At 34.9% G+C, this 72089-nt stretch overlaps 2 protein-coding genes across 7 annotated transcripts; one reads left to right on the top strand and one right to left on the bottom strand.

Annotated features, from left to right (window-relative positions):
* The first annotated feature begins 16477 nt into the window (after positions 1-16477).
* On the top strand, positions 16478-46679 carry LOC101265226 (ubiquitin-like-specific protease 1D). Of its 6 annotated transcripts, none has more exons than XR_011220629.1 (14): positions 16478-16895; positions 23480-23721; positions 29739-29787; positions 32408-32487; positions 32594-32623; positions 32728-32823; positions 34097-34193; positions 35880-35974; positions 39804-39926; positions 44327-44438; positions 45483-45590; positions 45681-45813; positions 45896-46156; positions 46449-46679. XR_011220629.1 is itself a non-coding variant. In XM_026030676.2 (13 exons), the coding sequence occupies exons 1-12, from the start codon at positions 16716-16718 to the stop codon at positions 45780-45782; spliced, it is 1314 nt and encodes a 437-aa protein (XP_025886461.1). In that variant the 5' UTR covers positions 16478-16715; the 3' UTR covers positions 45783-45813; positions 45896-46679. The 6 variants fall into 6 exon arrangements, 4 of the variants coding, with proteins under 4 accessions (XP_025886461.1, XP_069153198.1, XP_004237267.1 ...); XR_011220627.1 differs by having other exon boundaries at positions 16504-16910; XM_026030676.2 differs by having other exon boundaries at positions 45896-46679.
* Positions 46680-47449: 770 nt separating this feature from the next.
* On the bottom strand, positions 47450-48500 carry LOC104646881 (serine/threonine-protein kinase 54-like). The gene is made up of 3 exons (XM_026030675.2): positions 48132-48500; positions 47891-48024; positions 47450-47806 (listed from the first exon to the last, which is right to left on the bottom strand). The coding sequence occupies exons 1-3, from the start codon at positions 48243-48245 to the stop codon at positions 47635-47637; spliced, it is 420 nt and encodes a 139-aa protein (XP_025886460.1). The 5' UTR covers positions 48246-48500; the 3' UTR covers positions 47450-47634.
* Positions 48501-72089: the final 23589 nt, after the last annotated feature.

Raw genomic sequence — 72089 nt, 5'->3', positions numbered from 1 at the left:
ACATTATCTCATAAAATATCTGATATGACCTCACATGAGACAACCAGTGGATCACTCATGACAAACAGTGGAGTGGTTTCTACCCCACTTGGCACAGGAAGGAGGCTTACTACCTCATTGCACCACACTACCTTGTGAATATGCAGGTTAAGCTCTAGAATTATGACCATAGTACTCACCCTTGTTCTTAGGTGTGGGTGCACTAGCAGATGATAGGAAAGACCCTTTTATTTCTGTTGGATGGATCACCGATTGGCATTACCCTTTTGCTACTCGGACTCATTTCCTGTCTTAGTTATCTTGCTTATATACTTTTATATGTCCCACAACTTCTCCTCTTCAACCTTTTACATATAGATCATCAACCTGGATATGTCTATGTCACCTATCAGACTCACAGCCTCGCCCTCTTTGCTCAATGAACGACCCAAGTCAGCAATAAACAAGTTTATCCTGCTCCTCATGTCCTAAACCATTTCAGGAGTATAGAAGGACAACTGGGTGAACTTCAACATACACTCATGCACACTTATAGAATTTACTTCAGTGTATGATACTCTCGTACCTTAGCCTGTTTCAACTCTTAAGAAAAGAAAATCCCTAAGAATGATTTTTCAAAATAGGCCCAACACGGATATGGTGCATCCTCTATTATGCCCTCTTTTCACTGATCGAACAAAGTCCTAGCCACATTTTTCAGTTGATATGCAGCTAGCACATCTCTTTTAGCATTAACAACATGCATCACATCGTAAACCTTTTTCGGTTCCTCAATGATATTCAATGCATCCTCGAGAGTGCTTGAACCGGTGAAACTGGGAAGATTCATTCTCAAGAATTCATAAATCCTCAAAGTGTCCACCTCTTTTTGTCTGGATCCTTCTTGATGCCCAATTTATTTAGTCACAACTTGACTCAACATCCAGATAGCCTCACAGAATTCAACATTTGTAACTTCTACTTGAGGTTGCACTTCATCTGCATTGAGAAACTCTAGTTTACCTACATTCATCCTACTTGGACGACCTCCTTCTGCTCTTTGTGGAGGCATCGTTATCTGAAAATACGCACAAGCACGAAGTAGAGAGAAACTTTGTAGAGATAGCACGAAAAGAAATATGAAAAAAGTGAAGTATTTCCTAAATGTTAGAGTCTCCAAATTATAGATGTGGCACGCTTCACACAAATAACTAGGACTCTACAGATACGACTCCATAGACTCCTTAGGACTCTTGAACTTTGTGCTCTCATACCAAATTTGTCACGCCTTGATCTAACACCCTAGGCGTGACCGACACTTAAAGACCATTATTGGCCTTGAGGAGACCCTTGGCCTGGCTTACATAACTAAGCGGAAGAGAAAAATTAATAGTATAATGATCAAAGAACTAAACTAAACTGAATAAAAAAATAACTGGAATGTTTTATATATTTGAACATCCAACTTGGCCAAAACGGCAACCCAAGTATTTAACATAAGAATGAAAACACAAAGACCAATAAACTACTAACATTTGACTATCTATCTATGAAGCCTTTTAAAATTGAGATGGATGTTAGGACACAACCCACAACATCCTAGTAAAGAAAATACTTGAAAAAAGGAATAAAAGACCTCGGAATGCAAATAGGCTCACAAACTAACTATGGAGCGCTCAACTTGATCAACGGTGCGCGCGATGCTGATCCTCTTTACATATGTCTGCATCATGATATGATGCATGCCAGCTAGCCTCAGTACATTAAATGTACGAGTATGTGATTTCGAATTCTAAAACAACTTAAGCTTGAGAAGAGTATAAAAGGAACACATACCTTGATTCTGCTAAAATCGTGAATAACATAACTCAATAATGTTGACTCGTTTAATTATAAAGCAATTTGAAAGCAAGTGCAATATATAGAAAAGATGTTTGAAACATGCTATAAATTCTGAATTTATAAAAATAACACTGAAATGTATGTAAAAATACAAATAATCTAATGTATATATATAAATACATTTAACTTTTGTGGGAGTATATCTAACCGACAACCATTACTTAAGAGCTACAGTGATGATATAATGATCTACCTCACGTTGCCAATGCATCTTATACCCAGCTAAAGGTATAAGACATGAACTTCCTATTGGATCCACTTGTATACTGTGAAAAAGGTTCATCTAAAAAGTATGACCCTTTTCTACCCATGGTGGTTACATGGTTTATGGGGCCTCTTTGTTGTCTGAACTCTTTCCCATATTGGTGCTCAATACTACTCCCAAATAAATTGACTCTTATGTTCTAAAAATAAATTGATTCTGTGATTTGAAATTAGTGCTAAAAAAATTGGCTCAAATGTTATATAGGAAGTATCAATTCCCTGATTCCTTCATTTAGATAGTTATTTGTAACGACCTGTTTAGTCATTTTGAGCAGCAGACTTTATTTCTGGAAAAACTGGAAGAAGCGACGGACCCCACGACGGACCGTCATGGGCACGACGGACCGTCGCAGGGTCTCGTTTCAAAACACTTAGAAAATCTGAAATTGGGTACTGAAAATCGACTCTCTGAACTTCGTAACGGAGTGGAAGGACGGACCGTCACAGGTGTGACGGACCGTCACAGGCCATTCACACAAAATCCAGTTTCTGAACTATGCGACGGACAGCAGGACGGACCGTCGCAGGCGCGACGGCCCGTCACAGCTTGCGTAATCCCAATTGGAGTCGGATTTCTGGTTAAGTTTTAAGGGACGTTTTTGACTATTCTTGCCTTAATTATAAAGTTCGTGGGTTTATATTAATAACTCAAATTCTTGGGGGTTAAAAGAGGTAACCCTAAGTTAATTAGTGGGGTATTATTGCCATCTTTTATTCTTAATTATATACTAATTAGGGTAAAAGAAAGAGGGTTTGAATAAGAAAATAGAAAGAACAAGAAGGGAGAGAGAGAAATGATCGAGAAGAAGAGGAAAACCCCAAACTTTGAGGATTAACTTGCTTGATTTCAATTCTTCGGTGGAGGTAGGTTATGGTTTTCATGCTATTCGTAGTAAACTCTTAATAGCGAATGATATGTGTTAGTAGTATTGTAAACCTTCTATATGCTTAATTGTATGCTTGCATGAATGATGTGATTATGTAATTGTGAATAAATAAGCATGATGAAGCTATTGAATCCCAAATCTTGAAAAGAAACCCTAATCTACTTTGTTAATGATGATGCCTTGGTATAAAAGAAGGCTTGATGAACGAAAGTGGTGAGATTAGGGGATCGGGTGCCACGTTCCAGTACCAGGATAGAATATGGATCGGGTGTCACGTTCCGACACCAAGATAGAATATGGATCGGGTGTCACGTTCCGACACCAGGATAGAATATGGATCGGGTGCCACGTTCCGGCACCAGGATAGAATATGAGGATCGGAGTGTCACGTTCCGACACCAGGATAGAATATGGATCGGGTGCCACGTTGCGGTACCAGGATAGAATATGAGGATCGGAGTGTCACGTTCCGACACCAGGATAGAATATGGATCGGGTGCCACGTTCCGGTACCAGGATAGAATGAGGATCGGAGTGTCACGTTCCGACACCAGGATAGTATATTGAGGAGCGGAGTGTCACGTACCGACACGAGGGGAATAAAGATAACGAATCTTGAAATATGTTAATATATCCAATCTAATGAACTAAATTCCCAAATGAGTATGATGAGGAGGTGTGAGTCCTCATTGATGTGCTTGGTGTTGTAACCAAGGGTTATGGTAACTGTAAATGCTGCATGCTAAGGATATTAGTTGATTTTATGATATTGCTTAATACATACTGTTTTCTATTTTGAGTTGGCCGATGATATCTACTCAGTACCCGTGTCTTGTACTGACCCCTACTTTTATTGTTTTCTTCTTGTTTATTTGTGGAGTGCAGCAAACGTGCCGTCATCTTCGACTCAACAGTAACTCAAGCCAGTCTTACTACATCGGAAATTCAGGGTGAGCTAATGCTTCTAGCTTGGGCTGGATCTTCTTCTTCAAGTCTTGATGCCTTGAACTTCCGGCATGGACTAGCTTCTTATGTATTTTTAGCTTCTTAGAATACTCTTAGTTTAGTAATTTGATTATAGATGTTCTTGTGATGATGACTTCCAGATTTTGGGAATAATAATAGTTATTGATTTTATTAATGAGTTTAAGTCTTCCGCATTACTTTATGTTGATATTACCTTGAAATGTTAAGGTTTAGATTGGTTGGTTCGCTCATATAGGAGGGTAAGTGTGGGTGCCAGTCGCGGCCCGGATTTGGGTTGTGACAAACTTGGTATCAGAGCATTAGGTTCGTTGGTCTCGTCACACAAGAACAGGTCTAGTAGAGTCATAAGGAACGGTAGGGGGACGCCTTTACTTTTCCTTGAGAGGCTATAAGACTTTAGGAAAATTTCACTCTTTCATTCTTTCTTTCGTGCTACTACTTGAGTCCAATTGGTATCTAGGCGATACAAATTGGTATCTGACCATCTTCACTCTCTTTCGCAGATGGTTAGAACTAGAGCAACGACTACGCCAACACCAACACCGGCCAGACAAGAAACAACTGAGCCAGCCACTGGGGCTGTGGCTCGAGGAAGAACAGCGGCAAGGGGCCGTGGTAGAGGTCATGGGAGGACGTCCTCTAGGGGAAGAGGACGAGTGCCTAGCCCATCTGATACTAGGGCAGTGACTCCTCCACCGACTGAGGAAGTAATAAGAGAAGGGGAGGATGGGGAAACTGAACAAGTGCAGAATGAGGGATTGCCACCCCAACCTACCCCAGAGATGATCAATCAGGTTCTGGCTTATCTTAGCGGGTTATCTGATCAGGGCCAGACACCCCCAGTGTTTTTTGCACCAGCACATCAGGCTCCGGAGGTACAACATGCGGCTACTATGGCTCCCCGCATGGATGTTCCATTGGAAATAAGCACATTTCCTCGTCTGACTACAGGGCCTGTAATGACAAATGATCAGCATGAACTTTTCAGTAAGTTCTTGAAATTGAAACCTCCAGTCTTCAAGGGTGCGGAATCTGAGGATGCTTACGATTTTCTAGTTGACTGTCATGAGCTACTACACAAGATGGGTATAGTAGAACGGTTTGGTGTTGAGTTCGTGAGTTATCAGTTTCAAGGGAACGCCAAAATGTGGTAGCGGTCACATATTGAGTGTCAACCAACAGAGGCACCACCTATGACTTGGGCCTCATTCTCTAGCTTGTTTATGGAGAAGTATATCCCCCGAACTTTGAGGGATAGGAAAAGGGATGAGTTCTTGAGCCTAGAGCAAGGTAGGATGTCGATCAATGCATATGAGGCTAAGTTTCGTGCATTATCCCGGTATGCCACCCAACTGTGTTTCAGTCCACAAGAGCGAATTCGCCGGTTTGTGAAGGGGTTGAGGTCAGAATTGCGGATTTCGGCCTTACAGATAGCGGCAACGGCAAAATCCTTCCAAGAGGTGGTAGACTTTGTGATAGAAGTGGAAGGAGTGAAGCCAGAAGACTTCACCCCGGCATCGACATCAAAAAGGTTTCGAAAAGGAGGTGAGTTTAATGGTGCTTACACTAGAGGACAGGGTTCGGGAAGTTATACAGTTCGACCCATTCAGTATTCACTACAGACTGTTGTTGGGGGTCCACCTCCGACCGGTCAACACTTCTCTGAGAGACCTATGCATGAACCCAGAGAGTGCTATGGATGTGGGGAGATTGGACATATTAAGAGATATTGTCCAAAACAGAGTTACAGACCTCCAAATGTTAGAGGTAGAGGTGGTCATGGCAGAGGCCGTTATTCTGGAGGACGTGGTGGTCGAGGAAATGGTGGTCACCAAAACGGCCGAGGTGATGGGCAAACTGGAGCCACTACATCACAACAAGGTAGAGGCAACGGACAGACGAACGATAGGGCCCATTGTTACGCTTTCCCTGGGCGGTCTGAAGCAGAGGCATCTGATGCTGTCATCACAGGTAATCTTTTGGTTTGTGATTGCATGGCTTCTGTATTGTTTGATCTTGGATCTACATTTTCTTATGTATCTTCCTCATTTGCTAATGGTCTAACTTTACATTGTGAATTACTTGATATGCCTATTCGTGTTTCTACTCCGGTGGGTGAGTTTGTGGTAGTTGAAAAGGTGTATAGGTCTTGTTTGGTGAACTTTGTGGGGAGCAACACTTATGTAGATTTGGTTATCTTAGGAATGGATGATTTTGATGTAATTCTGGGTATGACTTGGCTTTCTCCGCAATTTGCGATCTTGGATTGTAATGCTAAAACGGTGACGTTAGCCAAGCCTGGGACAGATCCGTTAGTTTGGGAGGGTGACTACACTTCCAATCCGTGTGCTACATCTTCATAATGGTCGAGATCGGTAGTGGTGTTAGTGGTTGTAAATTATGAATATATTGATGTTAGTAGTTGATGGTAGGGATTGAAAAATGTGTAGAGGTTGATAATGTGATTGTTTTAGTTGGATGTGGTACTAATTGTGATGATAGAAGTTGTTGGTAGTGGCGATTGACCATAGTGGTTGTAGTAGTTGATGTTGATGGTGGCGATGGTGGCAGGGATAGTGGTGACTGAAGATGCATGGTGATAGCAGATGGTGGTTCTAGTTGTGATGACGGAGTTTGTCAGTAGTAGGAATTGACTTTAGTTGTCATAGTGGTGGTAGAGGTGGCATTGTCTATACAGATGGTGCTGGTGGTGGCAACTTATAGTAATAGCTAGTAATGATGGTGGTTGTGATGATAGATGTGAATAGTGGTAAACGACGATAATAGTGGTGAAATTTTTTATCTCTTGTATTCATATTAGCAAAATAGAAACAATAAAGAGAAATAGAAAGACAAAAAAGAAAAACTACTAGAGTCCACAGAACTGACTATGTGCCCGCCTATAAGAAATTTAATCCCCTCAAGTACTTGTGGTTGTAGATTAATTCTTCCCAACATAAAATGGATTAAACATTAAAAAAGTAGAGGTACCTCAAATTTTTATAATTTCAACAAACTAAAATAGAAAACAACGAGATCACACACATACACGATTAATTAGTTTTGTTTTATAAGAAATGTATGCAGGAGAAAGGAAGAGTTCAAATTTCAAAATTGAGAGAATAGCCAACAAATGGTAGTATGAAGAGGTGCTAATTGTGCATTATAAAAAAGGTCACCACTCTTTAGAAAAGGCCACAACCTTTCAAATAATCACAATCCTTTAGAAAAGATTCGTAAAGGTCAGAACTCTTTGGAAAAGTCACAACCCTTGATCCTCCATAATACCATCTGATGTGGTAGTCATAGGCATCTCAAACAGGTCGGAACATGTGCACTTGGGACATCAGGAATCTCTTTCGACTCAAATAATGAAGTGAAATATGTGGACTTCAAATGGTCCACATCCTTCCTTAGCTAAGAAACATTGGCATTCAAAGCCATAAACTTAGTGGTAACCCCTTGTCCTCTCTCGTAAATCTTTGCTCTTGTGTTGAGAGCATCAATGGAAGCCCAGAGAGGTGTCAACACAGTTGTAAAGTCTCTCTCAATCATCCAAGGCACCTCACTCTCTAGCCGAGCCTACACATTGATAAAATGGGCAAGGTTCCCATATTAAAAAGCATCGCCTAAGTGATAGGAGTCCTCGAAGTAGTGGTACTAAAGGTTGCCAATGCAGGTAAAGACTCAATATCAACCTCCAAGGATGTATCCACCAAAGCTGCTCTTATTCTGTCAGCCTTAACTCATGTGTACTTGTCCTCTATGCGTTAAATGCCAATGGACGATGTAGTTCTAACCTCAACATCCCCCATCTCATCATGAGGAACTCCAGCCCAACGACATAACTCTGTAATGAGTGTAGAGAATGGGAGGGATGTCTAGTGTTCTTTGGCCCTACTAGTCATCTCTTACTCTAAATCAACCCCAAAATTAGCCTCTTCCTAGCTATGATAGATCCTAGGCAAGCTGCCTTTGGGTGACGCAAAATGGACTTATTTTGTGATGATATGATAGAGGTTCTAAAAAACTCAAACAAATACCAAGCTGCTATGTTCGGGTCCTTCTTCTCGATAGGTGCTCCAACCTCAATCCACCTCGGGGTGGTGTCAGAAATAAGGGGAGATAGCCATCCTTTTAGATCATCTAGAGTTTATGAGGTGATCATGCTCTGTTACTCGTGCTCAAATCCTGCAGCTCTGTCAAGTGCATTGTTGATATCATTGATGTTGCATCTTAAATGTCCTATTTGGGACCATTATAGACTCCCCCGGTCTGAAGCCACTAGCCTTTTTCTTGCCTTGGGTTACCAAATCACTATAATCAGTGTAGAATTCCCGGACCCATGTGGAAATGTATGGGCTATGAGGCCTGGTGAAGAACTCAAACCCGTGGAACCGAATAGTGTACCATACAATTGGGTATTTGTCTGCTACACCGTGCGTGGACAATCGCTTCTACTCTAGATTGGTCCTCAATCCCCCGGCCTTTAATCGGTAGAGTAACGGGGAAGTAGGTTCTTGAACTAGTGGTTATGGAACCATCTTATGTGCGGGAGCAGGCACTGAATCTTCACCATAAGGGGTCAACTCTGGAATCCTAGACGGATCATAGCGAGCTTTGGCACAAATATCTGGTCATTGAGCCTATATTAACTAATTGTCCTTGGGACTTGAGAGTGAAGACTCAGATCAACTGATTCTCCCTCACTGCTGAAGTTATTCTATGGTGTCTCAGCTGCGGGAGACATGCCTTTGCCTTACTTAAGAGGTAGCTTCTTGCTCATGTATTGCAAAAAATTGCTTTCTCTTTAATCACAATACCCCGTGCCCTTTTTCGAGGCGGAGCCACTTTCATCCAAATTGTTTCTAGCCATATCTACAAAACTGATCAAAACGTGTTAGAAATCATTCAAGAAAATTTGATAAATCAATTTGCAGAAAGACTTGTCAAACTAGTCAGCGAGTCACTTAGGCGAGCCAAATCAGGCTCGCCAAAAGGACCAGTTAAAAATCTCTAGAATGAAGGAACACCGGCGAGGTTTAGGAACTTTCAGAAAATCTCCAACACCAATCAACGATCTTAGACTAGTCTATCGAATATTATAGTGTATTTTAAGGGTTAGGGGCGCAAAAAAGGCGATCTAAGGAATCTTTCGGTGGATCGCCGAGTGAACTCGGTGAGCTAGGGATTCGCTCCAAAAGTTATAGAATAAACTTAGCCAAAACACAAAATTAAGGGCGATCAAGGGGTACTTTGGCGAACCACTGAACCATTCAATGAGCTCGTTGCAGCTCGTCAAGCGACCCAACTTGCCAATTTTCAACCCCATTTCCCAAAATCAAGCCTGTAGCCCCTAAATTCAAAAATGAAACACACACACCATGAAATTAGTACCAGAACCATATGATTTATGCTTTCGGGGTACTCAAACTCCCCCCCCCCCATTTGGCTAAAATGGGCCATTTCACAACTTTTGTGCTTACGAATGGTGTCAAACGCTCCACCATTGGGCAAAGTACATAATTTCATACAATTTGGGGTTATTGAGACTTCACCCAACTATACCCTATAATAATTAGCGCAACATAACAATTTAGGACCAAATTTAATGCATAAAACATGAAAAATATTCAATTAAAGCATTTACGTGCAAGTTCAAACAAATTACAGGAAATCAAACACATGAAACAAAATTAAAACAATTACCTAAAGTAATAAACTTAATTTCATAGTAGAGCGAGGGATACATGTAATAAAAGTAGAAGACTAAGTAATCTTCCTATATGAAGGGTCTATGTATACTCGATATATATAACTATTACCTGTATATAGAGGTCTATGTAAACCTCCATATAATAGTAGTAAAAGTTTTATAATTTCTGCTAAATTTGACATGTGAATGTAATGATGTAAACTAAGAGTCCAGTCTTAGTCCTCGAAGAGGACAACACGCCAGTTATGTCTAGGGGATAAACCCGAATGTGACAAGGACAACCTTTCCGAAAGGTTATTAACCTTTGAAAAAATCACAACATTATAAACGGTCACTCCCTTTTAGAAAAGACACAACATTTTGTAAAAGGTCATAACCCTTTGACAAAGTCATAATCCTTCAGAGAGTTACAACCCTTCAATTGCTATTCACACCTTTCAAACTCAACAAAAATAGTGGTGCGTGTGTGATGGAAAAAGTGGTTAGTGGTGGTGACTACTGATTGTGGATAGAATGATGGTGAATATTATCCACATAAAAGTACCTCTTAATTGTATTAAGACCGTGTTTTAGATCTTAATGATAAATCCATAATCAAACCAATTAAGTGTTGCAGATTTTAATGAAAACAAATGAGCTAAATAATATAATGTCATCATTCATATTCAAACCTCCATTAAGTAAAAACAAATGAGGTCTTAGACTCTTCCTCTCATGATTTTGCCAATTGAATGCATAAATCCAGTGAAACTCAATCTTTTATATTCTTGCCGCATCGGATAATTGTATGACTAACACAAATGACTACACATGCTAAAAAATAATTACAGAACAATTAAGTCAATTATCCTCCTCCTCATCCTTCTTTAGAACTCTCCTTCTCTTCTTTTAGAACATATTCCTCCATTCTTTCTTTATTCTTCATCACAATTCTCCAAATGAGTTTTTTCTTCTCCTTCTCCTTCTCCTTCCAAAGTACAAGAAAATCTGATGAAACGGCGAAAAAATATAAAATTTTATAAAGTAATAAAAGAATAAAAAATAATTAAAATTTTAATTAGCTAGATAATTAAAAAGCAAATAACTTTTTTATAGTAATTCTTCTGCATGTAGAATTCTTCGTTGATAGAAGGAGGGGTTGATTGTTTGTGTGTGTTTCTTATTTTATTTTTTTGATTTATTTTGGCTTTTAGATATTCTCATTTGATATTAATAATGTATGACAATAATGGATTGTGTTGAAATTTACGATTTTGTATGAACTGAATTTACTAAAGAATAGAAATGAGATTTTGTTTTTGCAGACAAAATGACCTGGGAGATTTTTATGCTTAGCTCGAATTGAGATTTTGTTTTTGGAGACAAAATGACATGGGAGATATTTATGCTTAGCTCGAATTGTCACCTAAATCCATATACTTCACAAAGTTTCATCCAGACACTTGTAATTGTTAAACCATACTATTTTAAACTATTTGATTGTTGTCCATCTTAATTGGAAACTTGATATTTGAGTTTACATAATTGGTAATTCTATGCATATAATATGCAAATACATATAATTTTGAAAAAATGTATCTATACTACCTTAATAATTCGAACTTCCTTAATCAAATTTTAAATTACATAAGTACACCTAACTAAAAAACCCTAACTAATTGTGCTACAATCTTCTATTTGAACAGCCGTCACTATCAACTCTCACAGGCCAAGACATCCATCTAAGACCCCCCCCCCCCTCCACACACAATTTCAACTGATCGTTATTCTCTCATTAAAACTACAACCTTAATTGGAGTTCTCATCAAACATCCAACTACTAGAGAGAAAAAATAGATCTTTGAGAAATGTACAGGTATTCCTGATGACCAAGGGCAATTTTGTCATTTCACAAATGTTCTAGAATGTTTGTTTTTATGTTATTACACCAAAAAACAAGTGGTAACAGATTTATAATAACAATACAACCAAATATTTTTTTCTTAAATGACATGTGTATCCTAAATGATATATATATATATATATATATATATATATATATATATATATATATGTATATGTGTGTGTGTGTGTGTGCGCGCGCGCGTGTGTGTGTTTGAAATTTTCATTAAACCAAAAAATCTATTAAACAATGAATTTTAGTAATTTTAATATTATTTAAGGGTGAAATAATAATTGTATCATTAATGACCAAAATGAAAATCTAGAAGAATCCATACATGTCTTTATTTTTAAAATTGACCCATAACATTTTTATAATTGTGTTAAAATGAAGAGTTTCTATTAATTAACTTTTTACAAACAATATAAATGCTAAGCTTGTTTTGACATGTTTGTGAAAGAAAATTTTGAACAAATTTAAAATAAAATATGTTTGAATAGTTAATATTTTTGTTCCTAAAAAATACATTAAAGAATTATTGCGTAAATATATTTTTAATAATTGTTACAAAATATGATCACTAAATTTGTATCTTGATTATTAAAATAATCTTTAAAATGATGAATCAATATTTTTTAATTAAGTTGAAGATATATAAAATTATATTTACGTGACTGGAATAATGAACAATTTTAACTATTTAATAAGGAAAATTTATATAGAATATTTTCTTATATCAAATATGATAAACTATTTGACACGGAAAATTTTACAATAAAAAAAATTAATATTCAAATTTCTAAGAAATATTAAAATACAAAAAATATATATATATTGTTATTTTGTGGGGGTAATATTCAAAGCTTCTTTTACGATATGATATTAAGAGTGTAGTATCAAAAAAAATTATTAATGTAATTTATAATATAACATTATGTCAATTGTTATCGTATATAGAAATAAAATTGATTTCATGATTGTTTTTATTTTTATGGAGTTAGAAATCAATATAATAATAAATATTTTCAATATTATAATATAACATTATGATAATTGTCATTGTATATAGAAATAAATTTGATTTCATGATTGTTTTTATTTGTGGAAGTTAGAAATCAAGTTTTTAATAAATACTTTCAATATTAATACCAAAATAAATAGCAGTATTTCTATTATCGGAGACAATAATGAAATGTATCACAAAATTCACCAACAAAGCAAACTACAAACACATTATAAATAAGTTGAAGCAGTAGAGATTTGAAAGATTTTTGAATCGATCTTTATGAATTGATTGATCAATGATTAGTATTTTATCATATGGAAGCTTATGGTACAAATATTACAAAAAGAAGATGATAATATTGTAGAAAATATATACCACTTGCAAAATATATGAAGATTGATAACTTTTTCAAAGATATCAACAACTCATAATCTAATTTTTTGCAATTCTCTATTTCCTTGCTACATAGATATTTTTGGAATTCAACTTTCTCAATTTGGATTGTAAACGATGCATTTATGTCGTATGAACATTTGAAAAAGATTATTAAGTACTCCCTCAGTCCGGTATTGTTTGTCATGATTTATATTTTTAGAGTCAAACTATAAAAACATTGACTAAGATTTTAAGATGTACTTTTTCATCATATTAATATACAAAAAATTGTAATTTATAGTACTTTTCATATAGTTTTAGAATATGTAATTTTTTTGTTTAAAATATCAAATTAATGTGATCTAATTTACCATTGAAAATTAGTCAAATTGACTTTCGATAAGCGCAATATAACAAACAATTCCGTACGGAGGGAGTAATATATTGAAGTTGTTTACTTTAAAATTAATTTGTCACAGAATTATACATCATATACTTAGAAAATTTCCACACTAGATAAACTATGGATTGACCTTTATATAATAGTGAATTGCACTTTTTAGTCTTTATTTCTACTTCTTACAATCTTGAATTATGATAAATTTGTGTCATTCATTTAGAGTAAGAAGCATATTAAATATTAGATTATGAATGTTTTACAATTTATAAATAAATATTTTCTCAATTAATATCAATACATGAATTTTAAAATTAAGTTACTTTATCACCTTATTTATATTAAAATTTTGGTTATTATCGACTAGATATTGATAAAAAAAATATTATAAAACATAATTGTGAAAAAGATTTAATATTTTCATTTTAAATTTTGTTAATCAGCAAAATAGTTTTTTTTTAAAAAAAACTTAACGAAAGGTTGTACTCACTCCATTTCGATTTATATAGTGTTTATTTGACTTAAAAGGAAGTTTTTTTTTTTAAAAAAATACTTTTAAAATTGGTGGTCTAAAATAGACCATAGATGTTCATATGTGATATGACTATAAATCTTCTTACTAAGAATAAAATGTACATTTAAAAGTCAAAATGTTATTAAAAAACTAATACATCATTCTTTTGAAATTGACTACTGAGAAAAATATGTCACATAAATTAAAGTTAAAAGACATAAATTTTCATAGTTTTAAGAGTTAATTACATTATATCTCTACTCTTTTTTCAAATTACAAAAAAAAAATATTAGAATTAAAAATTTAGATTTATCAGCAGACATGCGGATACATCGGTCATGATACATTGTCATTCAGGAAACTTGCAGACACATAGCTCACAGATGAATCCGAGAGAAGAGAGCTATATTTGAGAGGAAATATGGATGTACCCGAGAGAGAAATGTATCCAAGAGACAATAGATACGTATTGAAGAGGGGATGAAGATGTATTCGAGAGATAATATATATGTATTCTAGAGGAGATAAATATGTATCTGACAGAGGAGAGAGATGTTTCTGATAGGGAATTTTGGTAATTTTTTTAAATGCTAGAAAATTTTAGAAATAATATGTGAATTTAGATGTAAAAAAATAAAAAATGTAAAGATAATTAATTATATTGAGCCCGTAACGGACCTTCAATTATCTAGTGTGTGTGTATATACATATACATACATATATATATATATATATATATATATATATATATATATATATATCTTATAGAAGGAACCTGTAAACATTAACATCGTTGATCAATTTTGATTAATATTATCTTTATTGTTTTCTAAAAAAATTATTATATCGACATAGTGTATTCAATGCATTGAAAAGGGCTATTTGATTTATTGATTGGTCCACAGTAAATTTGGAGATAACATGAATTTGAATTCAAGAAAATACGATTTACTATATATATATATATATATATATATATATATATATATATATATATATATATATATATATATATATATATAGAATGAACCTGTAAACATTAACATCGTTGATCAATTTTGATTAATAACATATCTTTATTGTTTTTTTAAAAAATTATTATATCGGCATATTGTATTCAATGCATTGAAAAGGGCTATTTGATTTATTGATTGGTCCACAATAAATTTGGAGATAACATGAATTTGAATTCAAGAAAATACGATTTACTGTATTCTTGATAAATGATTTATATATTTGAATATATATTATTTCAACCTAAGTGCTTGAATTTTGTCAAAATTATCTGCAAAAATATAACTCTATCCTTAACTATGATTACATGTAAAGGTTGTTCTGGTGATTAGTGATTTTTGAATCGCACTTGGATATTCACTCAAACAATTTTTTAAGTAGTTTTCTTCTTTTCAATTTGTTAGATTGTGATAATTTTTGTAATTGTATTACATGTACTTTATATGAGTTAATTTGTATGGTATAACCCTATTTGGGTTGTATAATTATGCAATGATTTTTTCCTTTTTAAAGATTAGAAGCTTAATATTTAGTGCTTCAGAATAGTTGATCTGGATGCTAGCCTATAATTTTTATTGGAGATTCAATATCTCCACTATCATGTCTCTTACAAATAAGTTGGAGGTATTCCCTTTCTTGTGTGCAATTTTGTGTTTTTTTATACTTTCTATTTGAACATTTCCTACATTTTGATATGTGCCTCTCCTCTTGTCTACAACTAATTTTGCTAATTTGAGTTTGACAATTACAATCTTTAATGATAAAATAAGCAAATTATTATCTTTGAAACTAGAATTGATGATTTATGATCACATCAGAGTTATTCATGATTAAAATAAATTGTAGAATTATGAAAATGTTAACAATAATTAGATAGAGTTAGCCTTTTATAATAAAGACAAAATACATTTTTAGATTCTAATGTATATATATATGTGTGTGTATATATGTGTCTATATATATGTGTGTGTGTGTATATATATATATATATATATATATATATATATATATATATATATATATATATATATATAATGTATTTTTTATTATATGGATATGCATTTTATTTGTAATTTATAGTAATTTTTTGTTTAATATTTGAATATCGATTTTTTTATTCTAATATCGAATTAATGTAACTTACTTTAATTTTAAAAATTAGTCAATTTACTTTAAAAATTACAACTAAATAATAAAAAATGGGCCTAAGGGAGTAATTTCTTGTCACATTGTTATCACTTCATCATCTTTATATATATATATATATTGTGTAGGTGGAATATCATAAAATAAGAGTAATATGTAGAATAATTCTCATAAATTTGAGCCTTATGTTTCTCAAAATATATAATTGTTCACTTGAATATTTATTTAATGTATTAGAATATATTGTACTTTTTATAAAATTTTATATTTCTTGATTCGAAATACATATAAATAAAAAAAAAAAAACTAGAAAGTAAAAATAATGGGACATGTCTTTGTTCCTTCCCGCACCCCTCCCTTCTACCCCAATTTCACCACTTGAAGTGAAAACAATAAAAATATTTCCCTGGATAGTAATTATGAGACCAAAAATGTAACTGCAATTAACAAGAATAACTTCATTTTTCTTCAAGGTGAGGCTTGCTTTCTGAATGAATTCCGCTGCGCCCCTCAAAAGAGCTAAGAGCTGAGAAAGGGAATACCAATAGAGTGGGAGAAGATATTCAACAGCGACGACTCTCCGGCGGAGCTGGTGATTAACTCCGCCTTACCACGGCTGCCTGCTGAAAAACAGTAATCGATCACCATGGACGGAGAAGAGCTCAAAGAAGGACTTTCGAACTTATCAGATACAGAATTGACCGACAAAATTGCTAGGCTAAAAAAATCTCTCTTTAGCAACATTGGTGTTAGGCTACCCGATGGAGGTGAAAAGCTTAGGGCAAATATCAAACTGCATGAGGATGAATTAGAATGGAGGAAACGGGTAGGTTCCAATCAGGTTTGACTTTGAATTTTGTTCATTTCCTCTTTGTTTATTACTGTTTAATTTTGCAGTTCCATTTCTAGCATTGTGTGCTTGTAGGTATTTACTTGCTCGTGCATTCAGTGCATGTTGTGAAATTCTAGTCAGAATAACTTGCTAAAATACTATTATAGACTAACTTCTGATTTATCCTATGCTTTACAGTCAGCTGTACAAGAGAATAACTATTAAATTGCAGTGTGTAGCATCTGCATTATGGCCAATTTGACTAAAAAAACACAAAGCATGTAGCATCTTTTTGCATTTCAGAGAAGTATGAAGTATTAGTAGTGAGTTTCTGAACTATGTAGAGTGCCGTTTACTGCAAAATGTAGGTTTTTATGGATTAAAAACTTTCTCTATTACTATGAGCTAGGGTGGAAAGTTATGCATAGTTATTTAAAATTTTGCTAGAGAAGGCAGATGATTGTCATATTTTTCCTGGTTAATGTACTTATCTGTGGTATAGTAAGCAACATAGTTATTAGACTCATTACAGAAAATGACTGAGCAGATCAACCAGTTAAGGAAACACCTTGCCAGAAATTTTCAAGCTAAGGATCTAGATCAATTAAACAATCTCCTTGGCATTGACATCACCTAGTCAAGCATGGTGTATTATTATTTTACATACGGAGCATGTGTTTGATATTCTTAAAGAAACCAATATGATGGGCAGAGCTGGTCCCATGGATTTAAATTTATGTTGTTACCAGATTAGGAGGATACATGTTAGATCCTACAGGATATTGAAGGCCGATTGGGAAATTAAGCTATCTCACTCTTCTTAGCCTAGACATTTTTTTTGCTATAGATGTAGTTAGTATATTCATGCAATCTTCATGTGAGATGCCTTCTACGGATTTTAAGATAGATAAAGACCATATCAAGGATCGTAGTATGAAGGCGATAATGAAAAAAGAAACACTCAATAATATAGGATACTTAAATGCAGGTTAAACCAGTTCACTAATTGCTTGATGATCTATATCTGGACACTTGTATCATTGCAAAATGAGAAACATAACATTGTGACTATCTATTACAGAAGCTGAATATTGACTCGCAGCAACAACAACTTGTGAGTTCATGTGGTTGAAGTAATTACTTGAAGAATTGAAGTTTACAGTCATATGAAAGAAAGTTATGTTTTTATAATTAAGAAGCATTGCACATAATTCAGTTTTTCTCGAAAAACTAAGCATATAGAAATAGATTGCCACTTTTAACAAGTTCCGTCCATATGGTTTTTTTGCTCCATCTTAAGGGAATCTTGAATATTAATGCTGATGAGAACAATGAAATCCAGAAGTTAAGCTTATTCAATGATACCAAGTTGTGAAAGTAGCAAATCAACCTTGGGGAACCTATCTAATACAAGAATATACAGACATACACAAAAAGGAAAGATCGCTTCAGCTTCTTAACACACTCCTCTTTACATTGAAAATATTGTGTTGAAGCGAAAACTTGTTCTACGTAAGACACCTGTATCATATGGAGCAAGCTTAATATATAATTTTTTTGTGGTTAAGAACAAAATTATATTGGTACCAAAGTAATCTGTACAAGCCAAATAGGAGTTGACCTCCTACTTCTCAAAGAAAATTTGCAGCTATAGGACAACTGTTCTGAAAGACTAGGCTATTACAACTAAAGATACTGTACTTCATCGATAAGTCAAACAAAAAAAATTGCTCTATTACACGAACGAACAATACTCCTATGGAAGCTAACCATCGAAGCATTCTGGCCAAAAAGTTACTAGTACATTGTCACAGAATACACACTCCATTGGCACATGAACCCCAAACTTAAGCAATCTATCTACTGTGGATAATCTTCTCCAAACGATCGACAGAATTCATGTTTAGGATGAATATTTTGCTAAAGAACACTACCTTACCTTCTGATATTGTGGCATGAGCCGAGTGTAGAGTTTCTTAATTCAGAATCTACCTCCCACCACCATAGATTGGAGTGTAGTTAAAAGTTCCCGATAACATCAAGTAGCCTGCATAATGTATTTTTGGAATCCAGGATCTTCTCAACTACCCAAGTTGTATTACCTGGGATAGTATGATTCTTCTGGTTCTCCCTTTTCAAATAATACTCACACACCCACTTGAACCACAGACCATATTTGTTTCAGATAGTAGCATTGTTCCACAAGGAAAGATTCAGGATGTTGAGCCCCTCCTGCAGCTCTTGGGTAGCAAATCATGCCCCAAGAAACAAGTGCTTTCCCTGACAGAGTTGCTGCCCCTGTCCACAGAATGAATCTGCAGATCCCCTCTATAAGTTTCAATACCTTCTTAGGTAATACAAATATTTGTGCCTTGTAGATTTGAATACCAAAGACCACTGACTTAATTTATTGAACACTTCCTGCATATGACAATAACTTTCCTGAACAACGCCTAATCTTTTTTGTGATCTTATCTACTAGTGACATATATTGCCAATTGTGAGCCTTTTGAAGTATGGGGAGACACAGACACCCAAGTACTTGAAGGGAATTTTCCCTGCATATAGACAAAAATAGATAAGATTTCCTGCTTAACTGCTTGATTCACACCACTCATATAGATTGAGCTTTTGTCTGGATTAGCCTGAAGTCCTGAGGCATCTGAGAACCTTTGAAAAGAACTTTGAAACAGTAGGAGAGCTGACAAAGCCATCAGAAAAGTCTGGGAGATGGTTCCTGCAGTCATTTTTTGGGTTATTTGGAATGAGAGAAACCACTGGTGTTTTAGTCGGATTTCAACTCCTCTTCATGCTCTAAAAGCTAAATATTATTTTTTTTCTGTTCAGTTGGAGCTTTTCCTCCCCTGTTAGCATTGAGTCATTGACAATTTCCTGGACTTCGTTGGCTCCATGTTTATTATGTAGTCTAACTTAGTTTCTACTTCCAAAGCTTACTAGCTTTTGTTTTTGGCCCAAAAGCTCTCAAAGCTTCTACTTTGTAATATGGCACCATCCAGATGCCTTATGCCAGTGAGAACTTCTTACTTCATATAAGAAAAATGCAGTCTTCCAATAATCCTCCTGCTCTTTCAGATTTTCCTCTTCATAAATAGTTGTTTTTCTAGGACCAATCCAAATTCTGAGATGCTGCATTTCAACTCTTCCTTGGATTGCAGACCCTAGCACCATAGTAAGATGGCAAAACACTCTTTACTGAAACCCATTACATCTATGTTTCATAATGGGATTTGCATGAGTCTTGACATTAAATTCTGCATTTTTGTTTTTCCACAATCATGCTGTTTTAGTTCAATAGTATAGGTGGTTTCTGGATTTGATTTATAATGATAATGACATTCTCAGTTATTCCACAGTCCACCTTCGAAAGAATATGTTTTATCCTCTTCAATGATGATATAATTGAGCATCCTTGCTACTTCTGTGTTGACACCAAGTTGATGGGTGCGTGAGGCATGACTTTTGTCCTGTTGATAAGGTCAATACTTCCGGTTTCTTTGTGTGTGTTGGGACTAGGGGTGGCAGAATGGGTAATATATATGGGTATCCACTCATATTTACCCATTTTAAGTGGGTCAGGTACCCAACATATTTAAAAGGGGTAAACGAATAATACTCATATTATCCATTTAAAAGGGGTAGGTAAATGGGTAAAAGATGTTCATTCATTAAAGAAAGAAAACTGGGGTGGTAAAAAACTTTTTGAAAAATATTTTTTATATTATATCATTTAAAATTATTTCTCCACCACTGAAGAATTTTAAGGATAATGATTTGTTTCTTTTCTTTTGATTTAGCTTCATACAATATTTGTTTTTTTTTTCTTCGAAAAAGTTTTTCTTCTATATGCTGCCGTTTGGTCATAAATTTTTTAATATTCTTGGCAAATATTATTTGGTTGAAATTTAACCATGTGTTTGGTAATAATATTTGAGAAATTTAGAATTTTTTTTTTTTGATTTGGGGTGTGTGGGGTGGGGAGGGATGAAAGAAACTTTAATTGTTTCTTTAATTAAAAAACAACTAATATTTTTTTTAGGGAAACGACATAAATTCCCCCCGGACTTGTTCCGAAAAGTCAGTTACACGCTTAAAGTATCATGATGAGATATATTACACACTCAATCTTGTTTAAAGTGAAATTAGCCCCCTTCCGAAGACAATATCAGTTTTTGTGTGAAAATTTGTTATACACGCGTTTTGACACGTTATTTTAATTTTTTGAAACCATTTTTGCTTAATATTGCTTAAACTAAACTGCATGTTACTTTTAGTCTTTTGGTGTAATCAGTTATACTCTAATAACATTGTCTCTATTATTGATGTGTTAGACTCAATTTAGATGTAGAGAAGTGAAATCAGGAGTACACTTGTATATAAGGTTATAGTACGACCATTGTACTGTTTTGTGATACAATACAAAGTTACCAAGTTCAAAAAAAAAAAAGTAGAAACCTAGGCTTTCTTCCTCCTCTCACGGTCACACCTTCTACCTCTTTCTTCTTAAAATCCATTTCTTCTTTCTTCTTCACTATTCATAAATTGAAGGAAAACAAGAAATTTGAAGAGAGAACATGAGACAATAAAACAATTATGAAGGTTAGTGATGTTGGCGTTGGCTATAGGCGTGGGCAACACCATTGTTGCCGGTAAAACAAATAAAAACTTTCAGATCTGTATAAGTTCTTTTAAAATCTTGATAAGTATGGATGAAATCAAGCATTTATTAGTATTCTTTGTGTGTAAAATCAAATACGCTATTGATGTCTTGTGACAAAAACAACATTGTGATGGTTGTAGGTGGTGCTCCGTCTAAAGAAGACAAAGATAGAAAATTATTTTCTTCGATGGATCTTTGAAAAATGTAGGCAATGTAATCATGAATTTTATGCATAAATGTCATAGGATTTTCAATAGAAGTATTTTCTTCCTCATAATTTTTTTCGGTGTTCTTCTCTAGTGAATCCTCCCGCGAGTTCAAATAAAAACATGAACTTTAAGTTAAAATTATTAACTTTCCAGTGGAAATTAACATCCTCCTCACTATTTTTTACTTCTTTTTAGAGTTCCTTCTTATGATATTGTGATGAATATTTTAAGAAATCATCAATGGTGACAGAATTCGTGTAAAGAACTTAAAAAAAAAAGAAAATTAAAAATGTAAAAGCTTTAAAGAAATTGGGGTCACCAATATAATGAATTTTTTTTTTTTTTTAAAAAATGACATAATAAATATATTACATATTATAATACTTAATATATAATGATCAATAAAATTGTGCCACGGTTTTAAACTTGTCATTTAACATAGATTTTCTTCTCACACACCTTAAGGAAGGTGAAGATTTTGTTTTTAAAGCTTTTAACAAGATGCCTATTATAATATGGGTATCCGTATTTACCCATATTATCCATTGAATAACTCATTTTTACTCATTTAAAATATGAGTGGAGTCTAGTATTTTATCCATTTTTCTTTAACTCGTTTTTGATCGACTCATATGCAACTCGATCCACTCATTTGCCACTCCTAGTTGGGACTATGTTAAGTTTTTCTGATATCTTTACTCAACAAGTTTTCAGATATTTTAGTTAAGGGAAGTTCCTTTGGGGAAAATGGGAGTACAGAGGCAATGAATCTTCAGAGTTCCTGAGAGGTGAACAAACGCAATCAATTGGGGAGAGGAGATAAGACAGGGTATGACACAACTTCAGGTTACCGATGACATGGCTTAGATAGGAGGGTGTGGAGGACATGTAGTAGGGTAGAAAGTTAGTAGGTAGAGTAGTATTGTCTTGCTTAGGGTGGGTGTTTACCATTGCACTAGTTGTACTATTGTAGTTCTTGTTTTATATCTATCATTGTTTATTATTCTTTTCAATAATCTATCCTAGTATGTTGTTTATTGTGTGTTGATTGTCGCACTATTTTGTTGTTGTTTTTGCTTCCTTCTGGTAGACTTTGCACTGTTTCCTTGTTACTTGCTATATTTTCTTCAGTGTCTCCTTCTTTGTATTTGGATTTACTGCACTCATTGCTGTTTTATTAAGTTTTCGTCTTAATTCTACTACTCTATAGGAGCTTTTCTCTATCTTGATTTCCATGCTTCCATGTAGTTCTGAAACTGATGCATGAATAAAGAGCACACATTCTGCCTATGCCTAGTGTGTCTAGCCTACTTCTCATCTTGAAGAGATTTATAGTTCACTCTAGGTATTTTGCGAGTTTCTTCTTACAAACAGGAGTAACTTTGGATTTGGTGTGCATGTGCATGTACACGGGTAACTATGTGGGAATCAGAACTGAGTCTTATTTGTCATTTTAATTTGCTTTACTTATGTAATTAGTTCTAGAAGGAGAGGCTGGAAGTTTGATAATTTTATAGGTGCACCTTATAACTTCGAGGCACAGGCTTCACCATCTGTGTTCTCTTCACAGTCCACCTTTGGTGTTTGGTTTTTGAACAAGTTGGAAGCAGTACAGCTTCATTCCTAAATTCATTTCTCTTCCTCTTGAAGTTAACCATTAATTTTTGTTACTTTTGCTTATTGAATTGCAGGCAGTGTCTAAGCCAGCCAATGCTTTCCAAGAAGAACTATATGCTCTGAATCCATGTGACCACAAAAGTACATTAAACAACCAGTTTTCACATAGAAAAAGACACAAGCGAGAGTTATTGTCACAGGAAGAACCTTATAAGTCTCCTGTAGACAAAGGTGAACAAGTTCTGAATGTTGATCTAAAAGGATGGGATTCTTCTACTCGTTCTAAAGAAAATAAGGCCAGCTGTTTCTCAGAGAAGTAGGTGTTTTGTTTTTTTGGGTTCTTCTATTCCCCTAACTTCTTAGATAATTTTTCTGCTCTGACACTTTATTGTTGCTGTTATTATTTTGGTTATTACTGGAAGCTGTCACTCATTATGAATTTGTTTTTTGAGATGAGATAACTCATTAGGAATTAGTGTATTTGCATAAGATTCAATGTGAAAGATGGGGTCCACTAATTTTTTGTTTAGATCAACAGGAGTGTCAAAGCTGCTCCTGTTTATTCAGAGATCTAAATTCAAAAAGAAAAAAAAAACTGCTCATGTTTGTGCTTTATAAGTTCTGTACTGCTGAAAAGAACTAAAATCATTTTTTAATAATACTCCACATTTCAAACAAAAAGTTGAGATTTCCACTTTGAGCCATCTGAAAACTATGTCAACCTTCCTGAAATAGAATACTTTGTCACAGACTCCATTGTATTTTTCAAATGCGACTTTTTCTCAAAAGTTTATGTACTGCTGTAAAATATGTTGAAGAGTTTTGACAAAGTATTCTATTTCAGGAAGTTGGACAATGTTTTCAGATGGCCCAGAGTTGAAATCTCAACTTTCTGTTTGAAATATGGAGTATTAAATATAACATGGCTTCTTTTCAGCAGTTGTATTTTGCTGACTTGCTGTAGAGTAACATGCACAAGAGTGTAGGGGTGTAAAAATGGTTTAATATCTCTCTTAGAACAATGTTCATTTCTATGATTATGTAATTGCACAGTAGCTGCCTCAATATGATCTCTGTAGTTCGTATCCTGCAACTATCCTTGTATACTTCAATTACACTCCGTTTGCTGCAAGTAGTTTCAATAGAACTATAATTTCTAAGTTGGTAGTTATAAATATAAACTGGAGCACAAATGCATTTACTTTGCAACGCAAAGCATCAGGTCCTTTAGAATTTATGGCCAAGCAATGAGAAATAGGAAATTCCTGCAGTCTAATCTTTGATAAGCCAGACCTTTTTCTATACTGAGATTTCTTAGTCAGTTTCGTTCAGAAATCTTTGTGGATGATACCTTATCTTTGATCTCCCTACCCTTTCCTGTACTAATGTTCCTTATTCAGTTTCATTCAACTATCTTTTTGGATAATAGTCCTTTCTACTTTACTGCACAAAATAGTCTCTAGTTTGATCTGTAGAACATGTTCATTTCTAAAATGTTATTACTAGAGAATAGAGCTAAGCAACCAATGTCCCAAAATTAGAGTGATCTTTTTTTCTTTAAGTAAGATAACGGTATATTAATGTCAGCACAAAGGATGTCCTTAAACCATATTTACAATTCAAAAGGCAGATCTGTGTCCCTGTTCTAATTCACAGGGAGTCCATAATCTAGGAAAGATTCTGCATCTTTTAATACACCAAAAATAAAACGAAAAGTAAAATTCATCTCAATTTTCAAATCATTTTGTATTTCTCTCCTTCCATATAGTCCACCAAATGCATGCTGGAACCATGTTCCACCACTTCTTCTGATTCATGCTACCACAATTGTTGTTCCAACACTTTAAGAGATAACATGTAGACTCTGGCATGACCCACCTGATCCCAACTATGTTAAGAAACAGCTACAAAAACTGATCTGTCTCACGGGCATGCAAAAAAGGTGGTTGATACTCTCAGATTCAGCTCTACATAAAAAGCGCCTGAGCACAGTTGGAAACCCCTTCTATTCAAATTTTCCCGAGTTGAACATACCTCTTTTGCCACCAGATACAAAAAGCAAGTCACCTTGTATGGGATCTTTACTTTTCAGATGAATTACGAAGGCCTATAAAATCCTTGTAGTCCAGTATATGGAAGTAGCAAATAAGCAGAATTGCCAGTCAAGCAACCCTTACTGTTCCCTTTCTCAAACCACTTGGTCTTCATTGCTTCTAAGACCTTGAAAAGGCTCCCAAACTTTGAAAAATTCAGCAATGCTTTGAACCTCAGTCATTCAAAAATCTTCTAAAGTTGAGGTTACATTAGTGCTGTCTCCATACTTCCTCAATCTTTGCCTTAGGTGAAAGAATTCAATTACAAACATCTGGAAACTAATCTTTTGAATGGTCCATGTCCAGTGTTTTGAAGAGTGTGAAGCGGAAAAAAGCGACAAGGCCCTGAAGCGCTCGCTTCAATACAATTTGAAAGTACAAAAGACCAAAATAAAAAGAGAATATTTGTAAGCAGAATTTCAAATTAAAAACTAAAAAATAGACATCACAAAATCCTCCATAGACCATAGGACATACAAAATCAAAGCTATTAATGGTTCAAGTTTCAACATTTAGTTCCTATTCTTCTAAAATTCTACTTCTACAAGATTGTCTAAATCCTATATTCCTCCGTTGTTTTTCTATCGCTAATTATCTTCTTCAACTCCATCATCATATTCTTCAATTCCATGAATTAGGGATAGACTTGTAGCTACTTCTTCTCTTCATGTGTAAGCTTGAAGTATTCCCCCTTAAACCATAATGGTTCTCCTCAACTCCACTTGCCTCCGCAGCAACATCCCAAGTGAAATCAGAATCTCCCAAAAAAATTGTTTCTTCTTCATGATTCTCAGGGACTCCGGTTAGCCATTCATTAGCATCATTAATATTTTCTAAAAGAATTGGATCAACTACAATTGCGAGCATTGTAATGGCGCTTCAATATTTTATTGTATTAATTGAACACCAGGTCATTGGGGCGATTTAAGGGTTAATCTGTTCCTCTACTTGGTATGATTCTGCAGAAGTAATTATTAGGAGATAAGACAATTGAGATATAGTTTAGTTATATCAGTATAATACATCTTTCTGCATAGTTCTCACATGTTCAAACATGCCATAGTTCTTCTCACATTTCGGTTGAGCTACTAGTTAGACTTGGAACTTTGATGGTGATATTTTGTAATTTTGAGATTCTCAACCATAAAGCTTCCACAATTTAAATATTGAAGTAGAACAAATATTTAAAAATTATTAAGTTGAAAAAATAACTTAGCACTTGCTCACCAGATCCACTATTGTATCTTGCTCATCTTTATTGGCGCCCAACTTACCAACACAATCATGGAATCCTTTCCACACTTTTTTACCTAGTAAATCCATCTCATAGTTATCATAAAAGAGTGATGGGTTCAAAGTATTCCCAACTTCATGCAAATGTGAATGAGTTGATCTTCCCACCGTCTACCAATTATCTCAAAGGCCTTGGCATATTTATGCTCATAAAAGTCGCTTGAATAGCCTCTTAGCTGTATACACAACTCCATAAAGGTAGCCCATTGGTGGGTTTTTTCCCCCCATCCACCAACTGAAGTACTTTAATCAAGGGACCGCTGATTTTAAGAGCATGAACAATATTGTTCCAAGAGGTATAAGAAAAATTCATGCATGCAACTTCTACCCCCTACCTCCTTTTGCAAATTACTTGTGTTCCATCTTTTTTTTAAAATGAAGAAGTGTCTAAATTGGCCTTTTGCATGTGCATACTATGCAAGGTCAAGAAAGCAGTAGCAAATCTAGTCTTGCCAAGTTTCACTAATTTTTTTGTGATTCTCATCATCATATTTCAATAACAAAAGCTTTTGAACAATGTAATAATCTACCGTTACTGCCTAAGTGAAAACTGTAGTGAAGGGTCTTTTCTTGAAAACATTCCTGAACATCAAATTTATGCAATGAGCTGCTCATGGAGTCCAATAAATGTGCGGGAACACTCCCATTAACATATCGCCGGCGTTAGCATTTTGACTTGCATTATTTGTAACAACTTGAACAACATCCTTTTCTCCAGTCCTTTTTGTTGTGTTTCGAAACAAGGAGAACATTTTGATGGAATATGTAGACAAGTCACTCGCATGAGTGGATTCAAGAAATAAGCTTCCTTTTGGAGAATTCACCAACACATTGTCATTTTACCAATTCTTGCCATCCACTTAGCCCATCATAATGGAATATCCAAACTTGTTCCATTCTATCCTATGTTCCTCCAGAATTTGTCTCCTCCACTTCTTTAATTAGATAAGGACCTCTTACTTCATGATAGGGGGGGGGGGGAAGGGGGGGGGAGGGGGGGGGTCATTCCTGAACCAAATTGGCCTACGACCTCAATAAACGCTCCAAAAGTGTCCTTACAGTTGACACAAGTGAATGTGATCCCTGCATTGTGCACCCACCATAAAAAACTCGCAACTGCATGATCCCTCAAAATATCCTTGGCAACATCATGAATTTTTTTTTTATCGTTTTTCCCTGCATTATCTCCTGGCTTCTGCGAAAAGTAACTATCTAAAGGACCTTTCCTACATGTTGATCCACAACCTGAAGCCCCTTTTTTGTGATTTTGCAATAAGTGACAAATCAATAGCTTCATCTTCTTCCATTTTTTCTTCATCATCCCCATCAAGATTAGTCACATTTAGTTGATGTAAGCATTTGACGTTTTAGCTCCCTTTTTCCTCAACATAGTTTTTGTTTCTTGCTCCACAACCTTCATGCATTTTGTACATCGTGTGTCATCTCTATGAGTACCAATAAGATGTTTGTGGCAAAAAATTCCGCCTTCAAACATCTTGTCATAAAACAGACATATAACTGCAGTCCTATTGGTTTCACTACCTCTTTCCCATATATCCAGTCCGGGTCAGACAAATTTAATCAGGGGTAAGATTTTGGCGAAATAAATAAGCAGCATATAGCATCATTGTTAAGGAAAAAAATTCAGCAATATTTTATTCACGTTTAAGAAAAAAAATCCACAACATAAATTTAATCAACGTTTAGGAAATCTATCACTTGTAAACTTAAAAAAAAAAGGCACGTGACTTAACCTCAACATTCAAAAGGCTCGTTGAAGGGGGTTATTGTTTTTAGATGATTGTGAAAAGGGATTTATGAATTATTTTTAGGGTAAACTATTTGTTTTTTTAATAAGGTAACATGGTGACTCTAACCCACAACCGTAAGGTTGGAGCTGTAGGTACTTTCCAATTCCACTAAGTAAGAGATGTATTTTGTGTCATTTTCAGGGAGGATAGGATTTCTATCCTTCAATCCCATGGGAATGCTGATCGTCCACCCCCATGGGATTGCTTATCGGTTCAATAGACCTGATTGATTGCTTACCTAATCAAATGAACACTAATTTTGAATAGTGTTCATAATTTGAATCCACCAAAAAATGAACCATAATCTGGTTAAGTGATAGAGTAATTGTAACCCCCATTATCCCATCTCTTATCAACCCGAACCCTTTGCTTAGAGAATGTGTACTTTTTCTTGTTTTTGAATGATTCAAAAGGTGCAAGTAGCACAGACTGAGGATAACATGCCAGAAGGTTGCTTTAGATGGTTTAGACATGTTCTAAATTAACTTACAGATGCACTGATATGTAGATATGAAACTATGGTAAGTAAAAGTGTCAAAAGGCGATGAGTAGACCTAAAATCACATGGAAGGAAGTTGTCTCGAAAGACCTATAAATTATTGGTATCAATGCAGACTCAGCCAAAGATAGGGCACAAGGATCCACATAGTTGATCACTACTAATTGATGATAGGTCTAGACTTGTCAAATAACTTCTAATATTATTGTTATTAATATTTATCTTCTTATTTTATTTTGTTTAGCATAATGATGATGATACTAAATGATCTCAAATGAAAGTGAGGATTCATATTTAGCCCAACTTGTTTGGGATTGAGGTGTAGTAATAGTAGTTGTTCTTTTTTTTTTTCTCTTGAATTTCTCTTTCGAGTCCAAAGTTACTCAGGATATCATTTCTGTCATGATATTAATTGGATATTCTGAAGAAGCACTTGTGATCTTCAAGCTACATTTAGAATTATTTGTTGTACGTGTTTGCTATATATCCATGAGCCATGAAACTTTGACGTGTTTAATTATTCATTTCTTCTTTTCCTGCCTCTCCTTTGCTGCAATTTGTACCTTTTGGTGTCCTATTATAAATAATCAAACCAACGAAAATGTGAGTGCTACTGATTTGATCTTTTTTTTTGCAGGTTTAAAGCCTCTCAAGCACAATCTTCATATACTCGAAGGCATGCAAATGTAAGGCTTCTTATGTATCTTAGTTATCTTATCCCGGCTAGCTTCCATGTAGGCGTGTAGATATTTTTTGTCAATATGAAAACTTGCATTGGTATTTGGGGAGTTGCTGTTGGTCTTCTGTGACACTAGGAATCCACATTAACAAACTCGGGATAAATGTTTGGGTATATAAGAAAATAAACCCTAAAGCACAGTGACGCGTTTCTAGGCGCAACGTGGATAATACCAGCAGTGGGCTAGGCTATTGTAGATAGTATCCGGGTCACTCTGCGTACAACCTTGAGCGATGGTGGGGCAAATCTCAAAGAGGATGTTGCATACGCAAGGGAAGGTGTATGTGATATTCTAGGAAAATTGAACATTAACAGTATATAAGATAACAAGTCTTAGACTCTTATTGACACATTTTTACAGTTGTGCGGGCCTATACCCAAATTGGTCACTAGTGTACGACATTGTTACAGTTTCAGGTAATACCTTTGGTTGATTATCAATATTCACATGCTAAAGACTACTCAGATGGTTATTCTAGTGCACCACTACCTCTTTCTTTCTCTCCTTCTCTTCCTCCCTTGGGGTGGGAGGTGGTTAGTTACAGTAGGTATACATTGATTGATGAACTTATATATACTTTAACCACAAGCCCCTCCTTTTTTCTGTTGTTCCAATATCCTTTACAAGTTCACTAGGGAATAATGATCAGTAATGTTAAACAGAAGAAACAATAAAAGAGAATTTGACTTGATTATTCCCTCAAGCTATTGAACTTAAATAATTATGTTTACATTTCTTAAAAAAGAAAGAAATCTCTATATTACGATAGGACTAAATCAAGTGATCTAATATATTTTCTTATATATTCTAGAATATTCTTAAGGATTCTAAACTCTCTCTCAAGTTGGTGCATAAAAATCGTGTATACTGCTCTTGCTACACATATTTACTTGTTCTAGGACTGGCTAAGACTTGGTGAATATATTACAAGTTGATCAATTGACTTCACGAAATTTGCGGTGATGTCTCCTCAGAGTATCTTTTCTCCGACTAAATAACAAGTAATATCTATGTGTTTTTCCTCTTGTAAAATGTTGGATTTAATGCAATGTGAAGTGTATCAGTGAAGCCTCATTATCGCACACAAGTTCCATTTCATTATTTTTTCCAAATTTTAACTCCTATTGTTGCTTGATCCATATAAGTTCACATGTAGCCATTGCCATAGCCATAGCCCATTATTCAGCTTCTGCACTCAATTGAGCAACCACATATTTTTTCTTACTTCTCCAAAACACCAAATTTCCTCCAACTAAAACTCAATACACTGAGGTAGATCGTTTGCCAGAGGGTGGCTCTGCTCAATCTGCATTTGTTTATCCAATTCGATTTCATTATTTTTCCAAATTTTAACTCCTATAGTTGCTTGGTCCATATAAGTTCTCACATGTAGCCATTGCCATAGCCCATTATTCAGCTTATTCGCTTAGTTGAGCAACCACATTTTGTTTCTTACTTTCCCGAAACACCAAATTTCCTCCAACTAAAATATAATACCCAGAGGTAGATCGTTTGCCAGAGGGTGTCTCTGCCCGATCTTCAATTGTGTATCCAATGATTTGCTTATGTCCTCAGTCTTTGTAAAGTATTCCTTTTCCTGGAGAATATTTGTGTCTGGAAGATGCGAATGACTGCATTTCAATGGTTGTCACAAGGATAATCAAAGAACTGACTTACAACGCTAACCAGGAAAGCAATGTCAGGTCGAGTTGCAGTGAGATGGTGCAATTTTTCTACCAACCTTCTATATCATCTCGGATCAACAAGATCTGATTGTTGCTCCGTATATACCCAATCTTTGAGACCCCCATGAAGAAAAACATTTGTAATATATATATGGTAGAGAGTCCAATAGCAAGAAGTAAAGAACAACCATATAAAAAGAGAGACGGAGTACAGCAGTCTTAGCCACAGGAGTGAAGGTATCATCATAGTCAAGATGAAAAATCTGTGTAGCCTTTGGCAACCAGTCATGCTCTATCAATCTATCTATCAGTGCCAACCTTCACGGTATATAACTAATGACAACCAATTGGAGACTTACCTAGAGGTAGAGGAACAAGTTCCCCAGTACCACTAGAGTGTTAGGCAAATATCTCCTTGATCATGGCTTGTCGCTTGCCTGGGTGAGAAAAAGGTTTACCTGTAGTCCTACGAGCAGAAATAGATGATAGTGATGATTCAAAAACAAAACGAGCTGGTGACGAACAATGATAATTTCGACAAGTACAGATAGGATTGGGACTCAAATAGAACGAATACCTTTATGAGCGGCAACGGGAGAACTCTTCATAGACAAGTTCGCAGCCACAAGTTGGCAATCTGCAAAGAGTCTGGTGTCTGTTGTGAATTGTCCTGACCAGATGGAGAGTGCAGATGATGATGATAAGTCAAAAGAATCTCTAAGACATTTTGGAGGGACATGATGTATTATTGTAGCCTCTCTTGCTTTATTTATTCTTTCCCCCCTGAATATAGTTCATTCTCTTGGTCCTTGGAAACCATGAACTTCTGCTTCATTCCTATGTGATCTTTCTTGCCATTTGAATATTCATCATTTTCCCAGGGGCAGGCTGTTGTTCTAGTGGATGAGGAGGATCCTGATGCAATTAAAGCGACAGAGCCAGTGGACCAAGTAATTGAACGGTAATATATTAGTAAATCAACATTTTCTCAAAGTTACATACCAACATCTGATCTGAGTGCTAGTGAGCAATTGTTAATAGCTCTTATATTCCTCTATTTCCTGCAGAAAGGCAATCACAATATACTATCCTTCACGGTATGACATGAATCACAACCTTATTGATCCAGTATGCATTACTTATTACCTTGGGGCTTTTTTTGATTGCTTACGATTTCCTTATTGTTTTTGCACTGACATAGGGTTGATCCCGAATCCGTTGAAATTTGTTGTTCGGACATGGAATCTCTAGCACCTGAAGCATATTTGTCATCGACTATAATGAATTTCTACATCCGGTGAGTCAACAAAATATTTCTTCTTATATTTACATTGTTGATTGATGAATAGATAGATTAGACATATATTGGGAAATAGGTTCCTTTGAATTTTCCCCAAGAAAAAGGAAAAATTTTATAAAAGGAAAAGAAGAATGAAACTAAAGAATCTTCAGGTCAGTTCCAAAGAAAATTTTCACCTTCTGAACAAAGAGATTTTTCCCAACTTTCTGTTCCAATTAGAGCAATCTCTAGTCTAATGTGAATTATAGAGCTTAGCTGATTAAATATATGTTGTGTCATGTACATATACAGACACAATCATGCAATAAATATATATGTGTGTGTGTGTGTGTGTGTGTTTATTTTATTTATTTTTTCTGAAATCTTGTGTTTGTATTTGATGGTTACCTCTGTAATATCGTTTTGACTTTTCCCAACATCAGCTATCATTTGGTACTATTGCTAGTTAGCCGCCTAATAAATACCAACTAACTAACTAACAAAATTGCTTATGGACTTTATTTTTAGCAGCTGGTTTGGATAATCTCTTCACTGTCTTTATAGAATGAAATTAACTTCTGGGATGCATGAAGTTGGTCAACACTTGTGTTATATTCTTTCTATCAAATGTATCATTATATTTTAACATTATTGAAGTAGTTGCATGTTATAAATAGATATTTTTGATGTTCTCCGCTTTCCACAACCGTTTCTCTTGTAATTCCGATTACTTCATCCCTTTTTTTAAATATAAATTTCGGAGCCTTTGCTTCAGGGATTATTCCTTCTTACTTTATAGTAGTTATTGTTCCGGTTCCAGAAGTTATAACTCTCCCTTCAACTTTTCTATGAAATGAGAAACTGTTCCAATATCCTAGTAAGATAGGCAAGCGGATGGAGACCTAGACTTGGGCGGTGTTTGGATTGACTTTTTTTAAAGTAGCTTATAAGTTAAAATGCTAAAAGTGGTCAAGGTTCTAAACGTGTTGAGTGTTTCACCTCGCTTTATGCGTGCTTCAGTGTCGTCATCAAGGTTCTAAGGCAAACTTTCCTTGCCAATGAGCCTCTTATGAAGAATGAAACTAAACGATTGATATTTCACTTTCTTTTTTCTCTCTTTACGCCTTTTTTCATTAAAGCCCATTTTTTATTTGCGCTTAAAGCCCCCATGGACCTTAGAGCTTTTTTGCGCTTTTTGCCTTTGATAACACTAATTGCTAGTAGGAGCAAGATGAAATTTGCACCGACTTTCTCTATCTGCTATACCCTAATTGCATTGTTTTGTTGTCAGGTACCTCCAGAAGACAAAACCTCATGCAGATGTCAATGAGTATCACTTTTTCAATACATATTTTTACCAGAAGCTCAAAGAGGCTGTACTGAGCAAGGTATTATCTTCCCTCTGAGATAAAAGAATTTCATCCAATTTTAACTAAGCTCATCTTTTCTAATTTTTCTATTAATAACTATGTTACATGAACTTGGTTACCAAGTATAGATCGACCAGTGGTGTGTGAACAATGGCGTACACATGATCTTTTGTAAGCAAATCGACCTTTGAATAAGTAAAAAAAATTGTTAATTATTGGAAATATTATTCAAATCATATTTATTAAAACAGAACTAATGTAAATTACTACATCTTTCCTAGAAATACACATTGCATGAGTAATTTTTTCTTTCAAGCTTTTTCTTGAACCTGTTCAATATAGCAAATATTATATTGTCCAAGTTAATATGTAAGTTGTATGCTTGGTAGGCTGGTATATTTGTTCATTTCTGATTAAGCTGTTGCTGGATCAGCCCTACAGAAAACCTGTTTTTTAGCAGATATAGGGAGAGTCACTTGATTAGAAACTAAAAAAAAGAAAGGAAAATCTGGCGCTGTACTGATTCGAACTCCAATCACATAGTATTGTAGGAACGCGCTTGGTCATTGATCTAGGAGGATCAATCAGTTAGGTTGAGTCATATTTAATATTTCTATACCTATTCTGTTTAACATATTCTATATAAATCTATAAAATGTGAAATTTTCCGACCATTTTGTATAACGTCCCGCCTGTGTGAAAATATCTACTTTGGGGCGTGTATGTCCTTTGCTAATTTTTAGCGTATTTTTAATAATTCTGTGCAAAGTAGTCATGGCATATAGCCATACACATAGACACGGGTTAGTGAAGACAAATGAAAGTTTACGTGTTATAGATCAATACTGAGCTTGGTAGATGGATCTCAAAAGTACTGAGTCTTGTTTGAAGCTTCTTTTTAATGGGCAAATGTGTCGAAGAGAGCGTTTGTAGGAATTGTTTTGTATCTCTCTTTTTATGGTGTAAAGAGATTGGTTTAGAGGATGCAGAACAGCTCGTAGAATTTTTAGGATCACTGTAAGTATCAGTTTTCTATTTCTTCTTTTGAAGGTCCCCCAGCATCTCCTTAATGCTAAAGAATACAACATTACCCATTTTCCAAATAAAGCATGGAGAAGAGAGCATTGGCCTCGTCTTTATTTATTTATTCTGAAAAAGATTGAATAATTAAGGTAAAATGACCCTGTAAAAGGTACTTAGACTCTTAAACTCTGATTGATGTTGGTGTATTAGTCTTTCTCCAGATATTTGTTGTCTTTATATTATCTTAGTTGAAGTATGCAACCATCTCATCTAAGTGTTCAAACTGTTGGAGAGAGCACTATTTTACATAATTAATTATCTCTCAACGGGCCAAACACGTGGAAATCTTTTGGTAATGTGTGGCAGTGAGACTTGAACCCAATATATCTGCTATTCTGATACGATGTTGAAATGTGTATGACCATCTCATTTAAAAGCTTAAGCTTTAGAGAAAACACACATTTATTTCGTTAATTATGTCTTCATATGCAGTATGGATACTCTGAAAACATAATGTAAAGTTGCAGATGACTATTCCATTTGTACTTGATTTTCTGATGGAATATATGCTGAACAGTCAGGAACTATTTGATACTATCTATATTTCTTTCCTAGTTCTTGCAGTGTATCAATCTTTCGAATATCAGTAAATCTGAATCCAATTCCTAATTCTCTACGCAGAATGAAAAGGAAGCTTCATTTATCAGACTAAGAAGGTGGTGGAAAGGGGTGAATATATTTGAGAAAGCCTATATATTTCTTCCCATACATGAAGAGTAAGTTGTGTGGTTCCTTTTATCATGGTTTGATTTACAAAGATTTAATTCAAGTATGCTGTATTTGGAGATTTTTTATTTGGTTTGTTTGTGTTGAAGAATGGCAAAAGTCCCACATTGATGGTTAATGAGATGGGTGGACTCCTGATAAGGTTTGAGCAATACTCCTGCCTCTGAGCTAGCTTCTGGGTATGAGTTATGCCCAAGACCTAATTTAGCAGTTTGTATTAGTATCTTATAATTCCTATGCATATGATTTAGGATCAATTGGAGTGATTCATTCTTTGTAATCATGTAATTAGATTAATTTCGTTCATTTCATAGGACACGTACTGAACTATTTAACCCCGATTAGTTGAGGGAGCAACATAAGTGAGACTGAGTCAATGCAGTTAGTAAGGAAATAGCAATTCTCGGAGAGAAATCCTGTTGCCGAGCAATGTTTTTGGTAACTTAGCAGTTAGTGCTGTTTGGAGGTTTCTTGGTTCTCCAGGAGTACTATGTATATACCACAGTACCGCCAGCATAATAAGAACCCTTGTGCAACCCCACCCAAGGAATTCAGCTGATGTAGGATTGTTCACTCATCTTCCTGTTCCATTACCTAAATCATATCTCCGATGTGTGGCTAGAAAGAGCAATCGAGGAGGAGGAGATGAAAAAGGCGGTGGGTTGTTTTGCAGGTGATAAAGCATCGGATCTCAATGGTTTCTATTTGGATTTGGAAGACAGTTAAAACTGATGTGATGGATACTATTGTTGAGTTTCATGAAAGAGGGGAATTTGAGAAAACTATGAATGCTTCATCCATTGTCATCATCCCTTAAAGGAAGGAGCTACGAGCATGAAGGACTACAGACTTATTAGTATAGTGGGAAGCATCTATAAGATCATCTTTAAGTTGATTCCTATTAAACTTAAGAAGGTGTTAGATGATACTGTCTCTACTTCGCAGAATGTTTTGTGGAGGGTGGACAAATTCTAGATGTAGCTTTGGTGGGAAACAAAGTAGTGGATTGAAGGAGAAAGCAAGGAGTGGTAGGTGTGTTGTGCAAACTTGATCGTGAAAAGGCCTAGGGTCATGTTAACTGAAAATTCCTAAATTCCATTTTACTTCAAATGGAACTTGAGGAAAATTAAAGGAAATGAGTTTATTTTTGCATCTCTTCAGTGAGATTTCCTGTCAACAATGCTGTTTATTCTAGTTATGGAAGCTTTAAGCAGGATGATGGATATAGCTGTCTTGCGGGGTTACTTGAGGGGCTTTGATTTTGTTGCAGTTAGGGGTGAGGGACAATATAAGTGTCTCACTTAGAGATATGACTTTGTGTTTTGGTTGTGGTTTGTGGAGGAATACCATGAAGGAATGGGATTATGTTTTGGAAAATATCTCAGTCAAGGTCTGAGATGGAAGAAGAGTAAACTATTGGGGGCATAAATGGTATGGAGACATATTATTGAAAGATAAATTTCAGAGATACGGAGTATCGTGCCAAAGAAATACGATAATTTAACATATTAAGGGGACACATGGTGGAGGTTTTTTGGGACTTGAGATTTAGAAGGGAACTTCAGGATTGGGAAGTTGTTGAATCCGGTGATGAACCAGACGATTGGTGGTGGGGCTTAGGGAACACTGGAGTGTTCTCTATGAAGTCCTCCTATGAGAAATCATTGCTTAGAGAGGAGAATGCTTTTCCATGTAATGCAACAAGGATACCAAAGGTGCCAAGGAAGGTGCGTTTTTCACTTGACTAGCTGCAAGAAGGGTGATTTGATAGCAGAAAAACTTAGTAAGCAAAATGTTGTTTGCATCAGTTGGTGTTACCTGTGTAAGAAGACAGGTGAGGATGTGGATATTCTTCTTCTATATTGCGGGCTGACCATGAGTTATGGTGGGAATATGTTTAGATGGTTACATTCAGTGGGCAACGTCAAAAATTGTGAAAGAGTTGATGTTTAGCTGGAGAACCGGAAGCAAAAGAGAAGACGAAGGGCTAGGAATGTGGTTCTGCTTGCGTTAATGCAAAATGTTTGGAGAGAGAAATAGTAGAGGTTTTGAAGGAGTAGAGTCTAGTTTCTCCCAGCTGAGAAGCAGTCTCCGTTCCCTTGTATTTTTTTGGTGCTCACATAAAGTTCCTTGTTGTATAGATGATGGGTTGAGTTTGTAGAGCATAGTATCATTTTGTAGATTCTTTAATCTTTACTTTTTGTTCTTGCATACGGCATTTTGGCCATGTATATAATTGATATATTTGCCCGATAAAAAAAGCAGTTCTCTGTTCCTCAAAGCATCTTACATTTATTTCCTTCCAAATTCAGGGGCCATCTCCATCTACTCGTGCTCTTTGCCATTAATCCTGTTTCCTCCCAACTCTATTGAGCTTCTGTAATCTTCCTGGGCATAATCCAGGATATGCTTTTAAAATTAATGAAAAATCCCCATTCTGTCACCTAGCAATGTGGGAATAGATGGTTAACTGACTATCTTTGCCCTTAACTCCACATAGAAAGAATCAGGAGCACATTGTGATCTTTCTTCTCATTAAATTGTCCTGTGTGAGGACAACTTCCTTTGCCAAAAGCCAAATGCTACTTTGTGTGGAATATTAGTTCTCACCAAATATGCTTCCAACGCAAATTATCAATCTGCTGATTAGACTGGTTCATCAGTCGATGGGCTGCATTCACCTTAAAGCACCAGAGTTGTTACCTTGCCACCTTAATACATCTTTCCCTGCCTGGAACCCACTTAATACATCCTTTCACCTAGCTTACAGGTTTAAGTATGCCTCAAGAAAGCTTTACCAAAACATGATCTGGTTCGCTGGCGTTTCTTCTCCGTCGTCATATAAATTGATTCTCCTAGGTAGGAACTCTGTATCAAGACACTCAGGCTGGTGAAAATCTCATTCTTAAAATCTTCTCAACTTTCCACTCACACGGCTTAAGTCTCCGCTTCACACCTACCAGGTTTCTATCATGGGTGGTTGTACTTGTCAGCAGTCACATCTCAATCTATGTAGGTGCTACATAAGCAGGTCAACCAGCTACCCAACAGTTCATGTACATTGATCCAGTGTTATCAAAGCGCGCTTAAGCCCTGAAACGAGGCTCATAACGTGTTGAGCTCCTCGCCTAACTTTATTTGCGCTTTAGTGTATTTCATCAAAGTTCTAAGAAAAACATTTCCTTGCCAATGAGCCTCTTATGAAAGTGAAGCTAAATAATTGAGATTTCACTTTATTATAAAAAATTTTCAATTTCATTGGTTTATAATTATTAGTCTTGGACTAAACATATATATTTTATTCTTTTATCCCTTTGAACCTTTTTTTTGTAAAAGGCCATGCTTTATTTGCGTTTTGCGCTTAAAGCCCCCACAGACCTTAGAGCTTTTTTGCATTTTTCGCCTTTGATAACACTGCATTGATCAGTTCAGCTGGTAGTCCTTGTTAGCAACACATGTCTAGTCATTGCTCATGCCCCCAACTCCCACCCCCCCCCCCCCCCACACACACACACAACAAAAGGAGAATACTGAATAGGGAACTACTTTTTTTTGTTTAGGTATAATAGTTTTATTAGTGATGGAAACAGAACACTATACAAGTGTAAATTCCGGTGATTTATATCTTTTCTAAATGACTAAGAGATCATAATTTCTTCACAAAATGGAACAATCAATTGGTAGTTGGCCGAGGAATCATTGACTTCGCTCCAAGTTATTTTTGTTGGTTTTGGTGCATTTAACATTACTCTTTGTCCTCTTACACTATTTCTGTTGAGTTGCTATTGATGTCCTTGTGTTGGTTCTTCTCCTTTGTAGTCTTCATTGGAGCCTGGTTATAATTTGCATACCAGATAAAGAAGATCAACTGGGGCCAATTTTACTTCACTTGGATTCATTAGGGCTTCACTGCAGCAAGTCCCTCTTTGCTACCATAAGAAAGTAAGCTGAACTCTGTTGTTGGCTGTTAAATAATGTGACATCCATGCTACAGAATTTATTTTTTGTAAATTGTAGTTTTGTGTCACGACTCTATTACACCCCCTAGTCGTGACATGGCGTACTCGACCTCGAAGAGGTCTTATACAAGCCTCATAGCATTCATAACATTTGATCATAAGGAAAAATGACAAGGAATTATAACTTTTCATTTAAAAACCCTTCACTTCAAGAACACGACATTTAAAATCATAGCGGAAGCCTACATCTCACATGGCCATCTAACCAAGACATGAAACCTAAAGATAGACATAACCTATTACAAATTAAATACAAGAGACATAACCTATTACAAATTAAATACAAGAAACTTCTAAATACTTGTCCTAGAATTAATGACGACATACACTTGGTCTTGGAGAACTCTTCCCAAGCCCTTGAATTTAGAGAACTCTATCTCTTGCCGAAACCTACACTTATAGTAAAAAGTAGAAGAAATATGGGTTAGCACAATCAAGTACTAAGTATGATGATCATGCAAAAACATGCTCAGAAAGGGATATTTCGTTTGAAAGACATGCGCATATGTCAATTTGGTAAAACTTTATGAATAAGAGCATATTAGGCATAATCTCCAAAACTAATAAACATACAAATCATATCTTCACATTGGGATATATTCAACATACAAGCTTTAGACAATACATATTCATAAGGAACATAAGCATTACATACTTCACATAAACACATTAAGAACATCCCCCAAGACAACTTTAACTCATACTTGTGCAATGTATAAGTAGCATTCCATAATACTACTCACACTAAGTATTCCTCAAAGCCACGCTAGACTAGGCACATTCATATTCATTGCGTCAAGACAAGGAAATAACTCGTAATACAACCCAAGCAAGATCTACACTATTACATGAAATACATAGTCAACATTCTGTATTAACTTATTTAAGGGTACGTCATTCATTCGACATTAAGTCAACATCCTTAATAGCATACTCATAAGACATAATAGCATAGCCACATAAGTAACCCTAGATTGCACTTGTGTCATGTGTAGATAAGGTCCCATAACCCTACCTACGCTAAGTATCATCTTTGGACTACCATGGTCATACCTATCATACATTAGTCTCATCCATAGTTCATACACATAGTAAAGAGACATTCGTAATCATGTTCATATTCATAATTCATAAACATACTTCATATTCATACCCCATACACATACTTAATATTCACAACACATAACATAATGCATATTCATAGTACATAAACATACCTAATATTCACAAAACATAAAATAATGCATATTCATAGTACATAAACATACTTAATATTCACAATGCATAACATAATGCATATTCATAGTACATAAACATAAGAGTAACACACCATGACTACTCTCAAAGTCCACTTGTGCAATGTATGAATGACATCCCATACTACCACTCATACTAAGTAAACCCTTTGAGGTACCATAGCATATAACTCACTTTCGTATTTATAATTCATATGCTTGTTCATTAGAGGGAATATAGACTTAACCGACGTAGACCAGGTAAGCTATATGGAAACCGATATCATATGACCCCACACTGAAAAAAGGCGTCCTACTTGCCTAAGACAGAACTAACATATTTAGCTTTAGGGTGGATCTACTAGCTAATACCCATGCAGGCACATAGTTATGGGATAGGGAGGTTGCTTCTAAAAACCCTGTCTAGCGGGAGAGTTTCCATCTCATGAGAGCATATGTAGAAGACCCGACCTAACTAGTGGGAGAGTCTGTACCTCATTTTCCATATCAGCTCGGTGCTAGCATTATTCCCAAACTTATACATTAATAGTATTTAGATTGTTTCTACATGTGTGACAGAATACTTTAGCCTTCATCAAATACAATTCATAACATAGCTCATTGATTCAATCAGGTGAGAACTACCTTTCACCTTTATAATCCTAATATACATGTGAGAAATCCTTTTACATACATTCATAGTGTTTTCATGAGAACTATCTTTCAATCAACACAATAGGATCACCATAATCATATTTATGCAAGTGTGTGTTTGATTGTCCCTAGTATGACAACAACAACAACAATATCGTCATAGACACTTCCCTCTCAAAGTGCTCATAAGCATATACATACTATCATAATCATGCATAATCTTCATATATTGCATTCAAGGATTTGTATACCATGCAACTCAACACACCCACATTCATTATACTAGACATGTACATAATAGTTATTCAATTAGTTCATTCATTCATTGCATGTGTATACTCATATAATCATAGTGCAAGTTATCTGGGTATAACCCTTCCACAATCGCACTACGTACAATTCAACATATACCATAATGTAAGCACCTCCACCATAAGTGGATCATTCCATTCATACTCGATAACTGAACACCTTCACCATAAGTGGATCACACATCAATCTATCACAATTCTATGTCATTAAGGATCAATCTCAACCCATATATTCAAGATACTACAAGAGTTTAGACAATTGACATCCTCCATCATCCACATAAGCAATTCAACATAAATTGATTCATAACTTCCCTTTTTAGGTCATGATCTTCATCTCACCAATACATCAATAATTCACCACAATAAGATATAACTAATGCCATGACTTCATAAACTAACTTCATATGAACAATTACTATTTCATCATACTTTCATAATTAACCAATTTCCAAAATAAAAGAGTCTAGGGAAAATCATGGGTTCTTGAAGGAATTCAATGCCAAATCAACTTATAATCATCAATTAAATCTTAATTCATCAATATAAATACTTTGAAAACGTTTTAGCATTGAACCCATGCTTAGATTAGAAAATAGGATTTTGATCTTTGAAAGACTTCGAAATTCTTTTTGATTGTACTCCTTGAAAGAAAGATTGATCAAGGATGAAGGATCACTATACATATATTAAAAAACCTTGAAGAAAATTGGTGAAGAAACTCTTTTGAAATCCCCAAATCCAAGCTTCCATGTCTTCTTCTTCTCCCTTGAGTTCAGAGAGAAAAATTGGAGGAAGATGAACTTTTTGATTTGAAGTGGGTCTTTGTGAAAGTTGTTTATTTTGGGGATATTTTAATATAAAATCCCTTATATAGTTAATTAGAAATAATATAAAATATATCCTCTTTCTAATTTAACTTAAAAATAATAATTTACGAAAACGCTCTTCCACATATGGACTTAGCCAAAAGAACCTAAGGAAATGTTTAAGGAGGCATTTAAGGTCCTTGTGGTTCACTAGCCTTGAACCCTCCCTTAAAATTATACTTTTTAGCCAAAATTTTGGACCTTTTTATATCTCTAATTTATACATAAACTTATAAGGTTCATACATTAGGCTCTAGTTCAACCTATTATTTTGCGAGTCGTTACATTTTGATTCGGAGTTGTTATAATTAATGACTGCAGCTACATCTTGTTTCTGATTTTCCATAACTACAATTGTCCTTGTAATAATGCATATGCCAGAACCCCTTGCCCGGGGGGGTCCAGTCGTTTGGGCTTGGGACTTCCATGTTGGAGGTTTCAAGTTCGAAACCCCTTGCCAGCCTAAGCAATGGGTTGGCCTTTCTGTGTCGAGCTCGTCGCACCAGTCTTGCCTAGTGTAGGTTACCTCTCTTGTGTAATTTGCAAGCGGGGGTTTTACCCTATGCGCACCCATAGGTTAGCGGCTGCGGGTTCACTTGTCATAAAAAAATGCCAGAACCATTTTGACATTATTTCTGAATGTAGGATTGTATAAGCTTTAACTTGACCATTCAAAATTTCTTGTGCTATATATGCTACAATTTAGAAATGATAACTAATTACAGCATGAATTGTAACAGCTTGAGAACTAAAGGGGCAGAAATTAGAGTTCTGTTATCATACTTAGCTGGACAGAAATGGGAACTTTATCAGGCTGATCAATTTGCATGGTAAAATTAGTGACACTTGGGAGGTTAGGAGGGAAAGACCCTAATACCAAATGGGAATTCTTGCATGGCTATATCCGTGCTAATTCATTTCCATGCAATATGCCTAAGGGAGAAAATTGTTTGCTGTTGAGATCTGGAATGCCTCAACAGAAAAGTCACTATTGCTTACTACTTTGTCTTGTTGAATAAGAACTTGACAGGGTTAAGAAGTCTGGTCTCTTTCAAGTTTTCGTACTTTGGTTATATATTTATTGTTTGGATGTTTTTGAATGCGGCGTTTTGATCATTTTACAGTGTTGTAGTTTCATAATCTGAATATTACAATCTTGAGGTTTACTCTGTTATAACCAATTTTCTCTTCAAACTCGCGGTAAGATAACATTTTTAACTGGAAGCTTCTTAAACCTGGAGACGTTTCCTGTAGATTTTTGGTAGAAGAATGGAAATTCTTAAGACAAGGAGAAGTGCTAGCTCTTCCTATTTCAGACAAAATATGGGAAAATCTTCCACGAAGAATTGATGAAAACATCATTCAGGTATTCTTTCATTTGCAACTTATGGCATGACGCAGTCTTTGGAATTCTTTTCATACCAGAAGCTATCTTGTCCAACCAGAAGCTATCTTGTCCATTCAAATACCTTGTGATACAGGGAGTTTGGTTTGGCTGACATCGGATGTGAGCTTTTGTTTTGGGAATTTGCTTGGAAAAATTACTTAAATACACAACTTATTTTACTATATTTTCTAAAATTTCCTACCAGTTTGAAAAAATTACAAAAATTCCTACTCTCTCATATTCTTGGATAAATCACTTTACATGATATATCGGGACGTATGAGATGTATCAGGACGTTGAGTGATGTATTCGAAATCGAGATGTGATGTATCGGAACGTTGAGAGATGTATCTAAAACCGGAACACGATGTATCGGAACATTTTGAAATGTATCTGGATTCAACCAAATTTAAGGGATTTTTGTAATTTGAAGTTGGATACATAACTTTATAAACCAAGATGCAACGTATCGGAACGTTGACAGATGTATCCAAAATCGGGACGTTTTGGGATATATCCGGATTCCACCAAATTTAAGGTATTTTGTAATTTGAAAAAGTAGGATAGGATGTAACTATCTTAATATATGGGACCATCTCATCGAGCACACTTTTATCATTTAATTGTATTCACAACAGTTGCTTTTCAGCTATTGATGTATATACCATTTGTTGATTGCGTGAAAAGAAGTGGCTTCTCTAGTAGTAGAAAACATCAATTGGGGTTGCTTAGTTTGATGATCATCTGTTTTATGGGCTTAGGCCGTCATAAAGTTCCAAATTTTCCATACTGGCTCTGTTTTTCCTTTTTTTTTCTTCTCTCTTTTTATGTTTTTTTCTTGGTTAGAAGGATATCCTAATAGAACTTATAATCAACTGGGGAGGGTGTCTAAAACATTGACTCACTTCTGGATATTCCGTTTGAGAAATTTATAGAACCTATAGAAGCAAACTTGTCTACATATATTGTGACTATGTCTGCAAGTTCACGGAAACAGCATTTCTTGAAATTTTCTGGTAACAGGTCCCACAACAAAGAAATGAGTATGACTGCGGTCTGTTTGTTCTTTTCTTTATGGAGCGTTTCATTGACGAAGTTCATAGAAGGCTTAAAAAGAAGGATTTGACCATGGTATAACTTTTGTTTTATTTATAGCTTTCTCCAATTTTTGGTTGTTGAACATTTGCATCAGTCATCGATTTAAAATGATCTTATTGTCAGTTTGGAAGAAGGTGGTTCAAACCTGCCGAAGCCTCTTGTTTGAGGATGAAAATCCGCAGAATACTCGAGGAAAAATTCAAGAATGTGAGTGAGAATGATTGATATTTTTGGGATTGGTACTGTGTACAGACAGGTAAATACTCTTGCTCAAAGAAATCCACTAGCAGTTTTTCAGCATAAACTAGGGTCATGACATGCCTGCTTGCCTTGCATAGCTGTAAAGTTGGATACTGTCGTCAGTCATACATCAACCATAAATAGGCAGAGGATATAGTAGAACTGATTGACCCATCCAATGGGAAGGAGAAATGCAGTAGACTTCCCTGGGAAATATATACATTGTCCAGAAATCATAATTGAACAATCACCAAGAGGAAAAAACAGAAGATTTGGGCGATGCATCGGTATTGACATCTGCTGAAGCAAGTAGCCCCTAAAACCAGAAGCTGCAGCCATGTCCATTTCAAAGATGGAAGGTATCTATGGATCACCAGTCCCCTCCCCCCTCTCTCGATTTGTGGCAGTTCTCCTTCTGCTAAAAACAGTTTCACATGTTTGCATTTAAGCGAACAAAATAAGTAAAGTGAAAGCTTTAGCTTAATGAAGAAACAACTTCTTTCCGTCCTTTTGGTTCAGGCTGCAGTTGTTACTGCTGCTTCCCGCTTGATAGTTTATTAAATGAGCCAATTCAGTTGGGATCTATAGAACTTGTCTTCATATTCAAAATTTGCTCTGAAATGATGTTTTCACCTCAAGAATTATTTGCAGAAGAAAAGATGGATGGGCTCTGCGCTTCCCAAACAAACCCTCCTAGACGTTGATTTATCTTGGATTATGTAAGAAAGTTATTTTTTTATGTAAGGTCAGAGATGGTCTGAAACCAATATTTGATTATCTAATAGATCTTTCAATTCTATAGGAGAGTGTTTTCGCTTATGTAACAATAATGTACTGATCTTCATATTTTCATATTTGGTTAGTCAAAAAATATTTTTTCTAGGATCATTGTCCCTCTCCATTCATCAAACGATTCCAGCCTCCACCCCTTGCTCATCCCACCTACAAACCCTCAATCCCCATCCCATCCCCGTAGTGTTTTGCTAGATAATGAATATTATTCAGATTTTGAGACGAAAGAACTCTTTTGCTATCATAATATCTAATATTTCGAAAAAATTTCATTGATTACCCATAGTCAGGAATAGAATAATTGAGGGAAAAATATTTGGATGATAAAAAAAAATGGACTGGCAAAGGATAAATTGGCTAGTTCTGAGTATTTAATTAAGAAATCCAATTGTTGGTCATTAAAGAATACAAAAGAAAGAAGGTTTCTCAAAGAATAATAAAATAAAATAAAATAAAATAAAATAATGGTCCTAAACCTATGTATACAAGCTTCTGTGACCAAAGTTAGGGCCCGTTTGGATGGGCTTAATAAAAGCAGCTTTAAAAAAGTACTTATGAAAGTGCTGAAATTTATTTTTAAAATAAGCAGTTATGCGTTTGGATAAAAGTGCTGAAGTTGTTATGCCAAACGTGAAAAGGAGAAAATGGAAGAAAGAGATGTTAGGGTTATATGTGTAATTTAGAAATTGTATAAAAATATTAAGGGCAAAAAGATAAAAATGTGGTCAACTTAAAACAGCTTATAAGCTAAAAAAAAAAAGTACCTCTACCCCAACTTTTAACTTTTGACTTAAAATAAGTTTTTTTTAACTTAAAATAAGTTATTTTGAGTATTGCCAAACAGTTAAATAAGTCAAAAATTAGCTTTTAAATCAGTTTGACCAGCTTTTAAGCTGAGCCAAACAGGCTCTTAGTCTATTGTACCTTATAATCCGTACGGTCTCAAAGAATAATAAAATAAAATAAAAGAATGGTCCTAAACCTATGTATACAAGCTTCTATGACTAAAGTTAGTTAGTCTATTGTACATTATAATCCGTTCGGTCTAATGAAAGTGAAAACAATCCATTTGTGCAACTTGAGATGTGTCAATGGCTTCTAACATGAGCATCACCTCCTTCATCTCTGGCCTCTCTTTTGGGTCTGCATGCCAACATTGCTTCATTATGTTGGCCACAATACTTGGACATTTGTTTGGTATTTCTGGCCTTAAGACTCTAAAATTTCAAGAAATATATTAGTGATTGATATTATTTTAACATTAGCTATAAAGAATATAACATAAAATTTGAAAAACATACCTTGTATTTACATGGACTTGTGTCAGAAGAAGGAATTTTCCATTATATGGAATAGAACAACAATATATCTCCCACAAGCAAATTCTAAAACTATAGACATCACATTTATGGTCATATGGTACACCAATAAGTACCTGCATATACAAAATAAGACAATAAAATTAGTATAAGTAATAAAGAATTCATTTTTTTCCTTCTAAATTAAAAAAATAAAATAAAATACAAGAATGAGATATGTCACCTCAGGAGCCATGTAATCGATGGTGCCAATTTGGGCAGTCATGTCAAGAGGACATGAAGCTTCAATTCTAGAAACTCCAAAATCAATTATTTTGACTCTTGCATCCTTGTCCATAATTAAATTACTAGTCTTTACATCTTTGTGAACAATTTTCTTGGAATGAAGGTAACTCAACCCTCTTGCAACATCTAATGCTATTTGAATAACAAAATTCAATGGCAATTTTTTGATATGATTTTTTAAGAGATGAGATCTGAGAGTGCCTCCAGGGACATATTCAACCACGATATCATATTCGAATGATCGTTGTTTTTTCAATGAACGATTTCTCAACCACGGAATGCGATTGGTAAGCTCATTAGTACATTTTTTTCATCCATGATTTACCACCTGTAGATTCGGATTCAACCAATTGGGGCAATCTTTTTGAAGCTCCAATTAACTAAAGAAAAAGGGTTTGACATATATATTTAAGTGTATGTAGTAAATTAAATGAAGTGAGAAAAAAAAACAAAATTAAATTGAATACATTTGCGATGTTTGGATGATGTAGGTTGTACCATATAGAAACTTTTTTAAGTGAAATCGTTTTTTGGTATATCCCTTCTTTGTTCATTGCCCAAATCCAGTATTTTTACTGAAACTTTATTAAAAATATTAAGTCAGAGAGAATGTATAAGAAAAAAAATATTATTAACCATTGGAAATGTATGAATTTCTATATATGAACATTACTGACGTGGAAGAATCAAATGGTATATTATAGGGTTTTTTAGTATATAGACTAATATTATTAGGGTTAATTGAAAGTTACAATTTTTTCATAATTTTTTCCTTTTTCATTAGTTAGATGGTAAAAATTAAATATTTGATAATTTTACAAACCTAACCCTAATAATATAGGATTAATTACATGAGTGGATTCCTTTTAAAAAATAATTACATATTTTGCTATACTCTTTAATAATTACCATTTGTAGGAATACTATATATTTTGTTAGAATTATCTCTGTCTATAGCCTTTTTATCCTTTTTCTCTCACATTTTTTGTCGCTCTTTCTCCTTTTCTTAGTTTCTACTTTTCTCTCTCCCTTATTTTCCTTTTGTTCTCTTTCATTCTTGCTTTGTTTCTATTAATCTTTCTCCCTTGCTTTCAGATATTTTTTTTCTTCTCCTTTGGTTGCTCTTTTTTTCTTTCTCTCTCTACTTTTTTCATAGAGTAGTCAATAATTTGTAGACTGAATAAAAGTTGTATCAATAATTAATTAGACAAGTAATTTAATTGTAAAAAATGAAGACACTTAATAAACTGCAAAATGAAATAAACTTAAATTTAAAATGTTGCAAAATGAATTAAACCTGAAATTATAATATGTAATGCACATATTAAAGTTGAATTAGAAGAGAATTAAATGTGAATGCAAAATGTAACAAATGAAAGAACATTCTATGATCTGTAAACTAAATAAAACTTGCATCAATAATGAACTAAACAAGTAATCCGATCATAACAAATCAACTAATAAACTGCCAAATAAATTAAACTTATATTAAAAGTGTAATACACAAATATTAAACTTGAATCAGACAAGAATCAAGTATGAATAAAAACATAACTTATGAAATAACATACATCGATCTATAAAGTGTATTAAACTTGTATCACTAATGAATTAAACAAATAATTTAGAAGTAACAAATCAACCAAATAAACTGCAAAATGAATTAAATTTGCATTAAAAGTGTATTACACAATATTAAAGTTGAATTAGAAAAGAGAAATAAGAATGAATGAAGAATACTAATGAAAGAACATAAAATGATCTAAGAGTGAATTAAACTTGTATTAATAATGAATTAAATTATTAATCCAACAATAACAAATCAACCAAATAAATTGCAAAATGAATTAAAGTAGCATTAAACGTGTATTACACAATATTAAAGTTGAATTAGAAAAGGGAATTAAGAACGAATGAAAACTGTAACTAACGAAAGACAAGACAATGATCTATAGACTGAATTAAACTTGTGTTATTCATGAATAAAACATGCACTATATGTGCTTATAAATTATTTTGGTTTTTATCCCTAAGAACGTAAGTGATGTTTGCAATATGTATCAAAAATGTATTGTTCATGATTTTAATGCAATTTTAATACAATTATAAAACATATTTAATTCAACTTTAACACAATTGTGATACAGTTCCATAAACTTTACTTTTTTCAAGTTTCAATCTTGTATTTCTCCTAAAATCAATCATAAACTTAACCGAACTCTCTAAAATTGAGATATAAACTTCAAACTGCATTTTCAATTATTTGTAGAATCAACCTATCCAAACTAATCACGAGTTCGTAAGATTCATAAAATGAATTCAAAATTTGAAGCTTTATAAACGACCATCAATGGTGAATTCTTGTTGCTGTAATTTTAGAGATTTCAACATTCTGTTTGAAAACATAATATTGTACAAATTTTTTATTTTTTCATTTCTCTTTCTCGTTATGTTTTTAGGTAAAAATAGTGAAACAGAAACACAAATTGGTTTGAGAATAATTATTCAAAAGAAAAGCTTAAAAGAAAAAGAAGAATAAAGAAGAAAAAAAGAGGAGGAAGAGAAAGAATAAAAAGAGACGACGAAGAAGAAAAATAAAAACAAGAAGATGGGGAAGAGAAAAATGACCGAGAAAGAAAGCGGTACAATTTTTTCATTCAAAAAAAGTTATATTTAGTTAAAAAAAATTTATTGACATAGATGATAAATATTTTCTTAATATAACATATTTATGTGATTTACCCAATAATATATATATAGGGTTTAGCTAGTATAAGAAAAAAAAGTAGCTACATTATTAATTAGGTTTGGGAAAATTACGTAGAACGGCAAACATCCCTAAGTAATTAGTCAATAAGAGTATAGTTTAATTTATTTACTCTCAATAAATATAGTTTTATTTTTTAGCCATAATTAATGGACCCACCACCTCTTTGTATACCCAACCATAAAAGATTTTTTTATCTTTTTATATATAATTTTATCTCTCGTATACTCATTCCATATCTTTCTCCTAAAATCACTCCTCCACTCCTACTTTAATTTTTGAATTTTAGAAAATTTCACGATATCCTGTTGTGTTACTTTCATTAATTCAATTTTTTTTAAAAAAAATTTTCCTTCATCAACATAATTATATATGTATATGTTTCTTAGTTTTTTCATATTTTTTTTAAAAATTATTTATTTCTTATGAGTTTAAAGTTCTTCAAAATAAGAATACCTGATTGATCTCCATATATGAGGATTAACAGAGGTATGTCATTGCATGTCAATATTGTTAATAATCCACTTTCGTTTTCAATTGGGTTATCTCAGGATTTTGAAGTCAATGTAGGGTATATGACAAAACATAAACAAGTTCAAGTTGAACAATCTCTTGAATAGAGATTCAAGAAAAAAAATGACCCAACGACAATTCAGAAAGTCATCAACAACACCAAATCTAGCGGCATTAAGATTGTTGAAGGTTGAAGCAAGAGAAAAGACAGAAACATAATTTAAGACGAGATTGGATCTCTATCATCAAAACTGGATAGAACTAGAGAAATCTGAAGAACATCAGGTAGTGTAATTTATATACAAGTTACTAATGTTATGTATATAGTGAGTTGTGTATTAAAGTAATATATACAAAGTATTATGAGACAATTGTTATTTGTATACAAATATTTAGTTTTGTATCAAAGAAATTTGTTAATTATTGTATAATACATATATAAAATTATAGTATATTATACAAATCCGTCCATATATACAAAAAATTATGAACATGATAAAATATTGTATATATAAACATTACACACTAAATACACAAACATATTTCAAGCTTACCATATATACAATTGACAAATGAATATTATACAATCATTTTAACCATTAATTTTTTTAAAATAAAATATGAAATTACATATGCACATATATAAAGATAATCCATATTACCAAATTATTGTATATTATACAAATCCGTAGATATATACTATAAAAAAATGAACATAATAAAATATTGTATACAAATAGACTACAGAAGATAGTTAAGAACAAATACAACACATTTTTAAAACATGATTGTCATATATACAATTTTCATATTATGATGATCACATATACATTTAATAATACATAATAAATTACAAACGAAATTGTATAAAAAAAATATTTACAATTTCTCAAATATATACAATATAATCAATGTATATATATACAAATAAAATCATTAATGTCTAAGAGTTTCATACGACTTATTTTTAAACAAAATTGAAAAAATATTTGATTTCGAATAGTTAGCTTTAATAATGGAATTGTGTAAATGTTTGTTACCTTATTTAGTGATATTGTTACCATTTAATAAAAAAGTAAATTATTAAAATAAATTAAAAACAAAAAAAATGTTTTATACAAATTAAAAGATGCATAACAAACTAAACTATACCATTGAATGTAATTATGTAAACTACACCCATATAATGTTATTTAATAAATTATGTTTGTTATATATGAAATTTTCCCGGTAGTTAGCTAATATAAGAAAAAAGATTAATGGTAGAAATTAGTGATAATATATAGAAATTAGTGATAATATATGCCTGCAACTTGTTGTTCATTATAAACACCTTTGTAAAAGGATCCGTATGAGTAATAAGATTGTTGATGTTAATTTTAAGTTTCATAGAATCCAATTCACATTCTTGTTTCTTCGTCACTTCCAATTTTTTGGACAAGTCGTTACAACCTTACTAAATAGTTTATCTAAGTACCTTCCATTCTTTTCAAATCTGTCTTTGATACACACTTGATTTTGCCATTGAACAATACAAAAAAGAAAACGAATATTCTTTTTAGTAATGTGTTATAGCCTATATTTATAGGTTTTGAAATTAATTTTGAAAAGGATTAGGAAAAGGAAACTTGTGGAAAATAAACTTGGATATTTTCTAATTATAATAGTATTTGGTTTAAACAATTAACGTAGAGGTTTTCTAATCAAATTAAACATTATAGTTTTTTACATAATATCTTCGTCTTGGTTGTTTATATTTATACTTAGTTTTATTTTTTCTATAATTTTTATATCTTCTAGATTTTTGTTTCTTATTTGTACACCCAAACTGTGGTGCCATTTTATTTTTACAACATGATAAATTTTTATTTAGTACTTTTTCCATTTTTAATTTTTCTTTTTGGTTTTCGCATAATTGTGTAAACCATTGAGATAGAAATTTTATTCTAGCTCCTAAAGTATCTACCATTCCTTCATTATTCCAATCCTTTATTATTTTTGTGCTAAACGGTTCTGGTAATTTTGTAAAATATTGTTTTCTTATTTCTTTTGCTTCGTCTAAATTGTATTTAGATTTGTAATAGTATTCTTTGAATGCACAAGTTTATTCTTCTATATAACACATTTTACATATAGCTAATTTTGTCATAAGTTGTCTATTTATTATTTTTTTCCTATTTTGTTCTCTTATATCCGTGGTCATACCTCCAAATTCATTTCTTATTGCTGATTCATATTTGTCTACTATATCTATATTTGTTGCTGATGGGGATCCATCCATTTTCTTATCATTTCTAAGTACTTCTAAACTTTCTGGGGGCAGATTTTCTATCCATAATTTTGCCGTTCCTATGAATGTTCTTTCTATATATCTTGGTGTTTTTGTTGTTTCTATTTTGTTATCTATTAACTGTTTGGATATATTTCCTGTCCATAGTAATATTGCTTTATTTATGTCCGTGACGCAATCTAAATCTAAGAAATTATATTGTTCACTTATTGGTTTCGGTATCCAATTTTTATTTAATCTACTGTTCCATATTGCATTATTTCTATCTGATTGTTGATAACTTTCTGTATAATAAGTTGGTGGTGTCCACCTAGGACTACTTCTAGGGCTATTTCTGGGACTATTATCTGGGGTTTTGACTCTTGACGTACTAGGTCTATTCATATCTCCTGTGTTTATTTCTAATTTTTTTAGTTTATTTGTCTGTTCTAAGATTACTGTATATGTTTCACTTATGTCACCCATTTCTTTTATTTCATTAGTTAATTCAAGCTCTTTATCTTTTTCCTTTTGTTTTTGCTTATTTTCATATAATAATTTTAACCTAGCTAATTCTTTTTCTAATTCACTTATTCTTGTATTTTTTATTTCTTCTAATTGTTGTACTTCTTGTTTTGCTTGTATTTTTATTTTTTCAATTTCTCTTGATTTGTCTATTTCTTCGTTTTCTTTTGTTATTCTTATCATAGCTGTTAAACTATCTTCTAATTTTGCCATTTCTTTTTCTAACATTAAGTATAAATTATTTCCAATTTTTTTATATCTTCTTCCTAGATTTGAAAATATTATTTTTATTATCATTCCGTCTTGATTTTCGTATGTTTTTTCGTCTACTGCAAATTCTTCTTTATTCATTATAATCTATGTATTATATTATGCTGTAACTCATATTCAAGACAATCTAATTCTAATTTTAACATGGATATATCTTTTCTTTGTGCTAGTAGTGATTTATTACATAATCCTGCTAATATGTTTTCTTCTAATCTTCTTTTTCTATGTTGTAATTCTTGTTCTTTTTCGGCCATTTTTTCCATTATTTCTTCTATTAATTGTTGTTTATAGATTTCTCTGTTCATACTGTTTTTTCAAATAGCAGACATATTTATATTCTGTTTTTGAAATTATGTTTATCAATTGATCTTTTTTATCATTATCTGTTTTGACTAGTTGTGATAGTTCATATTCTATATATAAAGATCTTAATTTTTTCCATATTTTTCTTACCTTTTTATCTATCTTAGTTCTTTTTACTTTAGTATTTTTATTTTTATTCATCATAACCTTTTGTATAATATTTTAAAAAGCTTACTTAATTTATCTGGATATCTAATCTTTTTTAACCTGTAATTTCTACCATATCGCCTGAGCCAATATTCAGTCATATTTAATCTCCAATATCTAAATCATCATATAAATCATACATGTCATAATAAAGCTCATCTTGTATACTTTGTATGGTTAACTTAGTCCAACCTTGAGTTGTTATTTCTATTATCTCATATGTTAATAATTTATTATAAATTTCTCTTTTTATATCAGTATTAAGATTTTTTAATATATAAAGTAATAATATCTTATAATCAACATCATCGTTTAATAGGTAAGTTTCCATTTTTATCATTTTTATTTTCACTAAAATTTTATTCCTTCCAACCTCTTAATAAATTATACTTGTTTATTATGCAAAAATAATAATTTAATAATCATCTCATCTGGTCACTACTACAACTTTCTTCTTTGATTAGTTACCCTAACAGCGCCTCAACTTTGTTTACTCCCCTAAACGGCCTTCTCTGCCTACCCGTTTCAACCTTAGGATGGCATAGTCTGGGCATACTTATTCGAAGAATATTTCTGTAGCAAACTTTCTAAAGATGGTTATTATAACATTATTCAAAAATGATAAACAATTATAATTAACAAGAGATTTTCAGGAATAAATTAATTTAGCTACTCATGAATATAAAATGGTATACCTGTTTTTGTAGATCTTCCGACATAGTTGGTTTCTTTTCCATAATTATTTGTTTAACTAGCTCTGATACCAATTTGGGGGTGAAAGCGTAAAGAGAGAGTATTCAGAAAGAAGAGAGATGTAAGGATGAAGGTGTGTTTTATTTATGAGGAAAGCTTCTCTATTTATACACATAAATTACACCGTCATACTATTTACTTTACATAATTGGCCGACAAACTTTTTACATGATTGGCCGACAAACTATTTACTTTACGACTTTTGTACATTTGACTTTTTTCAGCCGACGCAAGACGACAAAAATAAAAAAACTCTCACTTTATACATATGGCTGATATTCAGCCAATAATAATAACAATAATAATTTTTTTTATCTTCTTTTTCTTAGTCTATTCCAGTTGTACTCCGGGGACATAGTTATCTTCGCCATTGCATTTTGAACATAGATGGTCTGGATACTTTTGTCCAATTAGTTTGCAGTATCTGGTCATCAAGTCTTGAGAAATGAAATTTTTTCTGATAGCCCTTGTTGTAGGTGTTTGTTCTGGCTTCAGTAGACTTAATATCCATTGTCGTACTTCTTCCATATCTGCTACTCTTATGTCTTTACAATTGGAGTATATCATTGTTTGATCTCTGTTGTAATAACTCCAAATTGCATTTTCATTTAGGTAATTGTTTGATAACTCATTTAATATAGTAGCTATCCCAATAGTCCTTTTGTTTGCATAAAAATCTGGGATATCCACCCTCTGTATCTCTTCTTGTGTATCTATTTTTTCTGGTATTATCATATCTCTAGTTAAACCTATCTTAATAATTTGTATTGTAGGTTTAATTTCTTCATATAATATCTCTGCTGTTGTTGAGTAGAACTTTATATAAAATAAAGTTCCTTTTGTTATTCTTTTATATTGCAGAAATGCCTTATGTAGCTCAGGTATTTTAGCTACTTCGTCTCCTGTAATAGTATATACTGTGCTTATAAGTCCGTAATTGTAGCAAGTTGCTACTAGGTTCGGATTCGTTCCTGGTTGTGCAATTAGTTTATTGTATCCTTGTAGATGTTGGGTTATGTAGTCTTGTTCAGGGTTTCTCGTATTTTTGGCTTAGCTTCAAGTCGTCCTTTGAACTTGCAGCGAGATCAAAATTGTCCATGTTATAAACGTCCAACGAAAACATATTGTTTGGTGTCTTGGTGATGTGAACCTTTCTGCCCGACTACTTATTTGTAATGACACAAGTATCATTATTAAACAAAAGAGAATATCCGTCAGCCATTAGTTGTCCAACACTTGACAAATTGAATCCTAAATCTGGTACGAATTGAACATCATCAAACATTTTTACTTTGTCATGGCTAGTGTCTACAACCACCGTGCCTTTTCCTTCAACCTGCGTCTCTTTTGTATTGCCTAGCTGCACCTTTTTTTTTCTCATCAAGTTCTCTGAATATAGATTTGGCCCCTGTCATATGATTTGAACAATCATTATCTACGAACCATATATCACTTGGCTTATGTTTGTATCAACGCAAGCCATAAAAAGATCATTCTCTTCCTCATTTTCTTCTGCTGCAAAGTTCATTTTTTGGTCTTTAAACCAACAATCAGCCTTTATATGCCCATACCGATGGCAGTGATGACATTGAACGCCATTTTTTTTGTTGCCTTGTTCATTGGACTGCTTATGCCCAATATTTCTTCCTCTGCCTCTTCCATGACCACAGCCTCGAACACCGCGAAATTCTCCTCTTCCTCGGCCTCTACTTGCTGGACGATTATTATCTCCATGCTTAGTGGTTGAGTCACTCACTTGAAATACCTTTTCTTTGTTCTTCTCAACTGAACGTTTGATTCTCTTCTCATGAGCTTGAAGAGATCCCATCAGTTCATCCAAGGAAAAAATTGATAGATCCTTAGATTCTTCGATAGCTGCAACTACGTGATCAAATTTTGCATTCAAGCTTCTCAATACCTTTTCAAGAATAATCTGATCAGTGACCTCTCCATATGATCGCATTTGACTGACAATTGTCATTGCTCTTGACAGAAAACTAGCAATAGATTCACCACTTTTCATCATTAAGGTTTCAAAGTCACGCCGAAATGATTATAGTCTCACCACAATGACCTTTAAATCTCCTTGAAACTCTTTCTGCAGAATGGACCAGGCTTGCTTCGATGTAGTTGCTGTTGCATTTCGTGAAAAAAACGTTGTCATGGATAGCATGCTGGATAAACACCGACGTCTTAGCGTCTTTTTTCTTGGGTTCTCGTTGCCTATTTTCTTCATTAGGAATCCACGTTCTACTAATCCCAAAGATCTTGAGACTTGAGTGTAATTTTCATACGTATACTCCAGAATTCGTAGCTTTCTCCCTTGAAGATAGGAATAAGTCGTTTTGCCACACTCAACGAATTACTGTTAGCTGACATGCCTAGCTCTGATGCCAAATTTGTTGGAGAAAAAAATGTAAGAATCTGGAAATAAAAATAGAAGGGAAAAACTTATGCGACAACTTTTTAATTTCTAATTGATAGGAAGTTACAGAATAACAAAATATGCCCATATGACATATAGGCTAAGAAATAAATAACTAATCCTAAAATATAGGTCCTATAACTTACTTTAACACTATTTCAGCAACACTAAGAAACTACCTAATAGAAAGCAGAAGACTAGTTCAACCAAACTAACCAACTTTGTTTTGAATCACTTTTCAACATGTTGATCCCTTTACTAATCATCTGTTATTTTATTTCATTTGAAGTGTGACACAGTTGCTTGTTTCTCCAAGTTTAATGCTTTGTTTAACTTCTTTTGAAGTGTGACACAGTTGCTTGTCTCATAAAAATGTATGACCTTCCATTAAGATTCTTATTTATTTATTTATTTAAATTAAAAATTTCACTTAGCTATCGGATGATTGATTAAACAAGAAGCAATTTGTAGCCAAGCTGAACTAGCAACTTGAATAGAGATTCTTCTTATCACATCTTTTTTCACTAAAAAACTTTTATAATAATTCTTTATAATTGGCATATATATGCTCTTTTAGGTCAGAGGAATTCTGCACTATATGATTCAAATTTTTTTAGTCTATACTACGTAGGAAGATAAGAAGATAGATTCAAATAGTTTTCTAAGTCATTCGGAATAGTTCTCTAAACTACCATGATTATTTATCAAGAGATTGCTTAATCAACCATGATATAAAGTGTTTCTAGCCGCTAAAAGTTATTTTTGTTGTAGTAGCATGACCATGCTAGAAATACTTTATATCTTATCTTTTGATTTACTCGCTGGTAATCTAAACTTTGTAGTATTCCAAATGTTATGATGGTTGCTTGGTCCTTAGAAGCCTTTATCTCACTCTAGAGTATACGTGTTTAAAATTTTTAGTAATTTTTGTTTACTTGAAACTAGTAGCACCATAAAAGATGGAAGAAGACGAGGTTATTAGTATGAGATATGAATCAAATCCCCAATCTATCAATTTAGCTTATAACAATCTTTTCATTGGGATCATTATATATGAAATACAGTTGAGTTAGAGATTGAATTGGTATATGAAAACTTGAAATTAGTGGGCTTTCATTTTACTGATTTTAATGTGTGTGGTGTCTTAATTGAGATGAGTTAAACTTACAACAACCTGTATTTATAAGGTTAATAAACAGAAATAGAAATAAGATGAAGTAGAAAAATATAAAATACAAGAATTAATTTGAGTTCACAGAAACTACTGTGTATCCTTAAGAAATTTAATCCCCTCACTGTACCCAAGGTTATGGATTAATTTCTCTCAAGATAAAACGGATTAAACCTGTTAAAGAAATAGTGGTACCTCAAAATTCTTTAACTTCAACGAACTTAAGAACAACAATAAGTCACACAGACTCAGTCGATCGACACTTTGATTTTATTTGAGAGAAAAATAAATGCAGAGAAAGAAAATTTTTCAGTGGTTTAAAAAATCAAAAATTGACTTCCTTTTATAGCCATTTTCAGCAAGGAACATGTCTGCTCAGTGAAATCTGTTCATACCCATTTTATCCAGAAAGTTGTATCTTTTGGAAAAAATAACAACTTTTCAGAAAATTGTGTCTGTTAGGAAAATAACGACTTTTTGGGAAGTAACGACTTTTCGGAATGTAACAACTTTTCGGAAAGAGTAACAACTTTTCGGAATGTTACCGTTACCTGCAAATTTATAAGAGATAATTTTAACAGGATTTAATTGATTTAACAATAATTGATTAAATAAATTTTGTCCAAAAAAATTATCAATCAATCACATCATTTGCCAAATCCAAACCAAAGCCGAAGCCGAAGCCGAGGCCGAGCGAGCGACGAAGACGACGGCGCGAGAGGGCATCTTCTTCTTAGCTCTTTAAGAAGTAATTGAAATGCCTTCTATAAAGACAACAATTTCCCTTTCTTTTGCCGATATGGGAGATATGACTTTTCATTTGCACTTTGCAAATGACTTTTCATTTTCCCTCCAAAGTAGTTCCCTCACTTTTCATATTCTCTCTTTTCTTTTCCCATTCACACTTGCTAAATCCCAACAATCCCTCACATGAATGGGGAAGGCTATTGTTAAAACATATGCATGAAAAAACTTGTGTGTCTTGTAGGTAAAGGTTAATCGTATCTGGATAATTAGGTTTCCCTTTAAACTTTCCATAGTGAACATATATCGGATATACTCGGTCAATCTGTAGATTTGATATCTTTGAACCGTTGAGCTTTAGTGTATACCTAGACAACATATGTCACACAATCAAACCTTGAACTGTTCTTAGTTCTCATTGTTTTGTTCGTTTCAGCCATGAACACATCTTGGATAGTAAGTGCTTAAAGAACTGGCCTTATCGGATTCTCCTTGAAGTGTCTTACACTTCACACTTACATTGGTGATTTCTAAATGTGTTATCCCATGGATACACCATTTGATATTCCCTGTATCAAACTTAGAAACCATTAAAAAGCTCTTATGTCTTTATCCTGGTTACTAAACATTGTCTCATCATGAGAATGGACCATAAAATAATAATTTTTTCTTTTCCTTTGACAATGTTGAACCGTCATCAATGACTTTGTTTTATCTCCTTGAACCTAGATCTTGGGATGTCCGGTCTTCTAGGTAGAGTTACCGCCATGATGACTTGTTCTCGGCCATAGTCCCATTCCCGTCGATGATTTCTCAACTCCCTCTCTATTTAGGCATTTTGTAAGTGGATCCGACACATTATCTTTTGACTTCACATAGTCAATTGTGATAATTCCACTAGAGTGTAGTTGTCTCACAGAATTATGTCTTTGTCTTATGTGACGAGACTTGCCGTTATACATAATGCTTCCAGCCCTTCCTATTGCAGCTTGACTATCACAATGTATGCATATAGGGGCCATTGGTTTGGGCCAAAATGGAATATCTTTTAAGAAATTCCAGAGCCATTCAGCTTCTTCACTTGCCTTGTCAAAAACAATGAATTTAGACTCCATTGTAGAGCGAGCTATACATGTTTGTTTGGATGATTTCCAAGATATTGCTCCTCCACCAATAGTAAAACCGTATCCACTTGTGGATTTTAGTTCAGTTGACCCAGTAATCCAATTTGCATCACTATATCCTTCAAGAACGACTGGATATTTGTTGTAATGTAAAGCATAGATTTGAGTGTCATCTAAGTATCCCAAAACTCTCTTCATTGCCAACCAATGATTATGATTAGGATTACTTGTGTATCGACTCAGTTTACTAATAGCGCAAGCTATGTCTAGTCGTGTACAATTCATGACATACATTAAGCTTCCCAATATGCTAGCATAGTCCAATTGAGACTGATTTTCACCTTTATTCTTTGCAAGATGAAGATTTACATCAATCAAAGTGTCTGCCCTTTTAAAATTAAAAAATTTGATTTTTTAAGTATCTTTTGAATATAATGAGTTTGAGACAATGCTAGACCGTTAGGAGTTTTAAGAATTTTAATTCATAATATCACATCAGCAACTCCTAAATCTTTCATATCAAACTTACTAGCAAGCATACGTGATATACCGTGGTTTCACGGTATTATTAATACTTTTTCCTAAGTTTAGTGTGTCCAAAAGCCTTTTTGTGCTAATTTTTATATAAGTTTCTTTTTATTTTGCAGGAAATCTGTCCAAAGCTGAATGTGGAGATTTTGAGTGAAGAAATGCAGAAGAGACCACCTACGGAGCTTATGACGGGCCGTCGTGCTTGTGACGGTCCATAGGTGACAGCGTAGTGCAGCTGCTGAAGGAAGATGGAGAATTCTGACCAAGTGTGGGCTTACGAAGGTTGTGACGGTCCGTCGTGTCGATGACGGTCCGTCCTACAGGTTCGTCATGAAGTTCAGAGAAGTAATCCAGTACTCATATTCCAAGAGTTGAAGTGTTGTGGAACGAAGACCCTCGACGGACCGTTGTGCCTATGACGGTCCGTCATACTTGCCGTCGAGGGTAATGAAGAAGAGCAGCAGAAGAAATTTCATAAGTATGGGACGACGGAGTCCATGACGGTCTGTCGTGACCACGACGATCCATCGCGAGGTCCGTCGACCCAGCCGCGTTTTGGCAGATTTCCAGCAAATAGAGTCCTTGTTTAATTAGTTTTTTTTTATTAATAGTTCGAAAAACCTCGTTTTTGAGGTTAGACTGTGGATAGTTAGACTCCATATAGTCATACTCTGGATCATTGTTAGACTTGGTATTGTTAGACTTTTGATTATCATTGATTGTTGGTGATTTTTGGTGATTAATCAAGCAAACTTTTGGATTTTACTCTTTCTCATTGAAGTAAGTACATGAATTCTTATATAATATATTTGAATATTGTGATTATGACTATGGGTAACTAACTCCATAACTAGGGTTGTGGGAACCATAGGCAAATAATGAGATAAAACCTAACTAAAATAACAATTCTAGAATGGTGTCTTGCATGTATTAATAATTCTTTCGTTTAGAAGTCTTTTTAACGGATGACCAACGTTAGAACTCGCCTTAATGCTACTTGCCGGACCAAGGAGGTAGATAATAGGAAAAGAATTATCAAAATAGATTTAGTATATACTATCTAATAGGCTACTATTGATTGGTACGAGGTAATAACTTAGTCAAATATCGAATACGATGCTTAATATGAGGTAAAGATAAGAGTTAGGAAAACAACACACGTAGCCGGACCAAGGTGCGGAATGAGATTTTCTAGATGCCGGACCAAGGATTTAGAAATACATAACTTATCACTTTGTATGCAAGATACTAGGAAAGAATTGTTATAGTTAGAATTATCAAGTTATGAACCTGTGGGGAACACGTAAACCCTAGTTACTTTGATTAATTGATTAAAATCCAACATTCAAAGCTGTTAAGTGTCTCTTTCAATTGCGTTAGTTATTTTCATTCATTTAGAATTAGAAACCTCCCTTTTATTGTTTTTTACTTTCCAAGGAAGTCATTGACCAACCAATAGTAATAACAAGTTGAAGTTAAGTCTAGACTATTTTCCTCGTGGGAACGATCCCAACCTCACTAGTTGGGTTATTTACTTGACATGACCACTTTACTTCTTATTTGAGAAGTAAGTTTGAGCGTATCAAATTTTGGCGCCGCTGCCGGGGATTATAGCTTTTAGATTAACTTGAACTTATTACTATAATTTAGTTGATATTTTCTTGATTTTACTTTGTTTTATTGTTTTTGATTTTTTTCAGAACTATCCTCCTTGTATGCCAAATACACGGAGAGGAAGAGAACCCTTGTTTCCCAACGATCATGAATTAGAGCGTACACTGCGCAATATGAATCGAAACTTGGGAATAAATGATGATGATCCGAACCAGAACATCCCAGCTCCGGTTGATGTTCATGGTCAGATGTTACCCAATGGTCCGGGTGAACACCAACAGAGGGGACAAAATCTCGTTCCACGGCCCCAGGCATACTACAGAGGCTATGATAACATAGCAGACTCGGATGGGCCACTTGCCTTGCCTCCTCTACCCACAGGCCACATCTTTGTGGTAACTAGTAGCCTGATGCAAATGCTCCCAGAGGTTTGTTTTCAAGGCTACCTTCTGAGGATCCACATGCCCATATAGCTAAGGTAAGGGCAGTGTGTAAAAGTTGTGTAGGGAGGCCTGATTTGGATCTAGATGTAAAAGGGCTCAGAGTGTTTCATCTCTCCCTGACGGGAGAGGCTGCTATATGGTTCACTGAGCTCCCATACAACTCAATCTTCACTTGGAACCAATTAAGGGGTGTTTTCTTAGCACGCTACTATCCGGTCTCCAAGAAACTAAACCACAAAGACAGTGAATAACTTTGTGGCACTACCAGGAGAGTCAGTTAGTAGTTCTTGGGATAGATTCACCTCATTCTTGAGAAGTGTTCCAAATCACCGTATAGATTATGAGTCACTGAAGGAATACTTCTATCGGGGACAGGATGATAACTATAACGCGGTGTTGGACACTATAGCAAATGGATCTTATGGGGAGTGTCCTTATGCTGAGATTGCTGAAAATTAGAGAAAATCTCTCGAAATAACAAAGCTTGGAGTACTAGGAAGTCTGATACAGGGAGAAACACCTTCGCAGTGCAGTCCACTCACAACCCAGCCACAGAAGAGATTCGTGAAGAAATGGCTCTGATGAGAACAGAGCTTGGGTTGGTAATAAAACATGTCACTGGGGGTACAGAAAAGATAAATGCAGTCACCTACTTGTCTAAACCACCTCCACAAAACGATGAGTACTATTATGCGGAGGATACTTATGCAGTTATTGAGCAGACGGGGGGTTTCCGACCGAGCGCCCAAGGCTCAAATCAGGTTAACTGGCGTCAAGGTCAAGGGAACCAAGGTCGGAACTATGGTAACTACAATCGTGAGGGTCATTATGTCCGAGATGGAAACTACAACCGCGACCACAACTTTAACAGGGGTAACTACGGTAACAGAAATGATAGGAATGGGCCCTATGTCCTTTCCCAAAATCGTGAAGTTACTCCTACGGATGGTGGAGATAGTATGGTGCGAGTTGAGGATATGTTGCACAAAATGATGATGAGGTTCGATGCCAGTGATGAGCACATTAAAGAGTTGAGGTGTGATTTAGCTAGTATTGGGCAAAAAGTTGATACACATGCAATATTGATTAAGCAAATCGAGTTACAAATGGCCCAATTATCTGCGACAATAAACACACGGCAACCGGGCACTCTTCCTAGCAACACTGTCCAAAATCCAAAGAATGATGCACACTGTATGGCAATCACTACTCGGGGTGGTAAGCAAAACATTGACCCACCTATGCCGTCTACTGAGGAAAATGTGAGAAAGGATAATGATAATGTGGTAACGGGTAGTGGTGAAGCAGAGGAAAGTTATGGAGAAGATGCAGAAGTACCTATCAAGGTAATTCTCATGCCTAGGCCACCACCACCCTTCCCTCAGAGATTAGTCAAAAAGACCGAGGATGGAAAATATCGGCGTTTAATAACAATGTTGAAGCAGCTTTCTATCAATATCCCTTTGGTAGAAGCTCTAGAACAAATGCCCGGTTATGCCAAATTTATGAAAGATCTGGTCACCAAGAAAAGATCGGTCACTTTTGAGGATGATGATAGACTGCAGCATTGTAGTGCTATTGCTACAACATCCCTCGTACAAAAGAAAAAAGATCCGGGTGCATTCACTATTCCTTGTACAGTTGGGTCATTATATTTTGCAAAAGCATTATGTGATTTGGGGCAAGCATAAATGTCATGCCCCTCTCAATTTACAAGAAGTTGGGTTTGGGAGATCCAAAACCCAATGCAATGCAGCTACTGATGGCTGATCGGACAGTGAAATGACCTTATAGGGATACTCCATGATGTGCTAGTAAAAGTGGAGTCATTCATCTTTCCGGCTGATTTTGTTATTCTTGATTGTGAGGTCGATTTTGAAGTGTCTATTATTCTTGGAAGGCCATTCCTTGCTACAGGTAGAGCCTTAGTTGATATGGAGAAGGGACAAATGACATTTCGGTTGAATAATGAAGAAGCGACCTTCAACATTTGTAGGACCATGAGGCAGAGTGGTGAGCTCCAATCGGTATCTGCCATATCCCACAAAGAAAAAAAAAGAAGGAGAATGAACAAAAAAAGTGCAAACAAGAGTATATGATTGGGGATTTGGTGCTTTTAGTCAGTTCTAGGTCACCTTGTCTTCTGGGCAAGCTCAAGTCAAAATGGACTGGCCCTTACTTGATTACCCAAGTATTTCCTCATGGAAAAGTTGAGTTAAAAGCCAAGGAGGAAGTGCGGTTTGAGGTTAATAGAGAACGAATAAAACTCTATTTTGGGCATAAAGCATCGGGAAATAATGTAATAGAGGCAAACCATCTTGATGAAGGCTGAGTAATCAAGTGTCCCCGGTCGTGCCGCGACATTAAATCAGGCGCTTGTTGGGAGGCAACCCAATACTTATAGTCTTTTTAGTAATGGTAGCATTTTTCTACTAATGGATTTTTAAATTTGTAGTCATATCACCAAGAAATTCTGCAGAAAATTACTCTGCAGCAGTCACTGACTGACACATCGACGGACCGTTGCGCCTGTGACGAACCGTCGTATGCATCCGTCGTACCAGGTACGTTTCTCTGTTATTTTCAAACTGGGGCACACACGACGGCACTAACGACGGGTCGTCACAACTGTGACGGACTATCGTCGGAGAATCATTGCATGATTAATGAGGCATACCCGACCCAATCCGGTTGGACTTTATTATAAACTTTCACTATTTAAACTCCCCAACCCCTCATTTCACCCGCATTCCTTCATTATTCCCCCCATTTCCCTCTCTTTTCAACTTCCACATTCTTTCCCTCGATCATTGCTCCCCTCATAATTCTCCAAAGCCCTAAAAGTGTTAGTCTACTAGGCGGAGCTACTGCTGTGAGTGTCTGCCTGACCACTGAGTACTTGTCCATTTGTTTTTCTCCAATTTTAAGGTATGTGTCTCTAATTTCTACTCATTTATCTTGCATTTTTTTTACTAGTTAGTATTAGCTTAGTTCTTAGTCATATGTTGTTTCTTTTATACGATTCTGTCTAACCTAGGTTAAAAATGTTCGAAATTGCCATGTTTACAACCTTAGACATAGGTGCTTTTGCATTGCTAGTTTCCTAGGTAGTTGGGTTAGACAAATGTAGGTCCAAAACACTACAAGTTTGATGTGGGTTCATGGGGGATGCATGGGGTACCCCCAGTTCTGTCACTGATATACAGAATGAGACCCCGATGACGGACCGTCGTACCCACGACGGACCGTCGTAGGGTCCGTTCCAGAAGCCCTAGCACCCTGTCCCAACGGACACATGTGACGGACCGTTGTATTCACGACGGTCCGTCTTGCACAACCGTTCTAGTTGTCAGAGACTCTGTTTCTAAGGGTCTCTCATTTTTTCCTAAGTGTTCCCCAAGGGACACATGTGACGGACCATCGTCTTCACGACAGTCCATCCTGCACAACCGTTCTGGTTGTCAGAGACCCTGTTTCTAAGGGTCTCTCATTTTTTCCTAAGTATCCTCCAACGGACACATGTGACGGACCGTCGTAGTCATGATGGTCCGTCCTGCATGGTCTTCATGCCGGTCAGAGACCCCTCTCCTAAGGGTCTACTTTTTTTCCCCAAGTGTGCTCTGACGGACATCTACGACGGACCGTCGTGCCTGTGACGGTTCATCCTGCACATACCGTCATACTAGTCATAGACTCTCCTTCAAGGTTCTCCATATATTCATAGACCAAGTAAGACATAATGGACCTCATGACGGTCCGTCATAGTCACGATGAGCCGTCACCAGGCCCGTCTTGTGTCACTGTTTCTATAGCAATGACATATTATTTTCAATGTTTCGTTTAATATGGTTTTGCTTGTCTTGTTTGCCACTACTCGTACTAATATTGATCCTTTACAGGTACTATCTACTATGGCTTCCAAGCAAGACAAAATCTACGCACGCGGGCGATCGAAGTCTGTCGCCCCGTCTGCTCGCATGGTCATTGGCTCGGATGATGAGCGTGACCCCGTGTATGTGCCCCCAGGCACTTCCACCCCTCCCCGTGTTGCACGTGCTCCCAAAGCCACACCCAAAAAGGTGGCGTCTGGCGTAGTCAGTAGCTCTCAATCTGATGAGGAGCGTACACTGACCGGCACACCCTCTGGGTCAGCCACAAATGAAGAAGGAACGTCTGGCTACTTAGGAGTATCGTGGTCTGCGGAAGCCTCCGGCTCTGCTGAGGTTCCCACACCCACCACCGCTGCAGCGTCGGCCTCGTTTGATGAGGCTGACAGTTCGAAATCTACATCAGGTTGTAACGACCCGCTAGGTCATTTTGAGAACTAAGACTAGTCTGACTCCTTTTGAAAATTTAAAGGGTATTTTTAACTATTCGAAGACTAAGAGTATTTAGTTGATAAAATTTTTTAGTGAAGAATTAATATAGTTAATAGTTAGTGGGTCATACTCATAACTTATTTAATATCTTTATACTTGACCTATATATTGATTTAAGTTAGTGTTAGTTTATTTGTTATACTTAATTAACATTAGAAGGGAAGAAAAGAAAATAAGGGTTAGAAACTACCTTGTGCGGCGACGACAGGAACCAAACTTGCTACGGTGACTACATTGATTCCCAGGTAAACCAATTCAAATTTATTTATGTGTGTATATTTAATTGTAGGATGCACTTATACTTATTCAATAAAATAATTTTAATACAATATTAAGTGAATAGATATGCAATTAAGTTTTATAATGTCCACTGTATGTGATTGGATGATATTGATACTAGGAGGTATAGGTGAAAATTTTATTGGATTGAACAAAAGGAATAATCTATTGTGGACAGTTGTTGTTCGATATGGTCCTTGGGGGTTGTGATTTTTTCGTCACGTAGTTGTAGGATCTGTGCAAAATTTGCTTATAATTTCTTTATGTATCTTTCTTTATGGTATTAAATTGAGGGGAGGACAAGAATAATAGCACAATCATGCCAATGATTGGCATGCATTTAGTGGTGACTTTTTGAAAATTTTGCATGTTTTGTGCATAATTAATTTTTTCTTATAAAAATGGTCACGTTGCAGCAGTGCTCTTTCCGGCATTGTTAATTGGGGGAATGTGATTCTTATTTTACTTATTTATCAAATCGAGATACTAGCTTTTGATATATTGAGATAGGTAATTAATTATTAGATGTATATTATATGATCTAACATTGAATTCTAGGGTATTTGGAGAGGTTAAAGTTAAATTCTTGACTTGAAATTTAGCAAATATGATAAATTTGGCATACAAATTTTATCAAGGCTTGGAGTTAGATTAGAAATATGAGTGAGTTTAGGGTCTACGATAGACATATAATGATTTGATACAAACTCGCTTACTTACGAATAATTGCACCATTGGTAGATCGTGAACGTTCCAAAATTTTGCGAAAAGGGAAGGAACTACCTTGAGGTTTCGTGGCACGAGTTCGGCACTGAGGTATGTTAAGACTTTTTAGACTTGTTGAAGGACGTTTTCCTAATTAAAGAGAAAAAAATAGACAAAGGGGTAAAGGCGAAAGATAGGGGTCTCGTATCAATGGTGTGACGGGCATTGGTACGAGTACCGGTGTTATAAAACGGAAGGTTACTACTATAGAATGTGGAATGTAAATTTGAAAATTTCCAAAGCATATGTGCATTAGTTGATATATTATTGACCTGAAATTTCTGTGTGATTGTGTTTATTTATTACACCATATAGTTGTGATAATTGAGGTGATTGTGTATTATGTCGATATTTATTGAGTGAGATGCACCACCATCCCTTTATTTTTGAAATAATATTGTATACATGCATTGACATGATATTGAGTATAAGATGGGCACGTGGAGATCGTCCGTGCTGGGGATGGTAAGATGTTAAGATTGTAATTTTGGGTAAGTGGAGACCGTCCGTGCGGGAATTGTTTGATATTATGATGGTGCGTTGAGATCGTTCGCACAGACACGTGCAGATCGTCCGTGTCGGTATATGGACCTCGCGAGTCCCCCATGGGTCATGAACTCTCGATGTATTTCCGAGGAGTGTCATGTATGTACGGTTGAGTGAGTATTGGATATTCTGAGACATATCATTACATGGCATCATATTGCATTGCATTTCATCCCATCATTCATTCTTGATGACTATATGTTTCGTTTGGTGTTTGGAAAATATTAAATGTTGATTTCCTTTATTGATGAAACTTAAATAGTAAGTGTAATATATATATATATATATATATATATATATATATATATATATATATATATACATACTTGTACAATCTAAGAATTTATTTTCTTATATAACTCCCATCACTACTTCTTCGTTGTCGGTCAATGAGAGATACTGGGTACACATGGTTTCGTAATCATACTACGCTTGTTGCACTCTTTGTGGTGCAGATTCGATTCCGAGTAGAAGCACATCTCGTGGAGCAATTTGAGTCCGAGCTTGGAGTTGAGGTGAGCTGCTTGGCTGTTTCGTGGCCCACACCTCCCTCTATCTTTTATTTATTCTGTTATTAGTATTCAGACAGGATATCCCTTATGTTAGATTTGTCATTTAGTTTCAGACTTGCATCGAATTATAGAAGCTCTTGTACTTAAGACACCAAATTCTTGGGGTGATATATTTTAGCTTCCGCATTCGTACATATAAGGAACTCAGTGTTGGAGATTTGGCAATTTGTTGTCTCTTCACTAATTAGTTAGTTAAGTTTGTTAAAATATGATGGTTGGCTTACCTATTGGTTGGGAACATAGGTGCCATCACGACTCGTGATTTTGAGTCGTGACAAATTTGGTATCAAAGCGCTAGGTTCATCGGTCTCAAGAGTACAAGAACAATGTCTAGTAGAGTTTTGCGGATCGGTATGAAGACGTCCATACCTATCTTCGAGAGGCTATTGGACATTTAGGAAATATTTTGTTCTTTTATTCCTTATCGTGCACACTTGACCTTGTAGAAATTATAATCTTGATATCTCATTCTCTCTCAGATGGCGAGGAATCGTACATCGGCAAATGGTGGTCAGGATCCTATTCCTGCGCCTGCTTCTGGGAACACTGTCTGAGGTAGAGGTAGGAGACGAGCTCGAGGTCGGGTAGGGGCCGTGTTGCAGCACCCGTGGATGTTCAAGTACCAGTAGCTACCCAGGGTCATGATAGGGCCGTACCTGCTGATGCAGAGGTTATTCATGGGGATGTGCAAGATCGTGTCGAGGGGGATGGGCCAGCTCAGGCTCCAACCATTACTATTGTCCCCCCATTGCTTAAAGATACCTTGGCTCGTATGTTAGGAATCCTAGAGGGGATGGCCCAGGCAGGAGCTTTGCCTGTCACTTCTGATGGCTCGCAAACCCGTGTTGGAGGTCAAACTCCAGATCCGATAGTTGCTCCAGATTCTCAGACTCCCAGGACTCAGCCAACTACCGCTGTAGCTCCTCGTTTGGATAGTATGGAGTTTCCAGATATGACATCACATTTGGTGAACAGGCCTTCTATGACTATTGATGAGCAAAAGATGTTTGGGAGGTTCAGACTAATGAATCCTCCTACTTATACTGGTGACTTAGCTGAGGATGCATATGAATTCATAGTTAGTTGTCATGAGAGGTTGCATAATCTTGGATTAGTGGAGTCTCATGGAGTTGACTACACAGCGTTTCAGATGACTGGCTCTGCTAAGCAGTGGTGGAGGGATTATATTAGTAGTAGGCTAGCTGGATCCCATCCACTATCCTGGACTGAGTTTACTCAGGTATTTCTATCCAAATTTGTTCCACGCAGTGAGAGGGAGCGCAAGAGGGCCGAGTTTGAGGGTTTGCAGCAAAATGGTATGTCAGTTTCAGAGTATGAGGGTAAATTTCATGCCTTGGGTAGGCATGCCTCGATGATACTTCCCATAGAGGTGGGAGAGTGAGGAGGTTTGTTAAGGGGCTGATTATTCCAATTCGTCTAGGAGTTTCTCAGGTTGCTGCTTCTGGTGTTCCATTCCAGAAAGTGGTAGATGCTGCTAAGGAGTTGGAGATAATTCGATGTGAGGTATTTGAGCAGCGAGAGGGCAAGAGGACTCGTTATTCAGGTGATTATGGTGGTGCTCCGCCTAGGAGTCGGGGTTACTTGGGCAGAAGTTACCACCCTCAGTCCAGCAGACCCATTCATGCTGCTATACCAGCATTTGAGGCTGGTTACGTTGGGCATGACTCTTCGAGCT

The sequence above is a fragment of the Solanum lycopersicum genome, chromosome 4 (assembly GCF_036512215.1).
Source record: "Solanum lycopersicum chromosome 4, SLM_r2.1".
Classification (NCBI taxonomy): domain Eukaryota; kingdom Viridiplantae; phylum Streptophyta; class Magnoliopsida; order Solanales; family Solanaceae; genus Solanum; species Solanum lycopersicum.
This window is presented reverse-complemented; position numbering and strand designations above follow the sequence as displayed.

Excerpts from the sequence above, each read along its gene's own strand:
- LOC101265226 (XM_004237219.5), top strand. The coding sequence starts at position 16,716 with ATGGACGGAGAAGAGCTCAAAGAAGGACTTTCGAACTTATCAGATACA. Across the intron at positions 23,722-29,738 it reads GCCAGCTGTTTCTCAGAGAA|GTTTAAAGCCTCTCAAGCAC; the intron begins GTAGGTGTTTTG and ends TTTTTTTTGCAG. Across the intron at positions 32,624-32,727 it reads ACAATATACTATCCTTCACG|GGTTGATCCCGAATCCGTTG; the intron begins GTATGACATGAA and ends GCACTGACATAG.
- LOC104646881 (XM_026030675.2), bottom strand. The coding sequence starts at position 48,245 with ATGGACAAGGATGCAAGAGTCAAAATAATTGATTTTGGAGTTTCTAGA. Across the intron at positions 48,025-48,131 it reads TCGATTACATGGCTCCTGAG|GTACTTATTGGTGTACCATA; the intron begins GTGACATATCTC and ends TTGTATATGCAG. Across the intron at positions 47,807-47,890 it reads CAAGTCCATGTAAATACAAG|AGTCTTAAGGCCAGAAATAC; the intron begins GTATGTTTTTCA and ends TTGAAATTTTAG.